Source organism: Triticum urartu, chromosome 6A (assembly GCF_056163025.1).
Source record: "Triticum urartu cultivar PI428250 chromosome 6A, HENAU_Tu73, whole genome shotgun sequence".
NCBI lineage: Eukaryota > Viridiplantae > Streptophyta > Magnoliopsida > Poales > Poaceae > Triticum > Triticum urartu.
Window position 1 is genome coordinate 52,706,908 of NC_141878.1, and position 70,863 is coordinate 52,777,770.

The 70,863-nt window shown below is 45.2% G+C and overlaps 5 protein-coding genes and 1 pseudogene across 6 annotated transcripts; 3 read left to right on the top strand and 3 right to left on the bottom strand.

Annotated features, from left to right (window-relative positions):
- Positions 1–24,635: 24,635 nt before the first annotated feature.
- On the bottom strand, positions 24,636–28,662 carry AAK6 (P-loop containing nucleoside triphosphate hydrolases superfamily protein). The gene is made up of 3 exons (XM_048677981.2): positions 28,305–28,662; positions 25,094–25,239; positions 24,636–25,006 (listed from the first exon to the last, which is right to left on the bottom strand). The coding sequence occupies exons 1-3, from the start codon at positions 28,506–28,508 to the stop codon at positions 24,820–24,822; spliced, it is 537 nt and encodes a 178-aa protein (XP_048533938.1). The 5' UTR covers positions 28,509–28,662; the 3' UTR covers positions 24,636–24,819.
- A 26-nt stretch (positions 28,663–28,688) lies between these two features.
- Positions 28,689–32,427, top strand: LOC125512915 (nitroreductase family protein). Its single transcript, XM_048677979.2, has 3 exons — positions 28,689–30,358; positions 30,909–31,098; positions 31,858–32,427. Exons 1-3 carry the CDS (start codon positions 28,826–28,828, stop codon positions 31,983–31,985), a joined length of 1,851 nt encoding a protein of 616 aa, XP_048533936.1. The 5' UTR covers positions 28,689–28,825; the 3' UTR covers positions 31,986–32,427.
- Positions 32,428–33,553: 1,126 nt separating this feature from the next.
- Positions 33,554–34,113, top strand: LOC147963858 (uncharacterized; annotated as a pseudogene).
- Positions 34,114–34,420: 307 nt separating this feature from the next.
- LOC125512916 (uncharacterized) lies at positions 34,421–37,794 on the bottom strand. 2 transcript variants are annotated; one of them, XM_087531289.1, is made up of 3 exons: positions 37,503–37,794; positions 35,203–37,229; positions 34,421–35,101 (listed from the first exon to the last, which is right to left on the bottom strand). In XM_087531289.1, exon 2 carries the CDS (start codon positions 36,985–36,987, stop codon positions 35,410–35,412), a length of 1,578 nt encoding a protein of 525 aa, XP_087387415.1. In that variant the 5' UTR covers positions 36,988–37,229; positions 37,503–37,794; the 3' UTR covers positions 34,421–35,101; positions 35,203–35,409. The 2 variants fall into 2 exon arrangements, with proteins under 2 accessions (XP_087387415.1, XP_087387416.1); XM_087531290.1 differs by lacking the exon at positions 37,503–37,794 and having other exon boundaries at positions 35,203–35,321; positions 35,642–37,225.
- A 913-nt stretch (positions 37,795–38,707) lies between these two features.
- Positions 38,708–43,037, top strand: LOC147963859 (uncharacterized). The gene is made up of 6 exons (XM_087529735.1): positions 38,708–38,833; positions 41,629–41,706; positions 42,042–42,416; positions 42,496–42,642; positions 42,725–42,940; positions 43,026–43,037. Exons 1-6 carry the CDS (start codon positions 38,708–38,710, stop codon positions 43,035–43,037), a joined length of 954 nt encoding a protein of 317 aa, XP_087385861.1.
- Positions 43,038–46,121: 3,084 nt separating this feature from the next.
- LOC147963860 (protein FAR1-RELATED SEQUENCE 5-like) lies at positions 46,122–47,641 on the bottom strand. The gene is made up of 3 exons (XM_087529736.1): positions 46,831–47,641; positions 46,467–46,563; positions 46,122–46,149 (listed from the first exon to the last, which is right to left on the bottom strand). The coding sequence occupies exons 1-3, from the start codon at positions 47,639–47,641 to the stop codon at positions 46,122–46,124; spliced, it is 936 nt and encodes a 311-aa protein (XP_087385862.1).
- Between the last annotated feature and the right edge of the window lie 23,222 nt (positions 47,642–70,863).

A 70,863-nucleotide genomic window follows, 5' to 3' on the forward strand; every position in this document is an offset into this window, starting at 1 on the left:
CTACGCCCTCTATCACATGCGGCCGATCGTACGGGACCATAATCACCTTCTGGTACCAAATAATCTCAAAGATTGGGCCGCAAGTGTAACACCCTCGATGCGACTATAGCTCCCACATGTTGAGGCACGACTTAGAGGCATAATCGCATTGAAGGCAATGTCGCAAGTTAGGAAATCTTCACAACATCCCATGTAATATAAATAATAAAAGGGGAGATACATAGTTGGCTTACACTCGCCACGTCAATCAAGTACATAAATAGAATTACAACATTCAAACACTCATGGCCCGACTACGGCGCCAAAATAAAAAGAACCCAACATGCGACACAGTCCCAATCACCCCAACTGGGCACCACTACTGATCATCAGGGAAAGACACGTAGTATCGTTGAGAGTCCTCGTCGAACTCCCACTTGAGCTCAAGCGCGTCATCTGGAGCAGAATCATCAGGCCCTGCATCTGGTTTGGAAGTAATCTGTGAGCCACAGGGACTCACAATCTCGCACCCTCGCGATCAAGACTATTTAAGCTTAAAAGGTAATGCAAGGAAAATATGTGGAGCTGCAGCAAGCGACTAGTATATATAGTGGCTATCCTGTTCGCAAAAGAGAGCGAGAAGAGGAGGCAAAGCGCGAGCGAGTAATCTAGAGAACAACCTGCGCAAGCATAACTCCAACACCGTGTTCACTTCCCGGACTCCGCCGAGAAGAGACCATCACGGTAACTCACACTGTTGATTCATTTTAATTAAATTAAGGTTCAAGTTATCTACAACCAGACATTAACAAATTCCCATCTTCCCATAACCGCGGGCACGGCTTTCGAAAGTTCAAATCCCTGCAGGGAAGTCCCAACTTAGCCCATGACAAGCTCTCATAGTCAACGAAGGAATAGACCTCCTCCCAAGACATTCCGATCAGACTCGGTATCCCGGTTCTTCAAGACACTTCGACAGGTTAAAACAAATCCAGCAACACCGCCCGAATGTGCCGACAAATCCCGATAGGAGCTGCACATATCTCGTTCTCAGGGCACACTCAGATGAGACATCCTATGAGTAAAACCAACCCTCAAGTTGCCCCGAGGTGGCCCCGCAGTCTACTCGGTCGGACCAACACTCAGAGGAGCACTGGCCCGGGGGGGTTTAATAAGATGACCCTCGGGCTCCGGAAACCCAAGGGAAAAAGAGGCTAGGTGGAAAATGGTAAAACCAAGGTTGGGCATTGCTGGAAAAGCTTTAATCAAGGCGAACTATCAAGGGGTTCCCATTATAACCCAACCGCATAAGGAACGCAAAAATCCGGGAACATAACACCAATATGACGGAAACTAGGGCGGCAAGAGTGGAACAAAACACTAGGCGAGAGGCCGAGCCTTCCACCCTTTACCAAGTATATAGATGCATTAAGATAACATGGCAATATAATGATATACCAACAAGTAAATAGTGTTCCAACAAGGAACGGTCTCCAATCTTCACCTACAACTAGCAACACTATAAGAGGGGCTGAGCAAAGTGGTAACATAGCCAATCAACGGTTTGCTAGGACATGGTGGGTTAGAGGTTTGACATGGCAATTTGGGAGGCATTATAAGCAAGTGGTAGGCATCGTAGCATAGGCATAGCAAAAGAGCGAGCATCTAGCATAGCAAAGATAGTAGTGATTTCGAGGGTATGATCATCTTGCCTGCAAAGTTGTCAGAGTTGACTGGATCCTCGAAACCAAACTCAATGGGCTCCTCGTTAGCGAACTCGTCTCCCGGCTCTACCCAAACAAGACAAACAAGCAACAAGGACACAATCAACCACGTGCAAACTCAAACAACATGATGCAAAGATGGTATGCTATGCGGGATGCAATATGTGATGCATATGCAAGATTTGACAAGGAATGGATGAACCTGGCCTCACCTTGGAAATCTAAGTGTGCCACTGTAAAGATGAGATGAAATCGCTTGAAAACGATATAAAGAATGCCGGAATCCGAGTTACGGTTTGGAAATGGCAAGCAATTCAAATATGACCACGTTCTGCGATTTACAGCAAGTAGCCATCTAAATGCAACAAGATGAACATGCTACGGCACCCAAACATGGCATAAAAATACATGGCAGGGATCCATTCATGAAGCTTAACAAAAGACTAGCACTGAGCTACAGCCAATTCATCCATTAACAGGTTCAAACAAGCATGACAAAAATGCATTTGGTAAACAGATTTCAGACTTAGTGAAATTAACACTTGACTGGAATTCCAGATCAGATAGCACTCTTCGAAGCCTGAAAACAATATGCTACAGGACCTGAACATGGCAAAGTAAAGCATGGCATGGAGATACTCAAAGAGCTTAACAAAAGTCCCTTAGTGACCTTGAGCCAAAAGGGAACATAAAATACATTTGCAAGCATGTGAACATGGCAAAAACATAATCAGTTCTCAGACTTAGTGAAAACTGGAGCATGCTGAAACAGATATCAAGTAGGCATGTTTACGAGCTCGATGCACTCACTACAGAGCAAGTCATGACAATCTAAGCATACGCCCATCCATAATACACAAAATACAAGCTAGACATGGCAAGAACAATAACATAGCATGCACGGATCAACTACAACATCCTCGGCAAAATCGTTAACAAGTAGACAATCTGCCCAGATTCACGAAATAGGAAAAGTAGAGCTCGATTGACTCAAGCTAGGGTGCTCCATAATTGCAAACAAAGATATGGATGGATAGAGCACTAAAGATTAACAAAACATCCTTACTGATCATCCTCAAGAGAGGCACGGATCACTAGGAAACAACACGAACATATGGCATAAAGAGATAAACAATCCAAGGACTTAGTGGAAATGCTAAGTCCCTGAAATCAGCATTAACGAATGCCCCACTTTGCAAGCTTGTGCTAGTCACCACACACATCACAAAAATACATGGGTTGCACCTCTGGATAGATGGCAAAACATATAACAAAACTGATGAAGAGCTCAGGGGCATATCATGCACACATTAATCATGGCAAAAATGACAAATATCTGATTGGAGCAGCAGATCTGACAATTATCTCAAATAGCACTCTTCTAACAGCATTTCGGGCATCAAGATGAACTCACATGAAAATGATGCAATGAGATGAAATGATGTGCTCTCTGAGACGAACATTTTGATATGCTATATGCCCAAAACGGAGCTATGGATGCGGAGTTACGATGCGATGAACATAGACAAAAAGTTAGGGTTTCAGGGCAAAAGTCAACCGAGGTCTATTCCCAGATCTAGATCCAGTCGGTACTGTTCATGCGCGTTCGACGAGGATCGCCGGGGAGGTCGGCGCTAGAGTTGGTGGAGCTTGCCGGCGCGAGGGGAGGAGGAGGCCGGAGCCGGGGCCGGAGTTGGGGCAGACGGCTGCGGGGCTCGGCTCCCGCGGCACGGGCGCGCGACGGCGAGGTCCGGCAGGCGTCGGGCGGTGGCCGGTGCCGCGGTGTGGCACGGCGGGGCGGCGGCCGCCGGCGAGGAGGGGCGGCGTTGGCCGCGGAGAAGAAGGGGCGCGGGGCGCGCGCGGTGGAGAGGCCCGGTCGGGCGGCGGGGAGGGCCGACGTTCGGCCTGCGGGCCCGCGTCGGTGGCGGCGGCGAAGTGGGGCGCCCGGGCCACGTGGCGGCGCCGGGTTGGTCGGCGGAGGCGGCGGACACGTCCGGCTCCGTCCGGACGTGTCCGGGTGGCGGCGGAGACGATTTTTTTTAGGGTTTGGAAGGGGAGATCCAGAATTTTGAGGAGGGGGTCTTTATATAGAGGTAGAGGGAGCTAGGAGTGTCCAAATGAGGTGCGGTTTTCGGCCACGCGATCGTGATCGGACGCTCTAGATGATGGAGAGGGTTTTGGTGGGTTTTGGGCCAAAATGGAGGGGTGTTGGGCTGCAACACACACGAGGCCTTCTTGGTCCCTCGGTTAACCGTTGGTGCATCAAACGAAGTCCAAATGGTACGAAACATGACAGGCGGTCTACCGGTAGTAAACCAAGGCCGCTTGGCAAGTCTCGGTCCAATCCGGAAATGTTTAATCCCCACACACGAAAGAAAGGTAGAAATGACCACCGGAGAAGAACGAAGCGCCGGAATGCAAAACGGACAACGGGGAAAATGCTCGAATGCATGAGATGAACACGTATGCAAATGCAATGCACATGATGACATGATATGAGATGCATGACAACGACAACAACACACGGAGACAAAAACCTGAACCCGAGAAAATAAAATAACTTAAGGCCGGAAACGGCAAGAGTTGGAGTACATATTGGGTAAATTACATCCGGGGTGTTACAGCAAGATTGTCGGCAATCCAGGACGCGGACATCAGACACGAATTCTTTCGCATCTAGTCGGAGTTTGCGGAAATCATCCATCAAGATGTCCTTCATACCTCGGGGCAGTTCTACCTCAGATATCAACCGTCCAACAGTGAGATAGACACAACGCTACAAATGCAGGCTGACAACGCACGCGATTTCATGACCATCACGAGAGACGGCAGCTTCATCCATGCTCCCGTCCCTGAGTCAACTCGAAAGTAGTGATGCTATGTGTAGTTCTGAAACATCGATTGGCTCATGTTGTAATTAAACTTTAATGAACTCGTATGTCTCTTTGGTTTGGACAATCGTTCAACTTATATGTAATCGATGCTATTTATTAGTAGGACCATGAATCGTGCTATTAATGTGTTGCTTTTCTCTTCCAATCCTTTTGTTGCATACTTATATATTGCTTATGTATTGTCTGTGAATTGTTACTAACGTTTTGTCTGGCTAGTGCATAGAGATGTCGTCGTATGTCGTGTACAAGGGTAAGGTTCCCAGAGTCTACGACGACCGGGAGGAGTGTCGGAGACAGGTTCACCGTTTCAGCAGTAACAGTTACAAAGGGTACACCACTAGGGCGGAGGCGGAAGTTAGATACGCGCGCTATCTAGCGGGAGAGAGGAGGGAGCGTTGGAGGAACCGGATGAAGACCAGTTTCATCGCGATGATGCTCATCGTGATGACCGCAGCTCTCTTCTATGTGATGGTAGTTTAGATGATCGATGTCGACTTGTAATGTGAAGACAAACTCGCTACTCGCGGTTTCGAGACTTGTAATGTTCTAACTTTGTTCGGTATTTTAAATTCGGAGACTAATATGATGAATTGTATTCGGAGACTAATCTTCTATTGTATTTGATGAATCTGTTGTTTATATGTTGTGCTCTCTATATTATGTGCAGTAGTATGTTTTGTAACCTGTGCAAATATCAGAAAAGAAAAAAAAACCTAATATTCATACTAGTGGCGCACCACTCAGCACACTAATGGCGCACTGCAAAAAGGACTCTAATAGCGCATCATCCACTAGTGCACCATTAGTATACCAAAGCACATGGGTAAATATGGCCCCCTGGGAGGCATACTAATGGCGCACCGTGGGCTATACTAATGGCGCACTGCATGGTGCGCCATTAGTACAAAATACTAATGGCGTGATACTAGTGGCGCACCTGTAGTGCACCATTAGTAGGCAAAACAGGTGCGCCACTAGTAGGCCTTTTCCTAGTAGTGCACAATTCATCGGTCTCAACAAACACACCGCAAAAAGAAGATTACATCGAATAGATCTCCACAAGAGAGGGGGAGAACATTGTATTGAGATCCAAAAAGAGAGAAGAAGCCATCTAGCTACTAACCATTAACCCGTAGGTCTGAGATGAACTACTCACACTTCATCGGAGGGGCTATGGTGTTGATGTAGAAGCCCTCCGTGATCGATGCCCCCTCCGGCGGAGCTCCGGAACAGGCCCAAGATGGGATCTCGTGCATACAGAAAGTTACGGCGATGGAATTAGGGTTTTGGCTCCTGTTCTGATCGTTTGGGGGTACGTGGATATATATAGGAGGAAGAAGTACGTCGGTGGAGCAACAGGGGGCCCACGAGGGTGGGGGCGTGCCTAGTAGGGTAGGGCGCGCCCCCTACCTCGTGGCCTCCTGTTACGTGCCTTGGCGTAGGGTCCAAGTCTCCCAGGTCTTATCTGTTGATAAAATCACGTTCCCGAAGGTTTCATTCCGTTTGGATTCCGTTTTATATTCCTTTTCTTCGAAACCCTAAAACAGGCAAAAAACAGCAATTCTGGGTTGGGCCTCCGGTTAATAGGTTAGTCCCAAAAATAATATAAAAGTGGACAAATAAGACCAATAATGTCTAAAACAGTAGATAATATAGCATGGAGCAATCAAAAATTATAGATACGTTGGAGACGTATCAAGCATCCCCAAGCTTAATTCCTGCTCGTCCTCGAGTAGGTAAATGATAAAAACAGAATTTTTGATGCGGAGTGCTACTTGACATAATTTTAATGTAATTCTTCTTAATTGTGGTATGAATATTCAGATCTGAAAGATTCAAGACAAAAGTTCATATTGACTAAGCAATTATGTCTTCTCAAAATAACATGGCCAAAGAAAGTTCATCCCTACAAAATCATATGGTTTAGTCATGTTTCATTTTCGTCACACAAGAATTCTCTCATCATGCACAACCCCGATGACAAGCCAAGCAATTGTTTCATAATTTAGTAATCTCAAACCTATAAACTTTCACGCAATATATGAGCGCGAGCCATGGACATAGCACTATAGGTGGAATAGAATATAAGGAGGGGGGTTATGTGGAAAAGACAAAAGAGGAGAAAGTCTCACATCAACGAGGCTAATCAATGGGCTATGGAGATGCCCACCGATTGATGTTAATGCAAGGAGTAGGGATTGTCATGCAACAGATGCACTAGAGCTATAAAAGTATGAAAGCTCAACAAAAGAAACTAGTGAGTGTGCATCCAACTTGCTTGCTCACGAAGACCTAGGGCACTTGAGGAGGCCCATTGTTGGAATATACAAGCCAAGTTCTATAATGAAAATTTCCACTAGTATATGAAAGTGACAAAACAAGAGACTCTCTATCATGAAGATTATGGTGCTACTTTGAAGCACAAGTGTGGCAAAGGATAGTAACATTGTCCCTTCTCTCTTTTTCTCTAATTTTTTTATATGGCCTTTTCCTTTTTTATGGCCTTTCTCTTTTTTTATATTCCTCACTTGGGACAATACTCTATAAAATGATGATCATCACACTTCTATTTATTTACAACTCAATGATTAAAACTCGATACTAGAACAAAAGATGACTCTATATGAATGCCTCCGGCGGTGTACCGGGATATGCAATGGACCAAGAGTGACATGTATGAAAGAATTATGAATGGTGGCTTTGCCACAAATACTATATCAACTACATGATCATGCTAAGCAATATGACAATGATGAATGTGTCATGATGAACGGAATGATGGAAAGTTGCATGGCAATATATCTCGGAATGGCTATGGAAATTCCATAATAGGTAGGTATGGTGGCTGTTTTGAGGAAGATATAAGGAGGTTTATGTGTGAAAGAGCGTATCATATCACGGGGTTTGGATGCACCGGCGAAGTTTGCGCCAACTCTCAATGTGAGAAAGGGCAATGCACGGTACCGAAGAGGCTAGCAAGGATGGAAGGGTGAGAGTGCGTATAATCCATGGACTCAACATTAGTCATAAAGAACTCACATACTTATTGCAAAAATCTACAAGTCATCAAAAACCTCGGTACTACATGCATGCTCCTAGGGGGGGATAGATTGGTAGGAAAAGACCATCGCTCGTCCCCGACCGCCACTCATAAGGAAGACAATCAAATAACACCTCATGTTTTAAATTTGTTGCATAACTTTACCATACGTGCATGCTACGGGACTTGCAAACCTCAACACAAGTATTTCTCAATTTCACAACTACTCAACTAGCATGACTTTGATATTATTACCTCCATATCTCAAAACAATTATCAAGCATCAAACTTCTCTTAGTATTCAGAACACTCTTAAGAAAATTTTACTAATCTTGAACACCTAGCATATTAGGATTTTAAGCAAATTACCATGCTATTAAGACTCTCAAAATAATCTAAGTGAAGCATGAGAGATAAATAGTTTCTATAAAACAAATCCACCACCGTGCTCTAAAAGATATAAGTGAAGTACTAGAGCAAAATTATATAACTCAAAAGATATAAGCGAAGCATATAGAGTATTCTAACAAATTCCAAATCATGTATGGCTCTCTCAAAAGGTTTGTACAGCAAGGATGACTGTGGTAAACTAGCAAGCAAAGACTCAAATCATACAAGATGCTCCAAGCAAAACACATATCATGTGGCGAATAAAAATATAGCTCCAAGTAAAGTTACCGATAGAAGTAGACGAAAGAGGGGATGCCTTCCGGGGCATCCCCAAGATTTGGCTTTTAGGTGTCCTTAGATTATCTTGGGGATGCCATGGGCATCCCCAAGCTTAGGCTCTTGCCACTCCTTGTTCCATAATCCATCAAATCTTTACCCAAAACTTGAAAACTTCACAACACAAAACTTAAAGTAGAAAATCTCGTGAGCTCCGTTAGCGAAAGAAAACAAAAGACCACTTCAAGGTACTGTAATGAACTCATTATTTATTTATATTGGTGTTATACCTACTGTATTCCAACTTCTCTATGGTTTATAAACTATTTTACTAGCCATAGATTCATCAAAATAAGCAAACAACACACGAAAAACAGAATCTGTCAAAAACAGAATAGTCTGTAGTAATCTATAGCTAGCGCAAGATCTGGAACCCCAAAAATTCTAAAATAAATTTCTGGATGTGAGGAATTTATCTATTAATCATCTGAAAAAATAATTAACTAAATAGCACTCTCCAAATAAAAATGACAGCAGTTCTCGTGAGTGCTAAAGTTTCTGTTTTTTACAGCAAGTTCAACAAGACTTTCCACAAGTCTTCCCAGCGGTTCTACTTGGCACAAACACTAATTAAACACAAAAAACACAACCAAAACAGAGTCTAGATAATTTATTTATTACTAAACAGGAGCAAAAAGCAAGGAATAAAAATAAAATTGTGTTGCCTCCCAACAAGCGCTATCGTTTAACGCCCCTAGCTAGGCATAACAAGCAAGAATAGATCTAGGTATTGCCATCTTTGGTTTTCAAATTTTTAGCGGAATCAAGCTCAAATCCGGGAGGTTCTTTATGTTTCCCTTCATATTCTGAAATTTTTAGATCTAATGAATCCAACCGTTTATTGCAAAGGGTAATCAACATATTCATGCGGTGAATATTTCCACTAATGTTCTTAAGAGGTTCAAGAGATTTTTGCAAGATTTTAGTAACTTCACAAAAAATTTCAAAAACTTGTGTCTCTTCCTGAGTTGGATGAAGCCCCTTTTGTTGAGGTATTGTTCCCACTATACCTTCTATAATTTCAAGTGCAACATGGGGATCGATTTCAATAAAATTGCCTTCGGCAACGCAATCCAAGAGTTGTCTATGAGACATATTTAATCCAACATAAAAATTGCGAAGCAAAATTCTCAGGTTTATTTCAGAGGTACAATTACGATAAGACTCCATTATTCTCAACCAAGCATCTTTTAAGTTTTCTCCTAGTCTTTGTTTAAAGTGAAAGATCTCGAACTCAGGGGTCAACGGAGAATATAAGGGACTAGCCATAACGACAAGCAAACAAACTAACACACAAGCAAACAAAGAGGCAAACGGGCAAAAAGAGGCAAATAGAGAAAGAGAGGGCGAATAAAATGGCAAGGGTGAAGTGGGGAGAGGAAAATGAGAGGCAAATGGCAAATAATGTAATGCGGGAGATAAGGGTATGTGATGGGTACTTGGTATGTTGACTTTTGCGAAGACCTCCCCGGCAACGGCGCCAGAAATCCTTCTTGCTACCTCTTGAGCACTGCGTTGGTTTTCCCCGAAGAGGAAGGGATGATGCAGCAAAGTAGCGTAAGTACTTCCCTCAGTTTTTGAGAACCAAGGTATCAATCCAGTAGGAGGCTACGCGCAAGTCCCTCATACCTGCACAAAACAAATAAATCCTCGCAACCAACGCAAATAGGGGTTGTCAATCCCTATGAGGCCACTTACGAGAGTGAGATCTGATAGATATGATAAAGGTAATATTTTTGGTATTTTTATGATAAAGATGCAAAGTAAAATAAAGGCAAAGTAAATAGCAAAGTAGTAGGAGAACAATATGATAAAGATAGACCCGGGGCCATAGGTTTCACTGTGGCTTCTCTCGAGAGCATAAGTATTCTACGGTCGGTGAACAAATTACTGTTGAGCAATTGACAGAACTGAGCATAATTATGAGAATATCTAGGCATGATCATGTATATAGGCATCACGTCCGAGACAAGTAGACCGACTCCTGCCTGCATCTACTACTATTACTCCACTCATCGACCGCTATCCAGCATGCATCTAAAGTATTAAGTTAAAAACAGAGTAACGCCTTAAGCAAGATGACATGATGTAGAGGGATAGACTCATGCAATATGAAGAAAACCCCATCTTGTTATCCTCGATGGCAACAATACAATACGTGCCTTACTGCCCTTACTCACTACAAGAAATATGTCAACTTATGACCACCACTATTGGTCACTGAAAGGTCACAAATTTCCATTTATGACCTTTTTGTGACCAAAAACATAAGGTCAAAAGCTGGGCGTCGTAAACTGACTATAGCGACCTTTCTTCTGGAATGGTCGCAAACGTTTATGACCAAAAAAAAGGTCGTAGATTTAACGACCAACTGTTTTGGTCACTAGCAATCCGACCACACCACGTCGGATCCGACGTGGCAATCTGACGTGGCAAAATTGCGATGAATTGAAAAGGTCACTGACAAGATTCAGCCCGGTCCGATTCGGTGTTTTACATGGGCCGAGCCCATTAATTCAGCCTTTTTATATTTATTTTTCCTATTAATTTTAGTCAGCCACATGGGCCAGGCCCAACATTTCAGCCTTTTTATCTTTTTTTCTGCCAAATTATGTTTAACCAAATGAGTCCAGCCCAATGTTTTTCAGGCTTTTTCTTTCCTGGGCCATGGCCTTTCCACATTCATTTATTTTCGTTTCATTTTTTCTACCCAAAATATTTGTCCAATATAATTTGATCCTTGGCCACTTTAAGGTCTAACTCCAGCCCATTTAATGAACATTTTCAAACCAGATTGAATAACAATATGAATCACCACCAATTAGCTAAATATTACAGAAATATCTCAAAACTCACATTCTACAAATTTCCATCACATCCGTATTTTATACAGATCCAAGCAACCTACAACATTACGTATTCAAGCATTCAGCTGCTGAAATACTCTAGAACAGGAAAGAATAAATAGAACTATCTAGTGCTTCACAACAAGAAAACATGTAGTTTCTTCCAGTACTGCTTCTTCCTTAGCAATGATAGGCTGATGCAAAACATCTGGGCATTCAAAAGAGAACAAAAAGTATGTCACTGATATAAGAAATATTGCACGAATACTTTTAAAATAAAAACTGAAGACACATGAGTATTTTATCATTCTACTTATTATTATTTTAGCAAGATCATTCTACTTATCTGGAATATGCCTGTTAATCAAAATTGGGAATTGAATTGGCACATATGACAAACTTAGAATCAAACAAGCATGTTGCCATCTACTCAGGTTTACTAATGTGTGTGTCACATGATACATGCATCAAGAATAAGGACATCAAGCATAAGGCCCATATCTGTTCAGCAAGACGAGTACATACCTTACTTTGTGTCGATGCGATGGATGGGGCTGCACTTGAGCATATGGTCCGCATCATCGTTGACGCTGGACGTCGCATGTACTTGTCCATTTAGAAGTATGCCATGAAAAATGTTACACATGCAGGTATTAGCATAAAGTAGAGCTTCTACAGTACATGCAAGCTTTAGATATGAAGGACCAAGCAAACTGTTCTGGAAATATCAAAAGTTACAAAAAAGCATGTATTGGCCAATTAGCACGAACATGGGTAAATCACATAACTAAGTACAATTCAAAATCCTAGCTGCCACAAAATTTCTTTAGCCAACAGAATTTATGTAGAAGATCTTTTTGCAATAAGATTATCTTATGTACATATGAATGACACCCAAGTAACTTGAGATGGAAACAAGTACATCTACGAATCTAACATGTATAGTGGCACCAGCAAAAGAGCAAGACACAGAAGAATTTTAGCTTTACACAATGTTTACAAGAACAGGACCATGATACAGGATTTAGCTTGTCCTCAACACTGTTAACAAGGTACTGAAAGTAGCTATGTGCATCAGCCTCACCAAGTAGCTCTTATCATGAATTGGTTGCTTTTACAAACTATACTATATTTCTGGACAGAAAACTAAATAGACGGCTGCTCTCAAACCGTACATCCAAACGAAGAAAATAAGTACTCTACGGAAACCTTATAACATGCTTTACAACTCATATGTAGAGGCCAACTTGAAATTATGAGCATAACAAACTCGTTTTTCAGTTAGAAGCTCGCTGCCCAAAACTGTCAGGTGGTGCAGTTTTTTAACTGAACCAAATTCAGTTTACACAGAGGTAAGGAACTACTTCAAAAACAGATGTAAGTAAGGAACTACTTCATAAACAGAGGTGCTAACTATGTTTACACAGAAAAACTCTACTATATTTCTGGACAGAAAACTAAAATAGATGGCTGCTCTCAAACCATACATCCAAACGAAGCAAATAAGTACTCTACGGAAACTTTAGAACATACTTTACAACGCATATGTACAGGCCAACTTGAAATTATGAGCATAACAAACTCGTTTTTCAGTTAGAAGCTCGCTGCCCAAAACTGTCAAATAAGCAGTTTTTTTTAACTTAACCAAATTCAGTTTACACAGAGGTAAGTAAGGAACTACTTCAAAAACAGAGGTAAGTAAGGAACTACTTCAAAAACAGAGGTAAGTAAGGAACTACTTCAAAAACAGAGGTGCTAACTATGTTTACACATAGTTAGTTTTGGCTGAGGATGATCATCTACTAAGGATGATCATCTATCTAAGGAAGACATTCTAATCTCACATAGATAAAATTCACTGCCATAGTAACAGTACATCTTCACTTGGATATATCTGAAGTCCAGTTGGTTCTCATAAGCAAGTGTTCTCAGGTTCTCATAGATAGATTTATAGCTGAATCTAGGAATTAACACCACCATGCACCCACACCACATGGCCTACAGAAGGCCCAATTTGGCCTTGAGGGGCTCTCAGCCATTAGTTTTGGACAGTACTCACCCGTGCAAGAGCACGCTTGTACTAAAATCGCCACTCATTACAAGTCCAAACCTACATATTTCCTCAAGCACATGTCTCACAGGACAGTGATGGTTAACTTAGATTCTCTAACCAAATATCTCAATAATCTGGTTGACTACTCACGGATTAACAAAGCCCCTCGTGATTAAACTATCCATCGCTCACAGATTAACAGACTAGTAGACGGTACTCCGCCCAGGAAAAAACCTCCCAAACAAGACAGGAAGGTTACCATGATGGCGATGGAGGCGGCGGCGAGCGCGGCCTGGCCGAGCCGCAGCCAGAGCCCGCCCCACGTCCCGGGCTTCCCTGCCAACTCCCTTCTCTTGAGGCCAACACTGCCGCCGCCCATGCGCATGCTCTGCTCCAGGTACGTAGGCACGAAGGGAAGCCCCAGCTTCTCCGCTGTGGTACAACAACAAAAGGGATCAGAAATAGCGGTCAAACAGCAAGGTAGTGTAAAGAAATTAAGTAAGCTATTGTGCTGGATCAAATTCCTACTGAACACAGAACGACATTCCTACTGAACACAGAACGACAAGAAACATAGTGTAAAATACATATCTAATGCTAGTATATTTGTATAAAAAGATGAACAGAGCATACTATTAATTAGTATATATGCTCAGCAGCTTTGCGTTCCAGTTTGGTTATTCATTTCAAACCAAATTGACATCATTCACTTGCAATAGAAAACAAGTAGTATATTTAGTTATTTAAAGTGATGATAATATGCTACCACCAATAGATACAAATCATACAACTATCTTATTGGCTTGACAAAGATAATAAAGAAAGAAAAGGCCTAGTCAACACAGGATCTGTAAATATTATTTCACTATGCAGAAGTAAATGGCTATTTGACCTGCACTGGTCCCAGTACGTTAGACCTATTTAATACATACTACGATATGCAATCATTTGGGTACTACTGTCCACTGAGGTGGTAGACACTGGCTCAGAGACGCACACGCATGTGTAGGAAGGACTACAGATGTGCTTGGCAAACAAACACATGCACAAAAGGAAGGAAGCAAGGAAGAAACACGTGGAAGCTACCTGGTTTTTGAATTCTGCATGATGAGATCCCTCACCAAATCCTTGTGCACTCACTCAACTCCTGCAAAAATCACCACAGTACCGAGGTTAAGATGCTAGAACTCAAACATGAAACTTGGTACAGAAAGTAAACAGCTGGTTGCAAATTAGCTTGAGATAACTACAGTGAAAGATCATCAAAAATCATAGTGTGAAATAATTAGCTTGAAAGTGGTGATATGTCATTCATCTTTATGTCCACATTAAAATTGTGTAGCCTCACATGCCCTATAGCCTCAGGCAGAGGCAACAGTGCACCAAAGTTGCACTGCACACAAGGACTAGGGCTGGCCCAATCCAAGGAGCCGTCAGGTTGAAGGAATCCAACAAACAGCAGCCAACCTGCTCCCACTACAAAACCTAAAATGTTGCAGACATGGCAAACCACCCTTGATTCATGCAACCAGCACATATGTATAGAGTAAGTGGTGCAATGTGCAGAATGAAAGAGGGGAATCAGGGAGCATGGGTGGGATCTTACCCTCAGCCTTAGGGAGCCTCGGCGGGATCCATTGGCGGCACCGCTGCGGCAGGGGAGGAATGCTAGGGTTTGATTAGGAGAAGGCGGCCTCCATGGCGTCGGAGCAGGGGGAAATGGCCATCCCGTCCATGGCATCCCGGTGCTCGAGCGATGACGGATCTGAGAGGGAGAGGGAACATGGTGAGGCAGATAGGGAGAGATGCGATGTGGAGGAGTGGAGGGACTCACCTGAGTCACCGGATCACTGGAACATCGCCGGAGCCACGCCGGCGACGCGGTGGCTCAAACCCTAGAGGACGGGTAGGTTCGCGAGTGGCCGCAGGAGGACGCTCCCGTCGGACCCCGTCGATGCCGTCGTTGTCCTGGTTGCCGGAGTGTCGTGGCCAGCATGGGGCAAAGCCACCACTAACCCTAGATCTGCTGCAGGACAGGAGCGGGTGGTGTACGGGAGGGTGGCAGGGGCTAGGGAGGGGGGAGGGGGCGATGGCAGTGGCTAGCGGAGGAGGGGGTCGACGAGATGTGAGAGGCGGCGGCGTCGTTCTCGGGAGGGAAGGGGATCGAGGCGAGCCGGCGGCGTTCTCGGGAGGGAATGGGATCGAGGGAGGAGACAGGGTGTATGGGAGGGAAGGGGATCGAGGGAGGTAGGATAGCTGGAGAGGTGAGGAGACGTTGGATCAGGATGGTGGACGGCTCAGATCGCCTACAGGAGGGTGATCCGGGAGAGATGTCCTGATTGGTTGGAGACATGTATCGTTTAAAATAGTCTCTAAGTGCTAAAAACAAAGGGGTTTATGAAGCAACTACCAATAATATTTTGCAAAGTCGCACCACAAAAATTTTCACTCAAGTTATACCATATTTTATGGATGATAACCAACTTGTATGCATTTTCGACCTTTCTAGCTTTTTTTAGCCATTTAAACCAACTTGTACCAAATTAGGACGATTCGGGTCAAATTCGAACTACATCTACTTCATAATTTGCTAATTATTTTTTCCAAAAATAATTTTTAGGTACACATGTATATATTTCATTAGAGAAATACTATGAGTTTAGTAAGATTCCACCCGTAGGTACGAACGATGATGCCCGCGGTTTTGACCGTGTTTTGAAATTGGCATAAAGAATTCAAGAAAATCAAAAAAAATGGAAAGCCTTTGCATTGTGTCACTATATGTGACCTAGTGTCCAGGAAAAATAACTAACTCACAATACTGTAAATACCTTAAAAAGTCTTTTAGAAATAAGATACCATATGTGAAGTTGCATGGCTTTCAAGCCAAATGACCAATAAATTGGCCACATTCATGGAATAGTTTGTTCAAATGATCTCATATTGTGCACAATGGTGCATCTTGGAATTCCAAACAATGTTGCCTAAGGGAGTTTTCACTTTCATTACACAAAAGAGCTATTTTCCATTTTTTCGAGTGCCCAAAATGAGTTTTTTTGTGAAGGACCTACCAAATAATTATTGCAAAATTGGACCAAATCATTTTTATAAAATACTAGGCCATATTTAATGCACAATTGACCAAATGGTTGGGTTTAAAAAAAATTTATCCACCTCTGGTGAAAAAGACAAATTTCCGCCGATTCAGCTGGAAGCGGGTCAAATTTGAACTACAACTGCCTCATAGTTTGCTCTTTATTTTTTCCAAAAATCATTTCTAGCTACATAAGTATCTATTTAATCAGAGAAACATCAAAAGTTTTCCAAGATTCAACCACTAGCTAGGAACGGTCAAGCCCACCATTTTGACCGCATTTTGAAACGGGCATAAAAAATTCAAAAAAATTCAAAAAATTGGAAAACCTTCGCATTGTGTCATCATATGTGGCCAAGTTCCTAGGAAAAATAACAAACTTGTAATATGGCAATTATTATAAAAAAGTGTTCTCAGAAACGAGCTATCATGTGTGGAGATCAATGGCTTTCAAGCCAAATGATCAATCTTATGGCCACATTCATGGCATAGTTTGTTCAAATGATCTCATATTGTGCACAAGAGTGCATATTGGAATGGCAAACAATGTTGTCTAAGGAAGTTTTCATTTTCGTTGGACGAAAAAACCATTTTCCATTTTTTGAGTGCCCGAAAGGAGGTTTTTTTGTGAAGGAACTACCAAATAATTGTTGCAAAATTGGACCAAATCATTTTTATAAAATACTAGGCCATATTTAATGCACAATTGACAAAATGGTTGGGTGTAAAATATTTTGATCCACCTCTCGTGAAAAAGACAAATTTCCGCCGATTCAGCTGGAAGCGGGTCAAATTTGAACTGCAGCTGCCTCATAGTTTGCTATTTATTTTTTCCAAAAATCATTTCTAGTTACATAAGGACCTATTTAATCAGAGAAACACCAACAAAATTCCAAGATTCAACCACTAGCTAGGAACGGTCATTCCCGCCGTTTTGACCGCATTTTGAAACGGGCATAAAAAATTAAAAAAAATCAAAAAATTGGGAAACCTTCGCATTGTGTCATCATATGTGGCCAAGTTCCTAGGAAAAATAACAAACTTGTAATACGGCAATTATTATAAAAAAGTGTTCTCAGAAATGAGCTATCATGTGTGAAGATTCATGGCTTTCAAGCCAAATGATCAATCTTATGGCCACTTTCATGGCATAGTTTGTTCAAATGATCTCATATTGTGCACAAGGGTGCATATTGGAATGGCAAACAATGTTGCCTAAGGAAGTTTTCATTTTCGTTGGACGAAAAAACCATTTTCCATTTTTCGAGTGGCCGAAAGGAGGTTTTTTTGTGAAGGAACTACCAAATAATTGTTGCAAAATTGGACCAAATCATTTTTATAAAATACTAGGCCATATTTAATGCACAATTGACAAAATGGTTGGGTGTAAAATATTTTGATCCACCTCTCGTGAAAAAGACAAATTTCCGCCGATTCAGCTGGAAGCGGGTCAAATTTGAACTGCAGCTGCCTCATAGTTTGCTATTTATTTTTTCCAAAAATAATTTCTAGTTACATAAGGACCTATTTAATCATAAATACATGGTTTGGTGGCGATACGTCAAGGTTTGGGTGGTGGCCGAGGGCCCCAACTCTAGAGCGCGTAAACTCGCATGCCCGTCGCGTGGTCACCGCGTGACCGTAATGTTGCCATGTGTTCTGGGCGGCCTAGGAATGTCTAGTGGGTTGGGCACTCCCCAGGTTGGTGCTAGAAAGAAAATTACAACATAAGATTCTCATGAGGAGACCGATCGATGCTCAAACATGAATTAGCAGCCATGTGTTTGATTAGCGGTACGGGAAATGCACATGGCCAATGGGCGTGAGTTTTGGGTGACGATGATCATCTACTAAGAAGAATGTCTTCACAAATTTTTAGCTCAAAAGGAGGATCCTAGGTGGTACTTGCTTTGCAAAGTACCACGCTGGACAAAAATATGAATGTTGAAGCTGGGCTCAAAATAATGAATGGAGTGAGCTAAAATTTTGTGGAGGATGGTTATTTGGACATAGGAAAGCATTGTAGAAAATTGATACCATTTGGACATGCCAAAGTAGTACTTCCTTCACAATGCTCTTCTATGGACAGAAACTTGGGAAAACTAGTGAGAGAGATTGGATGAATGAAATGAGCTCAAAATTGGTGTAGGTAAGTTACTTAGGTATGGTCATGCGCTGGTAAATGTTCAGATCATTTGGGTAAGCCTAGCTAGTACTTACTTCACAAAGCTTCTCTCGAGGTAGAAACTTTGGAAATTTCCCGAGAAAGATTTACTAGGAAAATTGAGCTGAATATTAGCATGTGGCAATGATTTGGGTATGGAAGAGTGCCCGAAAAGTTTGAGGGTAATAAGAGGGGTATATATAACACTTTCTTTGCAACGTGCCAATTTGGCCATAAAATATAAATTGAACCTGGGCTCACATAGATGATTTGACTGAGCTGCAATTTGGAGGAGGGTGATAATTTGGGCATATGAAGGAACTGTATAAATTTCATGTCATTTAGAGATATAAAAAAGGTACTTCCTTCACAATGCTTCTAGGTGGACAAAAACTTTGGAAATTTGCCGAGGAAGATTTGCTAGGCAAATGGAGCTGAATTTTGTCATGCGCTAATGATTTGGATAGGAAAGAGTGCCCAAAAATTCAGAGGGCAATCAAGAATATATAAATAGCACTTCCTTCATAAAGTGTTGTTGTGAACAGAATAGGAAAATGAATATTGTTGAATTAGTTTTGAACTAGGCAAGGAAGGATTTTTACATATTTGATGAAGATATGCCCCAAAGAATTTATGAGATTTTTTTTGGGAATTTTGGGAATGATAGAAATATAGGTTGCTTCACAACCTAGGGCAAAAACTGCCACATGGACATGACACATAGGCAAAACTGATGAGATGGCGCCTAGTCATCACAACCCACCACAATCTACAAGGCTATGACCATCTATATTGGTCATTAACAACTAGAAATAAGGCAGCGGACTAGCACTGTTTGCTTTGTGACCATTTCGTGTAAGGAAATTACGACCTTTCTGACCAAAATGGTCGCAATGGTTTAGGGTTTGGAGCCCCCTGAACAGCTTTTGACCAATTGGTCTAAAATGGTCATAAATTTATGACCAATTCTTCGAGGGTCACTGACAGAAGGTCATAAGTTGACATATTTCTTGTAGTGACTGTCACCGGGAAAGGACACTGCAAGATTGAACCCAAAGCTAAGCACTTCTCCCATTGCAAGAAAGATCAATCTAGTAGGCCAAACCAAACTGATAGTTCGAAGAGACTTCCAAAGATAACCAATCATACATAAAAGAATTCAGAGAAGATTCAAACATTGTTCATAGATAGACTTGATCATAAACCCATAATTCATCGGTCTCAACAAACACACCGCAAAAAGAAGATTACATCGAATAGATCTCCACAAGAGAGGGGGAGAACATTGTATTGAGATCCAAAAAGAGAGAAGAAGCCATCTAGCTACTAACTATGGACCCGTAGGTCTGAGATGAACTACTCACACTTCATCGGAGGGGCTATGGTGTTGATGTAGAAGCCCTCCGTGATCGATGCCCCCTCCGGCGGAGCTCCGGAACAGGCCCCAAGATGGGATCTCGTGGATACAGAAAGTTAGGGCAGTGGAATTAGGGTTTTGGCTCCTGTTCTGATCGTTTGGGGGTACGTGGATATATATAGGAGGAAGAAGTACGTCGGTGGAGCAACAGGGGAGCCACAAGGGTGGGGGGCGCGCCCCCTACATCGTGGCCTCCTGTTACGTGCCTTGGCGTAGGGTCCAAGTCTCCCGGGTCTTATCTGTTGAGAAAATCACGTTCCCGAAGGTTTCATTCCGTTTGGACTCTGTTTGATATTCCTTTTCTTCGAAACCCTAAAACAGGCAAAAAACAGCAATTCTGGGTTGGGCCTCCGGTTAATAGGTTAGTCCCAAAAATAATATAAAAGTGGATAAATAAGCCCCATAATGTCTAACACAGTAGATAATATAGCATGGAGCAATCAAAAATTATAGATACGTTGGAGACGTATCAACACTCTGCTTGTCTATTTATTCACACATGTATCATGTTTTTGGTTAATACAATTCTAGCATGAATAATAAACATTTATCATGATATAAGGAAATATAAATAACAACTTTATTATTGCCTCTAGGGCATATTTCCTTCAACCTTTCCCAACAAAGAGTCCATATTTCATAACAACTAATTTATTAGACTCGAAAACAAACTTAAACCCTTCTCTACATAGAAGGGAGCCACTAATGAGGTTCTTTTTGATGGCGGGGACATGTTGCACGTTCTTCAGCTGCACGATCCTTTCCGAAGTAAACTTCAGATCGACTGTGCCAACATCATGAATAGAAGCACTCGCGCCATTCCCCATCAATACGGACCCGTGGCCTATGACCTGGTAAGAAGAAAACAATGAAATGTCAGCACACACATGAACACCTACACTTGTGTCCACCCACCAATCGGTGGGCTGAAACACTGAAAAAACAGTAAATAAATTACCGTACCCAGATGCACCATTCTCATTGTTGCCCACAATCATGCTGACAGACTTGGAGTCCTGTCCTGGCTTCTAGTACTTTTTTGGGCACTTGTTGGCCCAATGTTCAACCGAACCACAAGTAAAGCAGCCCTCGTCCTTCTTGTTCTTCTTGAAGGTCTTCTTGCCTTTCTTCTTAAAGTCGATATTCTGTTGGACACCATTCTTTTCCTTAGGCTTGTGGGAGTTGAAGTTCCTCTGGTTCACCATGTTGGCGACAGAAGTCCCTTTGGCCCCTTTTCCGTGCGAGTCCTTTACCCTCGAATTATGCTCAACACTCAGATGGCCAATGACATCCTCCACAGAGAATTCACGCCTCTGATGTTTCAGAGTGGTGGCAAAGTTCCTCCAGGAATTAGGGAGCTTAGCAATTATGCAGCCCGCGATAAACTTGCCCGGTAACTCGCACTTAAGAAGCTCAAGCTCCTTGACGATGCATATTATCTCATGAGCCTGCTCCGGTACAGGATAATTATCAACCATCTTGTAATCGTGGAACTGCTCTATAATATACATTTTTCTCCCAGCATCGGTGGCCCCGAACTTAGATTCGAGCGCCTCCCAAAAGTCCTTGGCAACACGCACATGTAAATATACGTCGACCAACTTATCTCCGATCACGCTAGGAACTGCTCCTAGGAACACGACGATGGTTTCCTTGAATGCCTTTTCCTGTTCAGGAGCAAACGTTCTTGAAGGAACACCGGTTACCTAGAACACGTTCATAGCAGTGAGCCATAAGGTGGTCTTTGTCTGCCAACGCTTAAAATATGTATCGGTAAACTTATCCGGTTTCAGTGATGCGGCAAAGCCACTCACCGAAAAAAATCCTACACATAATAGGTTTCTTGATTGCTGAATAAATAGGCAATTTTTTGATTAACTTAATCCACGAGGAAATCACTAACATAGCATTGACAAAAATAATCACATACTGATATTCAATCATGCAAGCACATACTACGCTAATTGCAGACAGATCTACGTATAACGCTAACATGGTTAAAGCAGAAAATAGAAGGAGCGGGATAAACGAGTTATAACCTTCAGTAGGTCATGCAGAGGCCGCCGCGGCGGTGGCGGCAGCAGCGGTGTCCTTGGCGGTCTCGAGCTTCTCGGCGGCGGCACGTTCAGCGTCGGTGGACATGGTGATGATGAGGACGACACGGACGTATAGGAAGTAGACGAACAGCGAGCAGACGCTTCCCAAAAACCTATTTGTCCCACTCCCATACAGGAACCGGAGGGACGGGGTTTCGGAGATCTGCTCTCCCGTCGACCGTGTACGTGGCGGACGGGATGGAGTCACCGGCGGCAGCGGCAGCAGCAGCAGCAAAGGAACGACTATGGGCAGTGCACGTGAGCATATGTGATCTGTTCGTGCCAGGTAGGGTTGGGAGACACCGCACACATATATAGGCGCAGCCGCATGGAGAGACGTGGGCTCGACCCACGTCCGAGTCCATGACAGACCACGATCCGACGTTTCAGATCGTGGCCCAGTCTTCGTTAGTGACTGGCAAAAATAAGTGTGTACATGTGAGATCGGCTCGGCTCAATCCGCAACCCGCGTCGCGTCGTGACGAGGCGTGACGTGGCGAGGCGGGCGACGGAGGAGGAGCCTCTTTTATTCTCAAGGCCCAATAGCATGTGGAAGACAATTCCTTATAAAGAGGTCCAACTCTTTCTCCACTAGAGGGGTGGGACTAAACTTCCCACTACACCTAGTGTCAATAAACCCACATGGGCCCTTAGAGATTTTCAAAAATTGCTAGATGGGCCTAACGCCCATCCTATATTTCAGCACACCATTGCGAACAAGTACATGCAACCATTCCTTGCAGTACCATTGTCACGCTCTATTCCTCATGCATGGTCACTCTGGTGGGGTGATACATGACCTTGAGGTTCTAAATCCATGGCCACCACCACTGTACCTAAGTATTCTGGCGCTCAGTTCCTTCAGAGGGGTCCCTTTTTATGCTTCCGAACAAATTCAGTGGGAAATTTCTGGTGATATTTTCAAGAAATTGTTGTTTCCCAGCATGGTGAGGAGATCTGCTATTGTATTGGTGATGTTACTGCTTGGTACTTGTCATTTACACGATTCAGACCTACTGATGCATATTTTGCTGAGCATAAGATGCAAATTCTCGGAGGAGTTGGGAAATGGTGGTCATATAGTCAATATGTGCAGTCAACTGCTGAAATTTTTTAGGCTTCTCCTTGGCATGTGTTTTATGTTTCTGGAAGTTTCTTGCAAGTGAATGCTACGGGTTTAGCCCAACATTTATTTTCTTGGGATAACCTACGGGAAGGTGGTACTAGTGAGGCTGAAGCCATGGCCTTTTTGAGAATGTTTCTCCTGAGAAGAAAAACTCAGCTGACTACTTTTTCAGTGGTGCTATACTAGTATACTGTAGTGGTGGAAGTACTTTATTATATGCAGCTATTGAAGAACTTTACGGAAGTGAGCAATTTCCTTGGGTCATTGCTTGGTTGAGTTGCTGCATTACTAGTTCCATGTGTAAGGTGCACTGGGTGATTCTTACCTGTACAAATTTAAGGACTGGAGGTTATCTATGCAAGTGGAAGCAACTAATAATGTTCATGTTTGCTGCAAGGGGTTGCACTGTTCCAATTCTGACATGTGATCCTGACAACTTTTCTATGAAAAAATGGCTGACTTCTCTGCTCCAGAACTGAACCAACGAGATCATGCACTGATGCAATGGAAGATCCCATGGTTACAAGAACTGCTCAAAGAGCTCTCATGTGATCTATTGCTTGAAGATTGAGATCAGAAGCTCAGTTGTCCGTACCATTTATCTATTGCACTTGCCCTGGGGTGGTGGTCTTACTTGTCGTCGGCTTGGGATCAAGCCAAACTTCATGGGGGTCGTTCAATGGGTGCGAGGATGGTGGATTTTGTTGCAGCGATATATTGTTGTAGCCACTACTTGGACGGTGCATTTGTACCTTGACCAAGTCTGTGCCAACCAAGACTACCACCTCCATGTTCTTGCCGACCAAGTTCCTGTTGGTCATGACGACGACTACATTGGCACAAGATTGAGTCAGTGGCCTACAATTGGTTAACAAGGTGCTTTGTGTCTGTTGTCGATAATTCCCATTATCGGCAAGACAGCAAAGATTTCATTGCCTACCTTTTCCAAGGAACAAGTGACAAATTTTATTTCTTAAGCTAACTCAATAGAATTGATGTCCAAATTAATCTTAGCCACCTCACCAAATATTCTGCACAGCATCAAAAAGTGAAAAATGAGGACAGGTTTAATGCAGGGGTTTAAGAAGAAACATATTTCCACATCGTAAAGAAAACCAAAAAATTATACATACACAAATACATATATAGCATGTTCAAGGAAATTTTCATGACAATATATTTTCATATGTGGTGTAGACACAAAAAAACAAATACATATATAAAAAACGGGCCATTTTTGTTGTTGTTGGGCCAGGATTTATATTTTGCGCAGCTTCCAAATTAATATTTTTGAATGACATTTTACAGATCCATCACAAATATGTACAAGTCTTTACAGGTATTTTTTGAATTTTTGAATCATTGAAATATCATTTTGTTAATCATTTGAAAAACTGGGCTCCAATGAGCCCGTCCTCAGTAACTTCGTTCTCAAAAAAGGATGCCCTAATAGCTAACAGATGCAAATCCAACTCATATGTTCCGGCAGCAATACCCATCTTTTCATCGGTACAAATTCAAATCGCGCATCGCACTTGTAATAAGAAAAAACTCGACCAGACCAGCTAATTTACAGTCAGCTTGCCCCCACGGGCTCCATCCACAACACAATCCCCCGACAATCTAACTCGACACTGAAAGCATACGGCGAACTGGTAGCTCACTGGGATGGTCTCCAGTTGTTTATCCACTCCGTCAACGTGCTAACGTTCCTGCTGATATCCTCGACGCTGTCGCTTCGCAGCGCCATCACTATATCCTCCTTGTAGCTCTCCCTCGCTTCCTCCAGGAGCACCTGGAAGATCTCACACTCTATGTTGTTTGTGAGCTTGGCACCCATGTAGCCTCTGCGACCAAAACAAAATTGTGTCAGAAATAAGCGTCGCATATCACTTCCACTTGCTCCAAGAGTTCCAAGTTGGATACAAAATTACCTGCTCGTCAAGCGATCATGCAGAATTGAGTTGTCGGTCTGAAGCACGACCACAAGGTCAAACCAACGTTCTGGAAAGAAATCACATCCGTGATAATCTACTAGTACACCGCCTTCTTCCATCCTGTCCTCGAGCTCATCGCAAACCTGAACCCACAAATACAGGAATCATTAAATGTGCGAAAAAATGAAGTGCCTTTTTCTTCAGATAGAGCAGGATAATGCAGGTCAGATTCGGATTCAGATAACATAAAACCAAACTAATAAAACATAACACAAGTGATTCATCTTGTTTCTCAAATTGTAGCAATTACTTGGCAAAAGATTATTCTTATCTCTAAACAGCATTCTTTATCTTCGGTGTGAGGATGCAATGACAAGTGTGAGCTTCTCCAATCAATTACTAGATGGCAGATGAAGCGATAGAGTTTCAAGTCCAGAACAACATTATACGTCTTCAGTAAGGAAAAACAACTATTCACACAAACATATGTTTCAGGTGGCTTCTGTTAATACAAAAGATCAAACAACAGTAATCCAAATGCTTTTTCAGGACGAGTTGCACAAGAAACCAAAGGTTAGCACTCGCAGGGAACATACACAAAGGAGAATATTAGTACTCCATCTCCTAAATGTAAGGTGTATTATTTTTTCAAAAAGTCAAACTTCTCTAACTGACCAATTTCATGGAGACAAAAATATCAATGTCTAGAATACCAAATCATTATCACTAGATTCATCATGAATTATATTTTTATATTTTATTTATTTAGTATTGTAGATCTTTATATATTTTTCTATACTTGGTCAAACATAGACAGTGTTTGACTTTAAAAAAAATAATACACTCTATTTAGGAACGGAGGGAGTACTTCACAAGCTCAAGCTTCAGGTTGTTCAGCAAGGCTGATGAAGTTACAACTGAACCAAACGGGAGGAGATGACACTGAATAGCACTTGGGAAATGCAATAGGATGTCACAACGATGAGATCATGAGACAAGACACCACCAAAGAACACGCTCGACTCCCTAGAAGTGTCAGACCCTCAATATTTTTGCACATGTGCAGTAAGTGGTCCCTCTGTAGTTAATTTAGACTGAGCGAACTGTTCTCCTAATATAAGTCTACCCCTATTGACAAAACCCAGCACTATTGAATAGAATGATGATCATATTATTCCAACCGCTGTTGCCACATTGTTTGAGGACTTGCCTTGCAAAAGTACTTCGCCGAGATAGGCGAAACACTCACATAAGAGAGCTTGAAGGGACAAGGAAAACCGTTGATGAGGCCATCAAGGAAAGAATATCAACAGAGGCCGTGGCAGCAGCGCAAACCTAAGCATAGGGGATAACTGGCAAGTAAGCTAGTGAGGCTGTCCATGTGAACCTATGTTTTTAAGGCGACGCCTTACCGCCTTAGGGAGGGGGGGGGGGGGGGGGGGGGGGGGGGGCTTTGGCGCCTAGGCGCCCAAAGCGGAGGGAGAGCGCTTCGACGCCTAGGCGTCGCCTTAGGGACGCTTTAAAAACATAGATGTGAACGATAAGAGGTCACACAAGGTATCAATAAAAAAATGTCAGTCCACTATATGAGAAAATTGCTCACCTTTTAGACGGGCATCGTGCGCCACTGTATCTACAAGACTGCAACATGTACAACATGTGCCAATGTATATGTGATATACCATGAGCATGCTTCTAAGTTTAGGCAATTAACTAATCAGACATGATTTGTTTTGGTTATGAACCAAATTACCCTAGTAAACATGGATACAACCATTGTTTTTAAGGCGTCCCTAAGGCGTCGCCTAATCAGGGCGCCCCCAGGAGCCATGGCGTCGGCCTTGCCTTACCTGCGTGTCTAAGGCGTCCGCCTTAGTCCATAAGGCGTCCAAGGAGTCCGCCTAGGCGCCACTCTGCCTGCCTTAGGTAAATGAGGAAGCCTTAGACAGGGCTGGGAGGTTCAGGCGGGAAACAGAGATCTGGGAGGGAAGAAAAGGGCGGGAAAGTCTGTTTTGGCGCCAACAGTTACTAGCAGGGAGAGAGAGAGAGAGAGAAAGAGAGAGCTGTAACCAGTTTCAGTTTCCCCCCACCCCCACCTCAGGCTGTATCTGAGCTTCTCCCCCTCCTCTCCGGCAGCTTCCCCCCCTCCTCTCCGGCAGATCCCCCTCCCCCTCCTCTCCTGCAGTTCCTCCTCCCCAACCTCTCCTGCAGCTTCTCCCTCCTCCAGGACAGCAAGCAAGCAGCACCTCTCCAAGACAGCAGGCAACAGCAAGCTGTGTATGGCTGTATGCCTAGTTGCCTACTGCCTACCAAATTCTACTTAATTCTGTTGCATAGAACTCTCAAAGGCGTCGCCTCGCCTTATGCCTTAGCGCTTAGGCAGTGAGGCGCCCCCCCAGCACCTCGCCTCGCCTTACCGCCTTAAAAACAGTGGGTACAGCACAAAGCTGCCGTATCAGGGGTGGACACTGTCCCAATACAGGGATACATCCAGATAAACCTAGATATGTATCCCGTATGTATCAGAGGATTTTCCATTTCCCAAAAAAATAATTTAATTTGGATACTTGTGGATACGTCAAAACCCTAAACCTATCCATACAGAACAACCCCCGTGCCCCCTTTCTCGCCGCATTCTCTCCATAACCGACCGGTGTTCCCTCATCCCCTGCCCCAAGCAGCAGCAGTCGCCACGCCATCGAGGAAGGAGAAGGCCGAGGTCCAGCCGCTGCTCCCTCCCCCAGATATGTACGCTGATGTAGCTCCCTCCCTTCAGCCATGGTGTTGGCTTGATGTCGCCGGTAACTGAAGGAGAAGGCTAGCCGCCACTGCTACTGTGCCCCCATCCTGCAGATCAAAGCGACCCCACAACTCCCTACCGAGCATGGCCACACTCAAGTTCTCAGCCATCTCCATGTCCTCCTCCCATGCGAGAGGTGACATTTTCCTAGCCATGGTGAGTTTGAGACTTTGCCCTTCCCCTTCCCGTCCTTGTTTGCCGAAATTGGTGCTACAAAATTGAAACTCTGATGTGGTGGGTGAGCTAGCTGACTTTGTAATAAACCCTGTGTGTGGTGGGTGATTTAGCTGCACCTATTGCTTAATGGAACCGACGATTTCACCCTCAAGAAGAAGCCTACGGATGAATCAGAAGCAAGTGTATTACTCCTACTAATTAGGATTTGGGGGTGGGGAGGAGGCTCAATACCAGGTCCTCGTTGATGACGTGGCAGTCGAGGTCCTCGTCCCAGCCGTCGTGGAGGCCCTTCTCGCGGACCAGGTCGCCGATGTTGACGTGCGCCACGCCCGCGGCGTCGGCGAGGAGGGAGCACGTCGTCGTCTTCCCCGTCCCCGGCGTCCCCGTCACCAGCACGTTGGGCCGCGCGCGGGCGCTGGCTCTCCTCGCCGCCATCTCTGAGTACTGGAGCTGAGCAGTCGGCGGTAACGGGGCCGGAGCAAGCAACGCTGGCACAGGGGGCGGCGGCGCAGTCGGAGATGGGAGAGGGCGAGGCACGAGGCGGCTGGGAAGGGAGACGGGAGACGGGGAGAGAGAGGCCAAGACTGGGAGAGAAGGGGAAAGCTTAGATGGGCTAGGGCTTCCTTTGGGCCTTTGAGTAAGCTCGGGTGCTGTCCCTCTTACTGCCCGGCCCGGCCCACTCACCGAAGCTTCTGCCGCATTCGATCCCCTTCCCTCCCTCCCGGAACCGGAGGAGACGTCTTCCACCCGAGATGCTCCTCCTCCGGCGCTGCTGCCACCACGTCCCCCCTCGCCGCGCCGCTCCTCTCCTCCCGGCCATCCACCGCGTCGCGATGTCCTCCGCCCCCGCCTCCCCCTCCGCGACGCCGTCCTCCTCACCGGCGGCGGAGTACCACTGCCGGACCAAGCACAGCCTGACGGCCGGCTACGCGCGCGGCCCGGGCCGCCTCGACTGGGCCAACCAGCCCAACCCCTTCCTCCGCTTCTCGCCTTCCCCCGCCACCCCTCTCCCCAACCCGCCGCCCCCGGCGCCCGTTCCCTACCCGGCCCTCTTCCACGCGCCGCCCCCGCCGCCGCGGCCGCTCTCGCTCGACTCCCTCTCCGACCTCCTCTTCCACTCGCTCGCCCTCTCCGCCTGGAAGTCCGCCGGCGCGTCCACCTGGTCCCTCCGCGTCAACCCCAGCAGCGGCAACCTCCACCCCACCGAGGCCCACGTCCTGTTCGAGGACCCGCGGGAGCCCAGCCGCCTCGTCCTCTCCCACTACGCGCCCCGCGACCACCTCCTCGAGGCCCGCGCCACCCTGTCCGCCGGGGACCGCTCGGCGCTCCTGCCGCGGCCGGCCACCGCAGTGCTCGCGCTGTCGTCCGTCTTCTGGCGGGAGGCCTGGAAGTACGGCGAGCGGGCGCTGCGGTACTGCAACCACGACGTGGGCCACGCGCTGGCCGCGGTCGCCCTGGCCGCAGCCACTCTTGGGTGGGATGCGCGGTTGCTCGACGGCTTGTCCGATCAGGACCTTGGGAGGCTAGTGGGGGTTGACAAAGGGTGCCCTGCCCCTGCTCCTGCAGACAAAATCAAAATGGTGAGTGGCAAGAAGGGGCCAGCGCCATGGGTGGAGAGGCAACACCCAGATTGTGCTCTCCTGTTGTTCTCTGCGGGCTCAGAAGAGCCGGAGGTGGACTATGGGAGGATGAGTGATGCTCTGAGGGAATTCGATGAGTTGGAGTGGGTGGGCAAGGCGAATGCGCTCAGCAAGGATCATGTGGTGTGGGATGTCATTTACAAGACGGCAGAGGCTGTCAAGAAACACCAACCTATGCCTGGGGAGGGCTTCTCGGTGAGCCCGTGGAACACGAGCTCCAAATTGTCGGAAGGGCTGTATAAGGATCTCACGGCGCAGGAGGTGGTACGGCGGCGGAGGAGCGCGGTTGACATGGACGGGGAGCACGTGATGGGGAAGGAGGAATTCTATCAGATACTGCTGCATTGCCTGCCTTCAGGCGAGGTTAGCCCGGGGGGGCGACAGGGACCACAGAGCGCTCTACCATTTCGCGTGTTGCCATGGGACGCAGAGGTGCACGCCGCACTATTTGTGCACCGTGTCTCAGGACTGCCCAAGGGGCTGTATTTCTTGGTTAGGAACGAAGAGCATTTTGATACATTACGACATGCTATGCGACAAGATTTTGAGTGGGCTCGACCAGAGGGATGCCCTGATGGCCTCCCACTCTACAGGCTGATGAAAGGGGATTGCCAGAGGTTGGCAATGCAGATATCATGTATGCAGGTATATGATCAAATTCAGCAACTGTTATTGCTTATGGCTTCTTTTAACACAAATAATTATATCTTTGTGGCTGCTGAACAATTTTTTCATTGATTTATAATGAATGGCCTTTGCCATGCTCAAACTGTATGTAGAGGCTACCTTCTGTTTGGTGAAGAACATTGTTTGGATTCCTTCTGCTTGTGTGTCTCAATCATGCTGATCAATGGGGTCCCTGTGTGGCTGAAGTTCAGAAACTTAATCTCCCACCTGTAGATGTGGTGCCGCTGTTTGCCTGTTTAGCTCTATGTTATGATACAAGTTCAAGTAGCATGTGGTTGCTTTTGTTTTTGGCTTAGTTTCCTTTCTTTTTTTCTTTTACACCGTAGGGTGTCAAACCTTGTTCCGTTATCCTTCGATAGGGGAACCCGCCAAGTTGGGATGTTGTGTGGTTTTATTTATTTTTGCAGTAATTAGTGGAGCTCATGTGAATACTCAAAGTATTAGTTTTATAGTTTATCATGGAATTGGAGGTGAGATGCTCATGATGCATTCCTGATTCTTGATGCAGGATATTGCCTCACATGGATGTTTTAGCCTTGGGATGATTGCTCGATTTGAACCTGTGCTGGATGACAAAGGTGAATGGATGTATCCTCGTTTATTCTGGGAGACTGGTGTTCTTGGTCAAGTTCTCTACCTTGAGGCGCATGCTGTAGGGATATCTGCCACGGGGATTGGTTGCTACTTTGATGATGCTGGTAAGATGATCCAGTATTTTCAAAAGACCAGTTAGTAATTGAACTGTATGTATGCTCCCTTAACTATATATGGTAAATAGATCTTACTAGCTGTGTTTGGCAAGTAATCTTCATTTGCTGGTACCCAACTTTTCTCTCTGAACAACCGATTTAGAACATACCATTGTGCTGAACAGTTACGCCTCGTGGTTCAAACTTCAAACCAAGCTATAAAGCTGCATTTGTTGTGTTCACGCTTGCAGATCATTTAGTAAGCTTAAGCTAAAGATATAATTGTACTGTCAAGAGGTGGAATGACTAAGCCTCTTATGGTCCTTTTGCTGAATACTTTGTAAATGCCGCATTAAAGTGTGGGAAATTATTGTGTGGGCGGGTACAAGGTTCCCCCTTACAATTAAAAATCATCACAATGTGTTCTTGTGTATGGATCAGGGAAACCTTGCTGCTTTATTGGTTTTGGTCACTAAAATGTTACATGTATATGCTTTAATCTTGAATAACAGATCATATATGTTGTTTGACTTGTTTCTACATGATTCAGTTTGTAGCAAGTACAAATTTATCAGTATTATGTTTTGAGGTTCGGAAATCGTGAACTACCTATTGGTACCCTTGGAACTTGGAAGATCTTGTTTCCAAAAACTTAACTCCTTAACTCATTTCAGTTTTTCATTATTCTTTGGTAGCTGTAGGTATTACCTGTAATTTAAATTCCTGACAAAATATCTAATTAATTTCCTACATACATTTGTTGTGCAGTTCATGAGGTTCTTGGTTTGAAAGACCTGGAGTTCCAAAGCTTGTACCATTTTACGGTGGGTGCCCCTGTGGTTGACAGGCGGATCATGAGTCTCCCTGCGTACCCAGGGCCAGGGATTGATGCATGATTTCTATTTTCTAGGCCAGCCCACGGATCAACATCTGAATGCCTGGATGAAGTACAACTTGTGTTCTTGTATAGGAAAGGAGCCGAGTGAAGGGAACTTATGACTGCAGCACAGGTCTATTAGGATCTTGGTGCATCATCAGATCGTGGTATGTTATGTATAGTGATGCGAGCATAAGAAACAGAAGGTTGCTCAGAGATATGTAGAGGGCATGCTTGGTTGGCTGCCGAATTTTGGCTAGTAACAACTGTGAGTTTCTCCTGGGACGGGCATCCCGAATTTTTTTTCTGGAATCTCAAAGTAAATCGGTTGCCCCTTGGGATGATATTCAAAATTTCAGGTCACTCGTTTGCCCCTTGGGATGATATTCATAGAAGTGTAATGTTTATGACCTTTCTGATGTAAGAGTATATACAGCGAGAGAACCCTCTGAATTCTGGAACATGATGCCCATTAACATTCAGTGAACTCAACAGGATTGCTAGCTACTGCAGCAAGCGTGATTTAGAACAAAATCAATACTGACTACCGCAGCAATCTTGAACCATTGTTCCTGTCAATCTTGATTACTAACTACTGCAGCAATCTTGAAGGAGAAAATCAATACTAACTACTGCAGCACAAAATGCTACCACTTCTGTAAAAGAAAAGGCTACAATGTGCAGCTGCTTGGTTTCTTGATGCCTGCTACAGAAGGGCGGAGCGAAGGAACAACATCTCCGTCGAGGATCCCTGCAGGGCAGTCCCGACGTGGAGATGGCGGCGCCGCAGCCGTCCACCCCACCATCAGGGACGCCGATGCGAGCTGCAGCTACAGCTTACAGGTTAAGACATGTTCATCTAACACCCAACTATTTAAGACACGCGCTGCCATATTAGTATCCTTAGAATAAGGACTAATATTAGTTGGACAAAATTGAGACAACGAAACGAACACTCCTCATAGACCGTCGTCGCACTCATGTCTGGTAGAATCGCCTCCTGATGCATAACCTTGAGGGCCTCCATATGGTCAGATTCCACCATGACGATTTTGCTTGCAGCACTTGCCCGGCAAGTATTAAACCTTGGGACATGAGCACGAGCTTCAGCTGTTGCAACATCAAACAAAAGGGATCCCTCGGCAACTAGCCGACGTGAAATAGCCGAGTTGATCTCTAATGAGAGCGCCTGATCCTCCTGTTCATGAGTGCACATCAAATTAAGCATCCACGTTTAGCTTGAAGAATCTCATAAGAAGATGATTAGGATGACAGTTTGGCAAAAAATGAGTCATGAGGTTTTTTTTGTTGTTGAGCAAAATGACTCATGAGGTGAGAGGTGTCTTTTTTTTGAGACAAAGGTGAGAGGTGCCTAATACAGGATGCTCTATGATTTTCAGTTTTCCTTAGCACACATCGTGGGCTTTTTTATTTTTTTGAGATGACACATTGTGGGCTTTAATGCCCAGTCTAATCGTTTGGGCTCCCAACTCACTTTACGGCCTGCACTCACCACACTCCACCAGAAGCACCTCCAGCATTAGTTTATCTCAAAAAAAAAACTCCTTCATCAGTGAGTAGGGCGAGATGAGCAGCTTCCGCCGCCCTCCCCGCTCGACGGCGGCGGCGCCGCCGCTGGACAACGAAGACCTCCTCTCCGAGATCCTCCTCCGCCTCCCCCCTCAGCCCTCCTCCCTCCCGCGCGCCTCGCTCGTCTGCAAGCGTTGGCGCTGCCTCGTCTCTGACCCCCGATTCCTCCGCCGCTTCCGCCGCCATCACCGCCGCAACCCTCCCCTCCTTGGCTTCTTCTTTGAGGAAGTGACGCCTGCCTGTGGGATCTCCTTCGTGCCAACTCTGGAGCCCCCCAACCGTTTTCCCGTCGGGCGCTTCTCTTTGCAGTTCGACGACGGCAGCAGCTTCAGGCTCCTCAACTGCCGCCATGGCCTCGTGCTCATCTTGCTCGGGAAGCACAACCAGGCCCTGGTGTGGGACCCTGTCAATGGCGACCAGCACCGCGTCTCCACCACTTCCAGGTCGTCTTGATACTGATAGGCACGCACAAAGAACAGCATAAGCCAGGGATCGCCTGCGTTTACTCCTCGGAGACCAAGGAATGGGGTAATCTTGTCTCAACACCAAAGTTTTAGATAGCGCGCTAAGCCTCTTAGCGTCGGCCTGACCAAAAGCTATGAAACGCTATAGCGCAGCTATAGCGTGCTAAGCCCCATTTAGCGTTTCAGTATAAATCAATAAAAAATGAAAAAATAAACATAGAATTAGTCATCAACTTGACATATATATACTTGAAAATGGACATATATCAACTTGCATACAGCCAAGTTAATAGAAAAATGATACTGTATTATGTAGTTCCTACCATACTCATGCAAACAGCCACATAACATAGCTAGTGCAGTTCATAAACTATAGCAGCAAGTCCTAAACTCATAGTCATAATGCAAAGAACATCCCCATATAGTACAATACATAATAAGGACATATATCAGGAGATCGTTCAATTCATTACATAACAGAGCAAAGTTTGGCATAGCAACTAGCAACATACCACCAGCACACTTTGAATAACAAAAGTGGTACATCAACAACATGAGATGGTTCGGTTTATAAGTTCAGCCAACTAACTTGACATAGCAACATAACAACATACCACCAGCACACTTTGAAACAACAAAAGTGGTACACCCAACCATGCAATTAATCCGAGTCAGCAAGGGCCGAGGGAGACTCATCTTCTGATTCCGACGAAGAAGAATTGGAAGAGGCAGAAAGTATAGCTTCCTCATCGACACTATTAAGGAGAGATTGCAAGCTCTTCTTCCTCTTCTTTCTAGGGGGCGCAGTAGGCCTCTTCTTCTTTTTCCCTTGTTCTTGTGATGTTGAAGCTCTCTCTTGTTGAGTTTGATCTTCATCACCAACATGTTCAACAACATTATCATTTCCAACAATGCCGGTGATGAACTCGTTATCCTCGTCCTCAAGAACATCAACGATTGTATTCTCTATTGGGTCTCTACTCTTGTTCTCTCTCCTATGCTTCATCCTAGAGTTGAACTTGATAAATACAAGATCACTCATCCTATCATGGAGTAGCCCGCTGCGTTTCTTTGTATGAACCTGTGTAAGTGAACAAAATCAAGTATGGAACACATGGCCTCAATGTGAGAAGTGCAAGCAACTATATTTTTTACTTGTGAACTTGTAATTGTCTTTCTTACTTGTTCAAATGCTGATCAATTTCTCTCACAAGCTGAGGAGCTACATGTCAAACTCAAAATCTTCATTGCCAAATCCTTCAACAGGGGTGCACATGTGCCATAATTCAGCCACCATTTTGCTGCATTAAGACATTGAAACATTGTATTATTTAGGCAAGTACAAAGAGGGGAAACAGAGGAAGTGATATGAAATAACATCACAAGATTTCAGCAAACACTCCCTGGAGAAAAGTTTTTCCTTTTTCTCTGTCGTACAGCAATGTCCATTCCAAAGGAATCTTCCTCCGCCTCGTATTTGTCTAGTTCATCAATAAGCTCATCTTGAGTTTTTTGATCTTCAATCATCCTTGTGATGCAATGGACCACGGCTGCTCTAAATGATCCATCCCTCTCTATCACAACCTTGTTTGGATAATAATAGTAGGGGTTCAGAAAGTACCCAGCCAAATGTAGTGGCGACTTGAGTTTGCTGTCCCATCTCTTGTCAATGATATCAATAACACATTTGAAGCGACTCTCATCATTATCAAAACTCGCAGCAATTTCCTTTTTTGCATCCAACATACAACCATATAAGAATCCCATTGCGGGCACATCACTATCCATTCTTCTTAGCACATTAGCCATTGGCTCAAAGTAGTTGACAGCAACGCCAACACCTTTCCAGAAGGCTTCCGATTGCACAGTTTTGTGAGCCATCTTCCCCTTGTCCTTCTCTAAGTAACCTATTTCATGTAGCTCATCTGATCTGAATAGTTTAAGCATTTCCTTCTTGTTGTCTTGCAAGCTTTTAAGATTGAGATAAGCCGTGGCAAACCTAGTAACACCTGACCGTACCAAGTCTTTCCCAAGTGTTTTCCTCATCAGAGCTAACACCCTTGTGTGAGCATACAAGAACACCGTTACTTGTCTTGCTTGGGCAATTATTTTGTCAACCGATCCAAGCTTCCCTATGTCCTCCAACATGAGATCAATACAATGGGCTGCACATCCATTCCAAAAAATGGAAGGTCGCTTTGCTTTCATTAGACTTGCTGCTGCTACATTGACACTAGCATTGTCGGTCACCACTTGAACGACTTTGTCTGCCCCTATATCCTCAATGCAATTATCAACGAGGTCAAAGATGTATTTGCCATTTTTCTGGACAGATGAACAATCAACTGAATTCAAGAATATGACTCCTTGAGAACTATGCACAACTAGGTTCATTACTCCCCTGCCCTTTTTATCTGTCCATGCATCTGTCATGACGGTACAACCTGTGTGCTCCCATGCTTGCTTATGTGGTTTGAATGAATCTAACACCTTCTTCTTCCTTTTCTGCAAGAATGGTCCACTCATCTCATATGCAGTAGGCCCATCAAAGTTTGTGCCAACATCTCCAATGGCCTGAAGCATACATGCAAAGCTAGGAAGTGTGACAGTGTTATGTGGGATGCTAGCTTCATAGAAAAATTGACATATATATCCACAAGCTCTATCCCTCCTCTGTTGTATTTGCTGAGTTGACACCTTCGACTGAACCTTTTCGGATTCACAATTTCTTTTTTGCTTCCTCTTGACAGTTTCTTCTATACTAGGCTTGCAGAATTTGTCCATAGGGCCACCCATTGAGCTGCTTGTGCCTGGTTTTGACCTCAAAATCACAACCTGATTGCCATCTTCTTCATCAGTTTCTTGTTCTCCATCGGAGTGATCTAAGTCAACACTAGATCTGAGCGCCTCCAATCCCTCGATCTTTTTTTCCTTCAGCTCAGCACTCTTTAGGAGCAAAGCTATCATCTCCAGCCTCACATCACTAGGAACCTTCTTGCATGGTAAGACACCACAATTCGTTATTTGTGAAAGGTGAAACTTTATCCTTGTAATGCCAGCTGTGCATATCTTGCCACAATAGTTGCATCGCTGCCAATGCTTCTTGTTCACATCTGGAAGAGTGCAATACTTCCACGCAGGGTCATCCGAATCAACAACTTGTGGGAGTGAAGGTGCTGCTACTGAGGCAGTGCTTGAGCCACCAACACCTATGCAAAAAGAAGTGAACAAAATAAAATTAGTTATTGTTTAGGCAGATTAAGGCAATCCAAAGTATCTGTATTCTGTATATAATTGAAAACTTCAGCAGATTCATTTTTATTGCGAATCTTGAGCATTCAGCTATTCACCATTTTCCCTGCTGAACGGAGTCCAGCATTTGAAAAACACAAATCTTGAGCATTCAGCAGATTCATTTTTATTGCGAATCTTGAGCATTACAAGCATCCACAAAAGAGATAACAGAGGATAGATGAGCTTACCTGCTGACGGGATTTGCTGCGGGGTGCTCCGTCGCCTTGTGGATGCGGTCGTCGCCGTCAGCAGAGGAAGTGGCCAGGAGGGAGCAGCCGAGAGGAAACGACCGGGAGCTGCGTCGCCTGGTGGAATACCCCGTCGCTGGGAGGGAGTGGCGAGGAAGGTCAGTCGCCGGAGTGGCAGCCCGAGGCCGTCGCCATGGTTGGTCGTTGGTCGGCCGCCGCCATGGTTACTGTTTGAGATGAGGACGGGAGTGGGGATAGGGTTTGGCTCGAGAGGAGGGTTGGGGGTAATCGACTATTGGTAGGCTTGGGCTTTGGCCCGCGCAGCGATTTCATTTTGGACCGAAAATTTTAGGTCAGAGATGCGGGACGCTAACACTAGAGGCCCAATTTTTAGCGCTAAGTGACATCTAGCGCGCTATTAGCACGCTAACTCTTCGTACGTGAAATCGAGCTTCGCGTAGCGCACCAGAGTCAGGATGCGTGTAGCGCCGCTATAGCGCCGCTATATCTAAAACTTTGCTCAACCCCGCTCCCACCTGAGAATTCTATCTACAGCTTTCGCACCATTGTTTACAGGGGCATGGCTTGCGTCCTGGTTGGGAATTCGCTTTACTGGCTGCTTTCTGAGAGATCAGCTCGCATCCTTGAGTTTGATTTGTATAGGCAGAGGCTAGCAATTGCCATTTCTCAATTATGAGAGCCGATGACGGAGATGTCTCGTCCGTGGTGAGTAATAGCAGAGGAGTTCGAAAGAGGGGGCGGAGGCAGCTATTTAAGTCGCTTCTTGCGCCCCTCCGCTTCCGAGGTGGGACTAAACTCATGCTGCAACGCGTCCCTCAGTGCACGTGGCCGCCGCAGGGCTCATGAGGCCGTTTTCTGCACTGTGACCGGGCGGCCCAGTTCAGCCCATAGAGGCAGGGCACCACTCGCCCCCTCCCACGGCCCACGGCCGACGCCCCCTCCCCTCGCCCACGCGGGGCAACACTCGGTGTTTAGTCCCACCTCGGAAGTGGGGGCGAGTGAGGAGCGGCTTAAATAGCCGGGCGTGCAGTAGCTGTTGAGCGCCTTTGAAGTGTCACTGCCCTGTTGGACCCACATGCTGGTCCGTGTGTTGCTGTCCCGAGTCGCGGTCGGGCAATTTTTTTTTTGTGTGTGTGGGCGCTGAATAGGCAGTACACGTTGCGGGAGACGTGTTGGAGGCGTGCATGGGGGCGGGGAGATCAAGCAGGATGCGGGCGGGCGGCTCAGAGTCGCTGGGCGCGGGGAACGAGGCTGATCCGGTCGGTGCGTTGTGGCGGGATCCGAGGGAGGCGTTGGTTGGCTGGGATGAGGTAGGTGCGATCTTATGTGCATGCGCGGGTTTGTGGTGACCTGTATGTAAAAAACATGCATGAGAGAATAATAACACGGGAAAAACATGGCATGAGACAATAACACGGCCGGGTGCGTTTTTTCACCACGTCAGTCAGCCCAGGTAGTATAACACATACAATGGCATCATCATCATGAAACGAGAGCAAACAAATTAAACCGAATTTTGAAACTACGGACTATTTCGCATAGGACAGTACAAAATACAAATTTATTACATAAATATTTTGAGAAAACATAAAGAAATCACTTATCAAGTTTTGTGGCACGCACTTATGAATAAAAAACAGCATAGGTTATTCAGACAACACTCGGGCAACCACTTTTATTCTCTGTGAAAAAAGTTTGGAATAATTAATGTGGAATAAACACATGAAATACCGACACACGCAAGATATGGACGGTGCTGGGTTGCACTAGGGGTGCGTGATCGCATGCATGAAAAGAAACAATTTTTTGCGAGGGTGTGTGCATGCCCAATGTAGGCCCTCACGCAAGATATGAACGAAATTGGACACCGAACGCACGTGGCGTCACGTTCGGGCAATGTTTTAGGGTATTTTCATCGGAAAAACCGTAGAAAATGCATCGGATGTCAGCAAATAATGAAAATTGTCGTGCATGCTCCCGATGGTGCCTGGAGTACGTGGAAAAAGTTAGGGGTCGTTCGGTGTAGGCAAAAATAAAACGTCTTTGAGAGTAGCCCGACCGGCACACCCAAACAGAGCTCGTTGCACTAGGTCTACGTGATCGCATGCAATTGCACCAAAGTGTGCATACATGTGGGCAGGGCCTACGTAGGGCCTCACGCAAGGTTGGAACGAAAACAGACACAAAACGAACGTTGCGTCACGTCCGGCCAGTGTTTTAGGGGTTTTTCACCGGGAAAATCCTAGGAAATGCATCGTGCGTCGGAAAAATATGAAAATTGGCGTGGGTGCTGTCGAGGGTGATGCCAACGTGCGGAAAAAGTCTTGTGCCATTTTGGCGGAGTGAAAAAAAACGTAGTTGGGAAACCCCCCTCCGGCAGAACGAATCGGAGTTGGTTGCACTAGGTCTACGTGATCGCATGCATGCAATTGCACCAAAGTGTGCATACATGTGGGCAGGGCCTATGTAGAGCCCCACGCAAGGTTGGAACGAAAACGGACACAAAACGAACATTGCTTCACGTCCGGCCAGTGTTTTACTGCATTTTCACGGGGAAAATCCTAGGAAATGCATCGAGCTATTGAAAAATATGCAAACTGGCGTGGGTGCTGTCGAGGGTGATGCCAACGTGCGGAAAAAGTTTCGTGCCATTTTGGCGGAGTGAAAAAAAAAGTAGTCGGGAACCCCCCTCCGGTAGACCGAAAAGAAGCTCGTTGCACTGGGGGTATGTGATCGCATGCACGCAATTGCACCAAAGTGGGCAGATATGCGGGCACGGCCTACGTATGGCCCCACACAAGGTTGGAACGAAAAAGGACACAAAACGAACGTTGCGTCACGTCCGGCCAGTGTTTTACGACATTTTCACGGGGAAAATCCTAGGAAATGCATCGAGCGTCGGAAAAATATGCAAACTGGCGTGGGTGCTGTCGAGGGTGATGCCAACGTGCGGAAAAAGTTTCGTGCCATTTGGCGGAGTGAAAAAAAAAGTAGTCGGGAACCCCCCTCTAGTAGACCGTAAAGAAGCTCGTTGCACTGGGGGTACGTGATCGCATGCATGCAATTGCACCAAAGTGGACGGACATGCGGGCACGGCCTACATAGGGCCCCACGCAAGGTTGGAACGAAAACGGACACAAAACGAACGTTGCGTCATGTCCGGCCAGTGTTTTACGGCATTTTCATAGGGAAAATCCTAAGAAATGCATCGAGCGTCGGAAAAATATGCAAACTGGCGTGGGTGCTGTCGACGGTGATGCCAACGTGTGGAAAAAGTTTCATGCCATTTGGCGGAGTGAAAAAAAAGTAGTCGGGAACCCCCCTCCAGTAGACCGTAAAGAAGCCCGTTTTAAAAAACAGACGCAACTAATGATTGGAGAAAAAAACTAATGAATGGGTTAGTAGAAAAAATGAATAGGCCCACGTATACATGCGTATCAATCGGGGGTCAAAGCCGCCTCCATGCCTCCACGATCTCCAGTCCACGCCGCCTCCAGGATCACCTCTTCCGACGCCATCTACGGCCAACGCCGCCCCTGACGCTACCTCACACCGCCCCCGACGTCATTTGCGGCCGACGCCGCCCCCGACGCCACCTCCCGCCGCCTGCACGATCGCCACCCCCGACGCCATCTGCGGCCGACGCTGCCCCCGACGCCACCTCACGCCGCCTGCACGATCGCCGCCCCCGACGCCATCTGCGGCGGCCGCCGCCCCCGACGCCACCTCATGCCGACACCCGCGACGGCCCTGACGCCATCTGCAACCAACGCCAGCTCACGCCGACGCCGTCGCCCCCGTGGCCTCGGAACGCCGACGCCCCCAAGTTGGTGAAGACAGATTCGGACCTACTTGCATGTTTCATGTGCTTTATCATGTATAACATTGATCGTAGAATTTTTTGTCCTAGATCAGTAGAGTGTGTAGTTAGAGTTTGTTAGTTGATTGAGAGCAGGCTGCATGTTCCACTCATTAAGTTAGTGCACTAAGTACTGCGTAAATACATGCATGCATGAGTGGTTGATACATGCCCTGTAGATACCATAGTTTTTCTTAGTTCTGTGTAATGTGAATGAGCTTATATACCTATGAAATTTATTTACAGGTTGCGACCGACGCCATCTGCCACCAACGCCACCGCGCCGTCGTCCCCCCAGGGCCGGCCCTGATCCCATGGCACGAGGTACTATGCATTCCTCATGTTTATCATGTACCCATATAAAGTAGCTAACATTATTTCTGCTCCTATTCCTAGCGGCGGTGGAGTACGGAGAGATTTTTTGTTCAGTTGAGAAGTGGTGTCTCTTGGTCAGCAAACTAAACTCTAGGCAGAAAAAGCGTTTTGCAAGCACTAGTCTTGAAAAAATGCTGATGATTCCTAGTGTGCTCATGCGAAAATGTTTGCTCAAGTTCATTATTAAATCATATGCGTTGGACAGAAAAAGGTTCATCATGCCATCAAAAAACGGTGTGATATCATTGCGCACCGAAGATGTGTTTGACATTTTCGGGCTACAGAATAAGGGCAAAGATGCCATGAAAGAGCTAGGAAAAGGGGGGTTAAAGGCGAAGGTGAAGGTGCCTAGTCGCTTTCTAGATTCCAATACGGGGGAAAGGACGATAGACGAGCTGATTGAGAACATTGTTGCCAGTGGCACGTACGATGATGATTTTCTCCGTAGAATTGTTCTGGTTCTTCTAGGCACGGTTCTTGCACCGCAGCCCACGAAAGAAGTTCCTAATACTTATTACAAGTTAGTGCACGATGTGGAGGCCATCGAAGCATATAATTGGAACGCGTTTACTTTACGCGTTTGCGTTGAAGGAATCACAAAGACCTTATCAGATCATACAAAATTTACTTGGCCGGTCGGAAACCTTGCCCTCCTACAGGTAAATCTTATGTTATATTTGTTTCTTTCAAACTATAGTTTGTGAAAAAAAATTGCTAATATACTTCATGTTCATGAAGTACTTGTTTTGGGAGAAAGTGCAGCCACTGGATGATGACGCATTTGATCCACTGGCTCATGAATATCCGTTGATGCTTAATTGGTCAGAAGATGAGGCTAAGAAGCGTGACACGTACGACACGTCATACGTCCGTGGTAATGGGACAGTAAGTTTAATTGGTTCGTACTGCATGCACTTCTGTTACTATTTACATGTTGAGAAATTTAAATTGATTTAACCTGTCACAGATTGATGACGTGATAAGTGAGAAGTACAGGCAGACATTAATTGCTCAACAAGGAAGAAAGGCGGAGGAACAATTAGAGCAAGAAGATCGTGCCCAAAAAAAGAAAGATAATAGAGATGAGGCGTCATCGAGCAGGGATACTACATTACATCAACTGATGAAATGCATCAAAGATATGAAAAAAGAAATTAGATTTCTCCCTGAAAAATGTGCTGAGGTAATATGAGTGATGTGTACTTCAGTTTACATGGGATTATTCATAATTTATGCATGTAGTTAATGTTTTCGATGTGTCATTGCAGATAGTAGTGTAGAAGCTGGAGAAGAAATGTCTTGTCTTCAAGCCAAACAAGGGGTCTGATGATGACATTGAGTTTGTGGAGCATAGTGAAGACTGGGTGGGGAAGTATGGTCCATCAAAATATTAGCCAGATGTAGAATCAACTCCTGGAAAAGAAGATATGGACAACAGGGTGGACGCATCCTTCACCACTGGGAACGGGAACAAATTGGCACGTGAGAAAGGTGTGCATCACAACACACCTGGTACAGGAGATGAAGGCGACCCCTTCGTTATTGAGGACAATGGTAATTCACCCAACCCATCTCTTGCGACGGTAGACACGAAGGACTTTCTAGCTATTAATTCAACCCCCAAGAATATTAATGAAGTGTCAGACGGGTCTAGCGCCGATAAATCTGAGGAGATTAGTATGGATAGTCTGAACACCCATATTAAAAATGGGAAAGAAAATGGTACTCAGGAGAATGATGGGAAGGAAAATGATGGGAAATGCAAGAGGAAACAGTCAAAATACTGTCTTTCACCTTACCAACAGAACGGTGGACGTAAACATGCAAAGAAAAGTAAGTGCTAGGTAATGTATTCTTGCAACATACTTCTATTATTGCATGCACACTTTATTAACTCATTGTTTCTTATTATTTTAGGTCTATTTGGTATAAGAGCTGCTATGATTAGTACTGATTACATTAATGAGGATCACATATAGGCCGCGAAGGTTTAAATCTGGACACTGGCAGAGTCGGAGAAGCTTTGCAGAAAACTGTTGTGCACATGACGGGAATTGGTGGGGAAACATGTACGCCTGATATGCTTCAAGCCATCATTTCAAAAAAGTGGTTGCATGGCGGTGTAAGTATTAGCACTAAGTTATTAAGTTGTACATGTCATTTACATAAATTATCTAATAGGCGTATTGCTGTTATGTTATTTTGTAGGTCACCAATAGTTATTGCAACCATATGCAGACCCATAATCCTCGTGCTGACCGTCACATATTATCATCTTGGGTGTCCCACTGGCTTATTCTTCATGCTGATGGAAAGGTTAACAACTCTAAGAGGCATTTTATGGATCATTTCACAAACCAAACTAAAATGGTGTCTAGAGTTACTGAAGAGTATTTCATCAAAGATAAGGTACTTCAGTTTAGTATGATCGTTCGTACTAATAACTATCTGTGTGTACACCAACATGAATAAACTTTGTTGTAGGCATACTTTCATTTTCATGTGGAAGAAAATGATTCGATAACAGTTCTTATGCACAACAAGAAAAAAGAGTTTCAAGTTTTAAACTCTACTAGTAAATGCAGCAAAAGAGTTCTTGCAAAGATTGCTAAGCTGGTAAGCTTACAACGTTACATAAAACAATATATGGTTATTCGAAACATACTTCATATGGATTTGTCATTTTTATTTCAGAGGGCAGAAATAGCTAATGATACAAACGAGGTGAATGCTCTTATTGGAACGGAACATCCTGACGTATCTTCCTGGCCAATAAGGGAGTACGATATGCCGTCACAAACAGACGGGTATGTTGCAAATGTTGAATTAGTATGTACTTGTCTGATTCATCAATAATTGACTTGTGGTTTCTTGCAGAGTCTCTTGTGGTCTTTTCGTAGTGAAATGCGTTCAAAACTGGGACGGAGATGATTGAACATTTGAGTTTGATCAAGATGAGGTTAATGCTTCAAGGGGACGCATTCTAGCTGAAATACTTTTTTCAGAGTGCAACACAAAGGAAGTAGTGAAAGAGAAGATTCTCAAGATCATGGAGAAGAAATGAGTCAGAGGATGGGGTGTTGGCTATTATCTCCACTAAATAAACGTGCCGTTGTCGGTACTTGATACAATTTTCATAATAAGACATCTCTATATTGTAATGCGGCATGGTTTAGCATGTTCCGCAACTAAATAAATGTGCCGTGCTCGGTATTTGTTACAATATCTATTTTTCAATGTCACTCTTATTTGCATCGTTGTCAGTGACACTCTTATTTGCATCATTGTGGGTGATGATTTTTCAACTTGTTATATAGTGTGATGATTACGCCGCCGTGGCCGGCCAGGTGTTGCTATTTTATATTGTTTTGTATATTGTAGTGTGATGTAATGCGGACGCCGGCTGCTTTTTGTCAAAAAAAAAGCTTAGAAAAAAATGCCCAACCACCTCAGCCGGGTCCATAGTAGCGAATTGATCATACCCAAATCAAGCCCGAAGGGGGCGACTCGAGCGGCTGATAGAGCCCACTAACGGGCCCGTCAACGGGGTCCAACGGGGCTGCGGGCGGTGATAAGAGAGGAGCTCGGTGGAGGGGGCGGAGGCAGCTATTTAAGCCGCTCCTCGCGCCCCTCAACTTCCGAGGTGGTACTAAATATGGCGCCCCACGCTGCACTTGGTCGCCGCAAGGCTCAGGAGGCCTAATGTGCGCTGTCTCGGGCCGGCCCAGTTCGGCCCAATGAAGGCACGCGGCCAGTCGCCCCCTCCCCCGGCCCACGCCCACTCCCCTCCCCCGCGCGTCGCTGAACTCAGTGTTTAGTCCCACCTCGGAAGTGGGGGCGGGCGAGGACCGGCTTAAATACCTGCCTCCGCCCCCTCCACCGAGCTCCTCTCTACTTAGTACCCGCAGCCCCGTTGGACCCCATGTCTGGGCCCATTAGTGGGCTGAATCGGCCGCCCGAGTCGCCTTTGGGCTAGATTTGGGTAGGTTCTGCCTGCTACTATGGGCCCGGCAGAGGTATTTGGGCAATTGTTTTTCCGAACTTGCTACTTTGGACAGAAGCAACGGCCGGCCGCATTCAAAATAGTACAAAGGGAATCACAGTACAAAATAGCAGCGTCCGGCCGCATTTTATCACAGTACAATGAATACAAATCAGATGTAGTAATCATCATAAAAAATAAACAGAATTTCGAAACTGCATATAGAAACAGTACAAATCATCACGTAACAGTACAAATCAAGTTTTCTGGCACACATGTGCGAATAAAAATTGCAGTACATATCAAGTTTTCTGGCACACATGTGCGAATAAAAATAGCATAGGTTATTCAGACATGACTCGTGCGGTCATTTTTATTCTTCCTATAAACCAAGCTGCGACGCCCAGTTCCTGAACAAAACATAAAGAAATGGGTGAGCAAATATAGTTTGTAAAATCAAAGTAGCAACCTAAAAAAATAAAAAGGTTGCAACTCACTTCTGGTTCTTACTGCATGTAGCCTTGTTATGACCTGGGAGACCACACAGACTGCACAAAGGACCACTTTTCTTCTCTGTAAAATCTTTTGACCTACCATTCTTTGTAACGTTGGGGCCCCCTTCGATTGCCACTTCTTAGGTGCACCCTTCGTCGAAACTTTCTGAGGATCACCAATAACAGGCTCAACTTGTTGCGCCTGACTTGCCTCCTTCTTCAGCATAGCATACCTTCTACTTCCTATAAGTTCCTCCTCTGAAATCTTTTTCTGCGCTATTATGTTGTCCAGACACTTCATCAACTCATCGTACAAGAAGGGATCATTTGCTGCAACATGAGCAGCTTCTGCGGTTTTAATGGTTATTGCACTATACCGTTCTCTCTCCAATGGCCCTGACCAACCCCATCCAAACATATCACTCTTCCGCTGCACAGGCAACCCATCTCTCGCATGTTTGGACAACCGATGCAGGACACAACACTTTGGTATTTCAGTTAAGTTCAGATGATGGAGAACAAACAGAATGTGTTTGCATGGCAGCCCTTTCCGAACCATCCTAAGACAACTGCATGTAATAGTTTCTTCTGAGTTACCTGGTTCATAAACAACATTGTACCTGAACTTGTGGTTATCCTTCCATGTCACCATGAATGTCTGACAGTCAATTCCCACGAGCGTCTCAAATATCTCCAACTGACCCATCTTATGCAAATCATCTTGCAGGATGTAGAAATTAGCAGGTGTGAATACTTTGGCGGCATGCTCCTCAAGGGCCTTATATTCAGTAACCGATGGTGGTTCCTTCTGGAATGCCTCGCAGTCATCGTACGCCTCGTTCTCACGCAGGCGAATTATACAGTTCTCATAATGCACCACCAAATCTACAATAGTCATAACGTAGTCCAGGTGAAGGTGAAGGCAGGAGTTGAGGCTTTCACTCCTCTGGTTACTTCGCATACCAAGGAAAAAACCATCGGAAAGATATGAAGCTGCCCACAGTCTCCTCTTCTTGTACATCCTGTCAAGCCACTCTTCAGTTCTATCCGTCTTCCATTTATCATAGAAAGCTTTCCATCTCTGCTCAAAGTTCGCTTGAGAGGTGGCATAGTACAAGAGCGATCTGAACTCATCCAGTAACTTGTAATGCAGGTGCCTCTGCATATTTTTCTTGATATGCCAGGAGCAAAGACGATGAAAAACATCTGAAAGGATAGTCCGAATAGCCCGGATCATTGCAGCGTCACCGTCTGTGATGATTGACTTTGGCTTCACCTGACAGTTTGCCTTCATAAATGTCTGCAACAGCCACACGTATGTCCCTTCCGTCTCGTCAGTAATGATGGCACAACCAAACACTGTGGTGCAACGGTGGATGTTAACTCCGACAAAGGGGACGAACGGCATACCGTATCTGTTCATCTTATACGTGCATATCAAACACGACCACATCTCCGTAGTCCTGATAGTCCCTCCGCGACTGTCCATCGCACCCGAACATACTCTTTAGTCCCCCTTCCTTGTCAAGCACATACTAAAAAAAAAACTCAGGGTGCTTCTCCTTCCTGCTCCTCATAATGCCAACTGCCGTCTCTGCATCACCCTTTGCAATGAGCTTCAATTTTTTCTCTGCAGCAAAGATTGTAAATGTCCCTCCTGATAAGCCCGCACTTATCGTACGAACCGTATATGCAACAAAGAAATTCTAGATAGAGCAAAGAGATGAATCAGCTATATGTGTTGGAGTAAACCACGTTAGGTGATGTTCAGTACGGTACTAGCTAGTCAGGTGACTCGGTTAGTTAGTTAGTGCATGGATGAGTCAGTGTAGTTTGCATGGAATGAGTCTAAGCCGGTGGCTCTTGACCGTGTGTTGGTGGCGCATGGATAGGAGTGGATGGCATTAGCATCATGCATGGAGTTAGTTGGAGTAGTGGCTAGACGTGATGGCCGGACGTGATGGCTGGCTGTGTGCCCTCCTGTGTATATATATGTCACATTGAGCAATGGAAAGTGGCCGTGAGGGCTGAAGGAAACCATGTAGCGCCTGTGATTGTCACCGGGAGAGATAAGGCAAAGCTAATTTTCTCCTTGATGAATGTGTGCTTGCGTGTGTGTTCTCATGTGTTCTTGAGAGAGACAAAGAGAGAGGATAGAGTTGTGGAGCTCCGAGGAAGAAGAAGCGTTGCTGCGATGAGACGGCGCCAATAATTGGTATTCAGAGCCACAAGGTTCGAGGGGTGGACGTGGCGCGCGGTGGCGTCCGCGGCGTGCGCGGCCGACATGGAGGCATCGGCTGCGGCGCGCGGCGAGTGCGTGGCGACGGCGACGCACGGCGAGTCCGCGGCTGTGCGGTGTGATGTCGTGCGCGCGAAGAGCACGGTGGTCGCGGAGACGAGGAGGTCGCGGAGGACCTGCGTGGTGGCGCGGAGGTCGCGGCGGCTCAGCGCGACAACCGTGGAGGCGCTTGGCACGGAGCCGCGGCGGCCGCGGTGGACCTGCGTGGTGGCGTAGAGGCTGCGGTGGCGCGGCGTGACGGCATGGAGGTGGTGCGCTGCGGTTGAGGTCGCAGCGGTGCAGGGCAATAAGCCGTGGCGGCGAGCCGGGCGCGACAGGTGCGTGTTATGCGTGCGCACTGGACGCGTCGGGACCGCCGGCGCGCGTACGAGCGTGCGGTTGACGTTGGGAGGAGGCGTATGTCGTCGTGGTGCTCGAGTCCTTGAGAGAGACAAAGAGAGAGGATAGAGTTGTGGAGCTCCGAGGAAGAAGAAGCGGCGCTGTGATGAGACGGCGCCAACAATATGGAGGAGGGTGGAATGCGTGGTAATCCAGCAGTGATGGAGCTACAGACATATTGATGGGCAGGCCAAGCTAAAGAAAAACACATGAAAAAGTATTTAATTCTGAATCAATTCCTTGCTGACTGGCCTTGACCGTGGCTACATACATTGTAAGTAGTAAACAATAAATGCTACTGAATTGATGATGAGATGAACAGATGAAGACCTAATAAATTAAAATTTAGGGGTGGGGAAACTGGGAACGATTCAAATAAAATTTAGATAGCATCTGCAAGGTGAATTCAGATAATGACCACGTTTATCTTTTCCCTTGACTGGAGAGTGAAGCTGGCATATTGCGGCTGGGTTGCCGCTGCTAGCTGCGCGTAGTGACGCGCCCCAGGTGGGTCGGCCGACTCATCCTGCTGCTGTCCACGTGTGGTGGTGGGCGATGGCGACGGCCGACGGCTGCTGCGTGCAGATCAGCGATGGAGCGTCTGCTGCTGCTTGTGGTAGTGCTCATGTCCAGCAGTATTTGATTGGCCTAGGTATACCTTTTTCTCTTGCAGCATTGGGCGAACCACGGCCATGTCAGCCTTCACGTAGCTGCAGCATCAGTGTGATCTAGGTTTGACAGTGAGTCGTGCTTGGAGTTGTAGGGACACAGAGGCTGCAGGGTACGACTGGTGCAGGAGAGACAAAGGAGGTATGCATCCGAGAGAGAGAGAGAGAGAGAGGGGCGATGCCGTGATATTTGCCGATAGGAAACCTCCTACTGGGACTTGGGAGGCCGTGAGAAAATTGCAGCTGCTTGATTCCTCCAATCGGCCGTACTGTAGGTGTCCTAATAGGATACGATGTTGCCTTTTTTTCATATCCAAGGAACGCGTGGTTCACATGCGCACCTGATGCATCATATTGGTAAGTTTTTTTTAAGTATGTTTCCTTGTTTGCATATGATCGTGCGTGTCATGTCATCTGTACATCATCTATGTTTTCCTTGTTTGAACCTTATTTTTGTACGTGGCAAGTCCAATTGTTTCTACGTAACAATATTAGTATGCAGTATCAGTGTGATCTAGGTTTGACAGTGAGTCGTGCTTGGAGTTGTAGGGACACAGAGGCTGCAGGGTACGACTGGTGCAGGAGAGACAAAGGAGGTATGCATCCGAGAGAGAGAGAGAGAGAGAGGCGATGCCGTGATATTTGCCGATAGGAAACCTCCTACTGGGACTTGGGAGGCCGTGAGAAAATTGCAGCTGCTTGATTCCTCCAATCGGCCGTACTGTAGGTGTCCTAATAGGATACGATGTTGCCTTTTTTTCATATCCAAGGAACGCGTGGTTCACATGCGCACCTGATGCATCATATTGGTAAGTTTTTTTTAAATATGTTTCCTTGTTTGCATATGATCGTGCGTGTCATGTCATCTGTACATCATCTATGTTTTCCTTGTTTGAACCTTATTTTTGTACGTGGCAAGTCCAATTGTTTCTACGTAACAATATTAGTATGCAGTATCAGTGTGATCTAGGTTTGACAGTGAGTCGTGCTTGGAGTTGTAGGGACACAGAGGCTGCAGGGTACGACTGGTGCAGGAGAGACAAAGGAGGTATGCATCCGAGAGAGAGAGAGAGAGAGGCGATGCCGTGATATTTGCCGATAGGAAACCTCCTACTGGGACTTGGGAAGCCGTGAGAAAATTGCAGCTGCTTGATTCCTCCAATCGGCCGTACTGTAGGTGTCTTAATAGGATACGATGTTGCCTTTTTTTCATATCCAAGGAACGCGTGGTTCACATGCGCACCTGATGCATCATATTGGTAAGTTTTTTTTAAGTATGTTTCCTTGTTTGCATATGATCGTGCGTGTCATGTCATCTGTACATCATCTATGTTTTCCTTGTTTGAACCTTATTTTTGTACGTGGCAAGTCCAATTGTTTCTACGTAACAATATTAGTATGCAGTATCAGTGTGATTTAGGTTTGACAGTGAGTCGTGCTTGGAGTTGTAGGGACACAGAGGCTGCAGGGTACGACTGGTGCAGGAGAGACAAAGGAGGTATGCATCCAAGAGAGAGAGAGAGAGAGAGAGAGAGAGAGAGGCGATGCCGTGGTATTTGCCGATAGGAAACCTCCTACTGGGACTTGGGAGGCCGTGAGAAAATTGCAGCTGCTTGATTCCTCCAATTGGCCGTACTGTAGGTGTCCTAATAAGATATGATGTTGCCTTTTTTTTTCATATTCAAGGAAACGACGGCGTGGTTCACATGCGCACCTGATGCATCATATTGGTAAGTTTTTTTTAAAGTATGTTTCCTTGTTTGCATCTGATCGTGCGTGTCATGTCATCTGTACATCATCTATGTTTTCCTTGTTTGAACCTTATTTTTGTACGTGACAAGTCCAATTGTTTCTACGTAACAATATTTGTATGTAACGTTTATATCTTTTAATCTCAACCCTTGATATTTAAAATTAGTGGTCAAGATAATTTAGTCTGTACGGATCAATATAATGGCTTATTTGCCTCTTGTCTTAATAATTATATAATAGATAGATGTCACAATGGACATGAAAGAATCAGCAGTAAAGTTTGTGATATGCTATGGAGCTCTGCTAAATTAGTATTTTGGAAGGAAATATTAGTTGCATTTACTAAACCTTTGATAATTTAACTTTCTGTGGCGCACAACGAGTCTGGCTTCGTTATCAAGACGGTGGCGCAGTAAAGTTTGTGTCAACCAAAGATCCATTAGGGTAATACCTCGCTTTCAAGACGGTGGCGCACAACGAGTCCGGCTTCGTTATCAAGCGCCATGCTTGACGTGCAAGTAGAGCTTGGTTAAAAATGCGGAAATCACGGAACCCAAGGCCACCTCTTCCTTTTGGCTCAAGAATTTTCTCCCAAGCCTTCCAATGGGTTTTTCTTTTCCCATTTTTGGACCCCCACCAGAAGTTACGAACAAGTCTTGTTAGGTCGTCGCACACCGAGAAGGGGAGCTTAAACACCCCCATGATGTATATCGGAATAGCTTGTGCCACAGATTTTATCATAGCCTCCACCCCAGCTTGGGAGAGGCTATCTCCCCAAGCCATGATCCTCTTTGTTAGGCTTGCTTGTAGCATCTGAAAGTTTCCCTTATGCATACGGCCATCGGGTGTGGGTAACCCAAGATACTTCCCTTCAAATTCTGAATTTACAGCTTGCAATTCCTGCTTATTTCCTGTTGCACCTCCACTGGACAAGCATCACCAAATTGGATAGAACACTTCTGGGGATTGATGAGCTGACCTGTAGCTCGTGCATAGGTGTTGATGACACTTTTTATGTATTGGGCCTGGCCCAACTCAGCCTTAAAGAACAGCAACGTGTCATCCGCGAGTTTTGTATTCCTTGCCTTAACAAAGCAGAAAGGCCATCAGCGACAAAAAGGAACAAAAACGGGGAAAGGGGGTCACCTTGCCGAAGCCCACGCGACGGTACAAACGAATCCAGAATAGCTCCATTGAATTTTATGGAATATCTCACCGAGGTCACACATGTCATAATCCACTGTACCCACTGATGAGCGAAGCCAATATTTTTCATCGTTTGCTCCAAGAACCCCCAATCCACTCTGTCATATGCCTTTGATAAGTCTAGCTTATATGCGCAGTAACTGTTAGTTGGTTTCTTTTCATGCTACATGAAGTGAAGACACTCAAACGCCAAGAGGGCGTTGTCTGTAATCATCCTTCCTGGGACAAAGGCACTCTGCTGCGGAGATATTATGTCATCAAGAATGGGTCTGAGCCTATTCACGAGACACTTAGCAACAATTTTATAGACGACGTTGCAGAGACTTATAGGCCTAAAATCAGAAACTCTCACTGGGTCATTAATTTTAGGAATAAGTACGATTACCGTGTCATTTACCCCTACAGGCATGATCCCTGTCTGGAAGAACTCCTTGACTGCATGGATAATCTCCTCCTTTAATGTGAGCCAGTTTCTTTGAAAAAATCTCGCTGGAAACCCGTCGCTGCCTGGTGCCTTTAGGGGACCAATTTGGAACAAGCTATCAGATATCTCCTTCTCGCTGAAATCTGCACAAAGTTTTTCATTCATGTCAGCCGTCACCTTTGGCTCAAAAAGTTGCACCAGCGGTTCCTGTACAAGTCCAGTATCACAAGTAAAAAGTGACTGGAAGAAGGAGTTAACAAGAGCCCCCATCGCTGCATGCTCCTCCTGCCGGTTCCCTGAATCATCCAAAAGATATTTTACTTTATTTCTCCTTGCCCTCCAAACAGCCTTTTGGTGAAAGAATTTAGTGTTTCGATCCCCTGACCGCAACCAGTCCACTCTCGACCGTTGAAGCCACATCAATTCTTCCCGATACAGCAATTCATTCATTCGATCTTGCATTTTCCTTATCTCGTTCCGGTCCGCGTTCATACTCATAAGTTCCTCTAGCTTGGATCTTGATTGTTCTAGTTCTTTGACCACATTACCAAACTTTGTTTTACTCCAGTTATGTAGCTCGGCCATTAATTCTTTTAGACCACGGCGCACATCACCAAGGTGCACTTTGTGCCCAGCTTTTGCCCACGCCATCCGAATTTTTTCTGGAAGAGTAGCATCCCTTTCCCACATAACTTCATACTGCCGCTGCCATTTCCTGTTTGTATAATCTGATTCTTTTACACATTGCAGCACTATTGGACAGTGGTCCGAGCAGGGACTAACCTTGTGCACCACCCTCGCATCAGAGAAGATGTCCCGCCAGCTGTTATCTGCCACCGCATGGTCCAGGCAAACTTTAACATTGCGCCTGCCTGCTTGCTTGTTATCATACGTATAGGGCAAGCCTAAAAAGCCTAAGTCAGACAATCCACACATCTCCAACATGTCTCTGAAGGCTAGCATCTGTCTTCACCACGTGGCGTGGCGGAGAAATGCTCGAAGGACCACATGGCCTCATTAAAATCGCCAATAACACACCATGGCAATTGTGACTTTGTTTTCAGTCTTTGAAGTTTTTCCCACATGAGGTGACGATTTTCCGCACGTGGTTCACCATACACACAAGTCAACCGCCAAAGCGGATCAGTATCAGACAGACGGACATAAGCATCAATATATCTTTCGTTTATTTCCTGAACATCCACAGAGATTTGGTCACACCAGAACAACGCTAACCCACCGCTGAGCCCATTACTATCACAACCAGCAAAACCTCTCAAACCCAATCTTCCTCTAAGACGACGAACTTTTTCAGCTTTTACTCTAGTTTCACTAAGAAAGACCAACTTCGCTCTGACGGTCCTCGCAAGGCCCACCAGGTCATGAACTGTCGGTTTGTTGGCCGCTCCCCGACAGTTCCAACTGAGACAATTCATTGCTCCTGACGGGGCACCACACTTGGCCCCGTCAGGTCACTGGCAGCCCCAGGGCCGGTTGCTTCCCGCTGCATTGGCTGGTCCACTATCCCTACGTCCATTTCCATGTCCGTCTCCACCTCGCCTCTCTTTTGGTCACCACCTACAAACCCTTCCACATAAACAATCACTGCTTTTTCAAGCTTCGGTTGTGGCACAGATTGTTCTTTTTCTGCGGCTATGCGTATCCCCAGTATCGTGTCAGCAACTGTCATGTACGTTTCCCCACTCCCATGCGAGGTTACTGCATAGCTCAGATCTCTGGTCGTCGGCATCAATGTGCTCAAGTTGTCATCCGTGGCTTTCTTCTCTGCTATTGGTTTTGTTGCACACTTCTTACCCCTTGGTGCTTTTGTGGCTGTACCTTTTCCATGGCGCCTTGCAGACTTGTTGCATTCAGGTTCAGGTTGTTCTTTTGCTAGATTCAGACGTATGGTATTAACCTGCTGGGACAGAGATTGGTCCTCTTCCTGCGAACCCTCTTCTACGGCATCACCAGAGAGTCCCTCTTCCTTTGCTATCGTAGCCCAATTGCCATGTGTATCCTCACCTTCAGTCAGCACCGTCAGGCTATCATATACGCAGGCTGGCACAGACGTGTCGCCGCTAGACGGCTTCGGGTGGGTGGATGCCTCACCGGCGTCCCCTTTTTCACCCCCACCGCCCGCAGACAACAACGTGGTTGTCTGCGTATGACCTTGGTCGCCTGGATCGAACACAGGCGGGAGAGACAACACACGAAGCGGCTGTAGATGGCTCTCCATCTTCAGGAAGATGTGATCTGGAGACTTGCTTCTGTCAGGAGGGACTCGTGGTATGCTTTCTGGATCTCCTCGATCCCTTGCCTTTGATATATGTTGCACCACGGACAGATCATGCTGGCAAAGGGATTAGGGATGGAATCAGCGGAGGACTCTTGATGGTATACGTGCAGAGGGCCGTCGCCCCGTGCTTCTCCAGATCGGTTTACGGCATGGACGCCAAGGACACGGAGTCCCAGCATCGAGGGGGCGGACGAGGCCGCCAACAGTCCGTAGTGCGCCCGAGGGCCACACACGGTAACATCGCCGGCGAGGACGGCGTCCTGCTTGGCTATCGGCGGCGGCGGCGGCGGCATGAGAGCCGCCACCCGGTCGCCTAACCCTAACATCACTCGGCGGCGGCTGGAGTATATCTTCCTACAGTGCAAGTATACATGGCAAACTGGAGACGTCCAGTCCAGCGGATATTGCTTAGAGCTCCAACTGCGTGGGATTATGGAATGGCTTATGCTGTGAATGTTTTCTTTCAGTAAGTATGTGGTTACAAACACCCCTGACAATAGCTGAATTGGTGAAAAAGATTGGTGGTCTGCTTTTGCTTATCAGCTCACAACGCATGGTTTAGTGTTTGCGTGATTATTCAAGTTGCAGCCATGTGTTACATTAGGATCAAATAGCTAACAGAAAGTTAAATTAACAATTTTTTCTGCACAAAACACTAGGATAGCTCAATTGGTTGCATTGATGGATTTGTGAGAGGGAGGTTGCAAGTTCAATTACCTACAAGAGCAAATATTTTTGCCTTGCTTATGTGGGCTTGCTTTCTTGGGCCACAGCACCAAGTTGGGCCGAGAATCCCACTGTGCGTACGCGAATTTTTCCTACACAAAACATTGGGATAGCTCAATTGGTTGCATCAATGGATCTGTGAGACGGAGGCTGCAAGTTCAATTCCCTACAAGAGCAGATATTTTTGTCTTGCTTATGTGGGCTTGCTTTCTTGGGCCACAGCGCCAAGTTGGGCCGAGAATCCCACTGTGCGTACGCGCTGGGTGTGTAACTCGGATCGAAGCAACCACGAAATTTACGTTCGGAGGAAACAAAAGGTCTAATGACGGACGAACGAAATTCATTTTTTACGGACGAAATTTACATAGGAAGAAGCCTTCCCTTTAATAGTAGGTATCTGTACTACTATATAGTGTATCGATTTTGAAATGGATCCAGAGCATCAATCATAACCGTTGGTCTCCAAAATCCAACGGCTATGATCAGCCGGATTCGCCATAAACAGTAGATTGATGTTGCCTCTACTTTCTTCTAGAACATTCATGTGGCCCTTCCAGAAAAAAAGGCCCATATGTGATGCCTCATGGGCCATATTACCGCTTGAGCGCATGACTACTTGAGCCTAGATAAGATGGTTTGGAAGGAGAATGTCGAGAAAAAAATAGAGTAACATAAAGTTTTTTTAATGAACCTACAATATTTTAAATGTGAACGTACAATTTTTTGTATGAATATTAAAAACAATTGCAAGAGGAATTCCATTTATCAAAATCACTCTGTTATACTTTTTTCGATTCACACTCCAGAATCACTTCATTCTTTTAAGACGTGCATTGCACGTGCATACATACTAGTAGATATAGATATAGAAAAGGAATGCTAACTTTAGATCAATTTGATATAGATTTCGAGCTGGCCTAATAGAAAATTGCCATTTTAACAAAGAAATACAATTTCTTTTTCCACCAGAGCCATCGTCATCCTACTCCTCTCCGCATCACGAATGTCGCTATTTAAAAAGACCAAAGAAATGACTTTATGAAATAGATAAATAAAGTTTATTTGGAAGATCCATGCCAATTATAAGTAAATATTCATGCATTACAATGGAATAACATATTGTCAATGCTCAAAGAGCAAATATTTTTGCCTTGCTTATGTGGGCTTGCTTTCTTGGGCCACAGCACCAAGTTGGGCCGAGAATCCCACTGTGCGTACGCGAATTTTTCCTACACAAAACATTGGGATAGCTCAATTGGTTGCATCAATGGATCTGTGAGACGGAGGCTGCAAGTTCAATTCCCTACAAGAGCAGATATTTTTGTCTTGCTTATGTGGGCTTGCTTTCTTGGGCCACAGCGCCAAGTTGGGCCGAGAATCCCACTGTGCGTACGCGCTGGGTGTGTAACTCGGATCGAAGCAACCACGAAATTTACGTTCGGAGGAAACAAAAGGTCTAATGACGGACGAACGAAATTCATTTTTTACGGACGAAATTTACATAGGAAGAAGCCTTCCCTTTAATAGTAGGTATCTGTACTACTATATAGTGTATCGATTTTGAAATGGATCCAGAGCATCAATCATAACCGTTGGTCTCCAAAATCCAACGGCTATGATCAGCCGGATTCGCCATAAACAGTAGATTGATGTTGCCTCTACTTTCTTCTAGAACATTCATGTGGCCCTTCCAGAAAAAAAGGCCCATATGTGATGCCTCATGGGCCATATTACCGCTTGAGCGCATGACTACTTGAGCCTAGATAAGATGGTTTGGAAGGAGAATGTCGAGAAAAAAATAGAGTAACATAAAGTTTTTTTAATGAACCTACAATATTTTAAATGTGAACGTACAATTTTTTGTATGAATATTAAAAACAATTGCAAGAGGAATTCCATTTATCAAAATCACTCTGTTATACTTTTTTCGATTCACACTCCAGAATCACTTCATTCTTTTAAGACGTGCATTGCACGTGCATACATACTAGTAGATATAGATATAGAAAAGGAATGCTAACTTTAGATCAATTTGATATAGATTTCGAGCTGGCCTAATAGAAAATTGCCATTTTAACAAAGAAATACAATTTCTTTTTCCACCAGAGCCATCGTCATCCTACTCCTCTCCGCATCACGAATGTCGCTATTTAAAAAGACCAAAGAAATGACTTTATGAAATAGATAAATAAAGTTTATTTGGAAGATCCATGCCAATTATAAGTAAATATTCATGCATTACAATGGAATAACATATTGTCAATGCTCAAAGGGCCATCCTATTTTCTGTCACTGTCTAGGTTAGACGATGTAGATATGGTTTTCGACTGCGTATGATAAATGTCAGGGCATCTCCAACATGGACCCACAAATCGCCCACAAACACCCGGACTGAGTTTACATGACGCCGCGGGCCATGCAACCTTGTCCCGCATTTTTCCGCACACAAGTCTGGGTGTCCATTTTCCCTCAAATCGGAAGCAAACCAAGGTGGTTTGCGGGGGAGTACATGCACCCGCCACATATGACTCTGACACTCACGGCCCATCAAAAACCGAGGCAGAGCCTGCACATTTGGAGTGGTCTGTTTCCCTACCAAAACCCCCACTCTCGAGATATCTAGTCCCTTGTCAAACTTCCTGATGAGCCTATAAGTTGTGGTTATGACCACCATGTTACAGGTGACGTTTGAGCAACCCCAAAGTACATTGTACTGTAAGAAGTGACTACGATACTCTCATGATCTAAGGAGTAAAATCACACATTAACACTCCGTGTTATTACAATTGATTACAGACGATATTATCTCAATTCATAACATACAAGTTTTAGTCGATTCAATATGACCGTTCTTCTAACGTCATAATCTCAAAGTTGTTTTAGAACTATCGTTACACTTAACGATATCCTAAGATCCAGAAAACGTGATCACCAACAACACTTGAGCTAGTCTTAGAGGCGAGACTAGGGACCTTTATTTTATCCGTTTATGATTTCACACGTGCATATGAGTTTTCCACTTAATCACATTTTCCAAGATCACAACAGTTATAACATGAAATATAAACACTTAACTATGAATATGGAAATATAATAATACAAATATTATTGCCTCTAGGGCATATTTCCAACTGATCGATGTGCTACAATGGAGAAAAAGCAACAATGTCATTGTGTGGAGAAGATCTGGCCGCTTCAACCTCATCATCACCTGATCCAGATACCACAGAATGTTCGGGGGGAATCTCCCCCCTCCCCCCTAATATTCACATTGGTAGTGTCACATGACGAGTGGGCAGTGTGTTAGAAGATAGGGTTAGACGAGGACCATCCATTGTCACAACAGGGGCAGATCCAGGAGGCAGTGCGTGTAAGCCTACATGCAATATGTCGGTAGGCCCAACGCACGCAAATCTCGTCAAGAGGCATGTATCTAGGTATAAAATTACATGGAGCCTACAAGAATCTTATATTTATTTCGGAAAAAGGTCAGTACCGTTATTAGCATAAGAATTAGGCACATTGGTAGGCACACGTACTTCAGCCCTGGATTGTGGAAGTGGGAAATTTAATAAAAGGGGTGGTAAAAGAGATATAGATAGAGATAGATAGATAGATAGATAGATAGATAGATAGAGAGAGAGAGAGACTCGATCAATAGATATATCTAGACATTTGACCTTTATGGGATCCACTATAACTGACGGATGCACACGACATGTGCACTCCAAGATGTGTCCGAAAGGAATAATCTCCTTTCCCTCCTAGCAAGTTCCATTGGGGTGGTGGGATGCATAACCTTACTAGGCATATGATAAATGAGAGAAACGGTGCCAGGAAAGGCTTCATCCCAAATTCACAATGGCAAAGATGCTTGTGCTTAAAGAGAAAGACCAACATCAACAATATTATGATGTTTGCATTTGGCAATGATGTTTCCTTGATGAGCAGGTGGAGAAGGGGCACAGTGAGATATCCCAATTTGTTTTAGAATGTGGCGAACTTTTGATATTCACCTCCGTAATCACATTGCCTCATTGATGAAGCAAATTCCCGTCAGATCCCTCAGTAGGGGTCCAAGCGCAGGTGGAAGTCATGGATCGGACGTCACACGAGGGATTTATCCAGGTTCAGGCCTCCAGAGAGTAATCCCCTATGTACTGCTGGTTTTGATGATTCACAATGGAGGGAAACATTGTGCGAGGGTTTACAATAGTGTATGAGATTGCTACCAAGAGTTCTCCTATCTGAGGATAGATGATCAACGAGTACCCTAGACCTCCCTTTATATAGACAGGAGAGACTTAGAGTTTACATGTCAGATGCGATCTGGGGCGCTGCTGCCCTATAGTCTTGGGCGTCAAGAAGGTCGTCGTGCCTACCCCTTGTGCTTGATGAGGCCGGGCTCCTGGGTGTTAGCCATCCCCCATACAGGACCCCGCCACTCTTCATGAGTTTGATGAATCCACATCAAGACCGCCAAGTTTGCAGAAATATTGACATCTTCTTCAAACTTCTTACCAACAGACAACTAGTTCATCGTTGTAGCTCTTTATCTTGGTGAACTAGGAATTGTTCAGATATTGCTCTTCTTCGCGCTTGACTTGTGTGTCCTGTGTTGGATGATGTGAGTGTGACACTAATAGGATTAGATCTCCTCTATGGCCTCCCGAGCCACCATTTTATTTCCCATCAATACCACCTGAGTGAGGACATCTCTGGATAGAGATACAAAGCGGATAACTATGGACTTAATGGCCTTGACTGATCCAACCCATAGGATTAGTTTGACACCTCTTTGTGATGTATTTCTGCCTCATCATCATGAGGACCTTTGGTGGTTCTAGAGTCGTTGCATCAAGGTACCTGACAAGCTAAATGCTACAGACCACCGTCATCACATGATCCTTCCATAGAAGGAAGTAGCCAAGTGTGATTTAAATCGTTACTAGATAGCCAAGAGAAGGGGTCATGATCGAACTAGAAGCAGAGGATGCTGCGATGGAGACTAGATGTGACTAGGAGAAGGTAGGCTCTGATTTCATACGATTTAGGTGAATATATTGGTTAAGTGTGTCTACCTTCATAGCGGTTGGTTTATATTGACATGGAAACTTGGGTCATAAGGGATTTCAATCAACCGATTAATCTACTTTGTATATAGATTTGGCTACATTGGATAACGAAAGTTAAAGCTGACAATATTAGGCATACAAGATACATTCTATTTAACACCAGGATTGCAAAAATTGGAGAGAAACTCATTGCTTTACCAACAACTGGTAGTTGAGGTGCACAAGGATTGATTTTAGAGTAGGAAGAAAATGTTTTCTACACACTCCACATTTTTGAGAAATGTACCTATGGTTAGTCTTTTTTTGACAATATGTACGTCTGGTTAGTCTGGTTAGTCTGGTTTGGAACTTGTATCAGTATGTTGTTTAGGTAATCCAAAGGGGAAGGGGTGGAGAAGGGAGGATGCCCACCAAAGTTATCAATCCGATCAACCGTGAGTTGCAGTAGAACGAAGCAACACATGAAAAAAATGAGGGTGAGGCTATCTACAATGGCTAAGATTAGACCTTTGGATAGAACCATGCACTCTAGCCTGATAGATATATTATCCGCTTACCACTGATGGGTTCGAAGGCAAAAGACTTGAGTTTCTCTGTGTGTGCGTCGTCTGGATTAGGGAGTTGGACGAATCATGGTGCGAAGTACACTGGGAGGCTATATATGTAGAACGTCCGGGATGAGCCCCAGCCAACCGCCTTAGGATCGAAGCGTGCATGCTAGCTTGATAGATATTTTGGCACACGCAATGATGATCAGTAGGTTTTTTTTGTTGGGGGGGGGGGGGGGGGGGGTGGGGTCTAACGTAGGTTTATTCCCGATGGGGTGCGGGGGTTGTGTGGGATGGGTAGACGTGATATCAGTGCCGAATTGTGATGTAATTAGGGCAGCGTCACTGGGGCCGACTTTCGTCTAGACACATATTGTTTTGTGTAAGTTTATCCTTAGTCGGCCGAGTCGAAACGGGAATATTATCGAAGCAGGATGTGTCCTATGTGCTCCATGCAGTTGTCGTCCACCCTAGCTAGGATAAGTGTTTCATCATCTACTAGAGTACCACACATGAAAATGTCGCCATGGATGGGGCATCGATGCAGCCCGCAGAAGGAGGCGTTGCAAATGATGTGATTTGATGTACCAGGTCAACAACAATTAGGAAGAGTTTTGGATATGTATACTAAGTTTACCATAGTTTGATCTCAATAAAAAGGTTACCACAGTGTGCGATAGTTTCATCCGTAGTCATCATCTTGGCAATATATGTCACTACTACCATGCACTTGATGAAGGGGTGCCCATTGTCCAAGCCGAATACCAAACAGACCTCGCATCAAAGCCTAACATCTAAAGCCGGAGGCCCCAACAAAGCCTCATACCGGGTCTGGGGCAAACACCGGTCCGACACACTTTCAAAGGTCGCCGCTTCCATCTTCCACCTATCTATCTTCAGAGTAGGTACTGGCGCATCGACCTTGCCAGGCCTTCCGTCGAACCCCCCATGGTGCCAGACAACACCTCCTCCACACGCGCGTCCATCATAACACATCTGTCGCTGAAACCCTATCGCGCCACGCCGCCGAGACTCCACGTCGTTGATGCATCACATGGAACGCCGCTCCACTGCTAGAACCGTCCACTGGTCCCTCAAGCCAATGCACACCTTCAAGAATGACGCCCCCGAGGAGGTAACGACACAAGGATGCCGCTGTCATCCGATCAACTGATCTTTGGTTTCCCCCAGGAGTAGCGGGAGGAGTTGGGAGCTTCACCTCGATGATGTCTTCAAGAAGGTGATACGTCTCCAATGTATCTATAATTTTTAATTGTTCCATGCTATTATATTATCTGTTTTGGATGTTAATGGGATTTATTTTACACTTTTATATTATTTTTGGGACTAACTTATTAACCCAAGGTCCAGTGCAAATTGCTGTTTTTTTGCCTATTTCAGTGTTTCGCAGAGAAGGAATATCAAACGGAACCCAAACGGAATGAAACCTTCGGGAACGTGATTTTTGGAATAAACGTGATCCAGAGGACTTGCAGTGGACGTCAAGAAACAAATGAGGAGTCCACGAGGAAGGGGGCGCGCCTACCCCCTGGGCGCACCCTCCCCCCTCGTGGCTCAATCGACCTACTTCTTGCTCCTATATATACTCATATACCCTGAAAACATCCAGGAGCACCACGAAACCCTATTTCCAACGCCGCAACCTTCTGTACCCAAGAGATCCCATCTTGGAGCCTTTTCCGGAGCTCCGCCGGAGGGGGCATCAATCACGGAGGGCCTCTACATCAACTCCATGGCCCCTCCGATGATGTGTGAGTAGTTTATTTCAGACCTTCGGGTCCATAGTTATTAGCTAGATGGCTTCTTCTCTCTCTTTGAATCTCAATACAAAGTTCTCCTCGATCTTCTTGGAGATCTATTCGATGTAACTCTTTTTGCGGTGTGTTTGTGTGGAGATCCGATGAATTATGGGTTTATGATCAAGTCTATCTATGAACAATATTTGATTCTTCTCTAAAATCTTTTATATATGATTTGTTATCTTTGCAAGTCTCTTTGAATTATCAGTTTGGTTTGGCCTACTAGATTGATCTTCTTGCAAAGGGAGAAGTGCTTAGTTTTGGGTTCAATCTTGCGGTGCTCGATCCCAGTGACAGAAAGGGGAACGACACGTATTGTATTGTTGCCATCGAGGATAAAAAGATGGGGTTTATATCATATTGCTTGAGTTTATCCCTCTACATCATGTCATCTTACCTAATGCATTACTCTGTTCTTATGAACTTAATACTCTAGATGCATGCTGAATAGCGGTTGATGTGTGGAGTAATAGTAGTAGATGCAGGCAGGAGTCGGTCTACTTGTCACGGACGTGATGCCTATATACATGATCATGCCAAGATATTCTCATAATTATTCGCTTTTCTATCAATTGCTCAACAGTAATTTGTTCACCCGCCGTAATACCTATCCTATCTTGAGAGAAGCCACTAGTGAAACCTATGGCCCCCGGGTCTATTCTTCATCATATTAATCTTCTGCAACAAGCTATTTCTATTACCTTTTATTTTGCAATATCTACTATTAATCTTTATCATAAAAATACCATAATCCGTGAAGGGATTGACAACCCCTTTATAGCGTTGGTTGTGAGGTTCTTATTTGTTTGTGTAGGTACGAGGGACTTGCGTGTGGCCTCCTACTGGATTGATACCTTGGTTCTCAAAAACTGAGGGAAATACTTACGCTACTTTGCTGCATCACCGTTTCCTCTTCAATGGAAAACCAACGCAGTGCTCAAGAGGTAGCAAGAAGGATTTCTAGCGCCGTTGCCGGGGAGTCTACACACAAGTCAAACATACCAAGTACCCATCATAAACTCTTATCCCTCGCATTACATTATTTGTCATTTGCCTCTCATTTTCCTCTCCCCCACTTCACCCTTGCTGTTTTATTCGCCCTCCTTTTCCGTTCACTTGCTTCATCGTTATGGCTAGTCCTTTATGTACTTCTTTATCTCCCGAGAACGAGGTCCTTAATTTTAAACGAAGGGAGGGAGAAAATCTAAAAGATGCTTGGTACAGAATTTACAATGCGCAAAATAGATCTACTAGGAAGCAATCTACTTCTGTTCTTCTTCGCAATTTTTATGTAGGCATCATCCCTTGGAATAGATATATTCTTGATACCATTACCGGAGGAAATTTCTTGGGTAGCCACACTTTTGATTCTTATAATGCTATGATAGATTTATTTGGCACACCACCTCTCTTGTTTAATGGAACCAATGTTGGGACATCGCTTATCGGGAACTTATCGGTCGACCCATGATAAGAGGTAAATCGGCCAGTTTATCGGCATATCGGCCGATTTATCGCCATATTGGCTGATTTATCAGCCGATTTATCTTATCGGTTAGATAACGGTAAGCGATAAATCAGCCGATTTATCGGAATATCGGAAGATATCTTGAACAGTGAATGGAACTATGTTAACTTTGGAACATGTTATGCAAAGACTCGATATTATTGAAAATAAAGTTGCCACTATTGAATTGATTGAGAATTTGGATAAAAATATCCACAACCAAATTACCCAATATGGATCTAAGGTAGGAGTCATTCTGAAAAGTTTTAAAGAAACAGAACCCATAGTGAATGAAATAATAGATCAAGATTCTGAAAGAATTGATAAGCTTGAGGGTATTATTACCAACTTAGGGTCCGCTTTTTCTGCTGTAAGGAATACTTGAAATCCTCCTACCAAAGTTGCCAAACTAATGTACGTTCCTAAAAATAAGGGTGAAACTTCTAGTAAGGAAAATGCGGATCTCAAATCTGAAGGAAATATGCCCTAGAGGCAATAATAAAGTTATTATTTATTTCCTTATATCATGATAAATGTTTATTATTCATGCTAGAATTGTATTAACCGGAAACATAATACATGTGTGAATACATAGACAAACATAGTGTCACTAGTATGCCTCTACTTGACTAGCTCGTTAATCAAAGATGGTTATGTTTCCTAACCATGAACAAAGAGTTGTTATTTGATTAACAAGGTCACATCATTAGTTGAATGATCTGATTGACCTGACCCATTCCATTAGCTTAGCACCCGATCGTTTAGTATGTTGCTATTGCTTTTCTTCATGACTTATACATGTTCCTATGACTATGAGATTATGCAACTCCCGTTTGCCGGAGGAACACTTTGTGTGCTACCAAACGTCACAACGTAACTGGGTGATTATAAAGGAGATCTACAGGTGTCTCCAATGGTAGATGTTGGGTTGGCGTATTTCGAGAGTAGGATTTGTCACTCCGATTGTCGGAGAGGTATCTCTGGGCCCTCTCGGTAATGCACATCACATAAGCCTTGCAAGCATTGCAACTAATGAGTTAGTTGCGGGATGATGTATTACAGAACGAGTAAAGAGACTTGCCGGTAACGAGATTGAACTAGGTATTGGATACCGACGATCGAATCTCGGGCAAGTAACATACCGATGACAAAGGGAACAACGTATGTTGTTATGCGGTCTGACCGATAAAGATCTTCGTAGAATATGTAGGAGCCAATATGGGCATCCAGGTCCCGCTATTGGTTATTGACCGGAGATGTGTCTCAGTCATGTCTACATTGTTCTCGAACCGTAGGGTCCGCACGCTTAACGTTACGATGACAGTTATTATGAGTTTATGCATTTTGATGTACCGAAGTTAGTTCGGAGTCCCGGATGTGATCACGGACATGACGAGGAGTCTCGAAATGGTCGAGACATAAAGATTGATATATTGGAAGCCTATGTTTGGATATCGGAAGTGTTCCGGGTGAAATCGGCATTTTACCGGAGTACCGGGAGGTTACCGGAACCCCCCGGGAACCATATGGGCCTTAATGGGCTTTAGTGGAAAGGAGAAAGGGGCAGCCCAAGGTGGCCGCGCGCCTCCCCCCTCCCCTAGTCCTATTAGGACTAGGAGAGGTGGCCGGCCCCCCTCTCTCTCTTTCCCCCCCTTGAGGAATCCTATTCCAACTAGGATGGGGGGGGGATCCTACTCCCAGAGGGAGTAGGACTCTCCTGGCGCGCCCCCCTTGGCCGGCCAGCCCCTCCCTGTTGGATCCTTTATATACGGGGGCAGGGGGCACCTCTAGACACACAAGTTGATCCTTGAGATCGTTCCTTAGCCGTGTGCGGTGCCCCCTGCCACCATATTCCACCTCGATCATATCGTTGTAGTGCCTAGGCGAAGCCCTGCGTCGGTAGAACATCAAGATCGTCACTACGCCGTCGTGCTGACGGAACTCTTCCTCGACGCTTTGCTGGATCGGAGCCCGAGGATCGTCATCGAGCTGAACGTGTGCTAAGAACTCGGAGGTGCTGGAGTAACGGTGCTTGGATCGGTCGGATCAGGAAGATGTACGACTACTTCCTCTACGTTGTGTGATCGCTTCTGCAGTCGATCTGCGTGGGTACGTAGACAACACTCTCCCCTCTCGTTGCTGTGCATCACCATGATCTTGCGTGTGCGTAGGAATTTTTTTGAAATTACTATGTTCCCCAACAAAATCCATAAGTGTTCACCCGAACTTTCTCGCTATCATTAAGGAACCTTTTGCTACAAATGATTTTCTTGATTTCTTGCCTAAGAGTTTGATAATTAATAAAAAGAAGGAAACCCCCAAGGGTTATAAGTGTTCTATTGAAGAATTGCATACCAAAGATGACAATACCTAGATCTATCCTTACTTTTATGCCTAGCTAGGGGCGTTAAACGATAGCGCTTGTTGGGAGGCAACCAATTTTATTTTTGTTCTTTGCTTTTTGGTTCTGTTTAGTAATAAATAATTCATCTACACTACTAGGGAAAAGGCTAGCAGCAGCGCGGGTTCTTGGTATATTAGTAGAGCGGGGACCGGCGCTACTAATAAGGCGCTACAACTAACCCGTAGTAGTAGCGCGTGCACACCCGCGCTACTGCTATACAAGTGTAGCATCAACGCGCTTCATGGAAGCTCGCTACTGCTAATAGCTCTAGCGCTCTTTGCCTGGACGCGCTACTACTACTGTGGCGCTGCTGCTAACTTTTCTCCAGTCGCTATTGCTAATTTTAGTAGTTTTTTTTTCTGCATATTTGTTTTGTATTTGAATAGGTTTTATACAATAATCTTTAGCATATGATACACATACAAATGTAATGATAGCATATACATACAAATAGTCTCATCAAATCATGTCATCATCATAATCATCATCCAACACAAAGTGGTTTCTCATCATCATCTCGAAAATAGCGATACAAAACTCGATTACTTGCAACTACATCGTCATCCATCTAAACAATGATACACGCGAGAAGAGCTATCACTTTATGTGAACCTAAACTAACTAATGTCTGTCACATGGAAACCGGAAACCGGTACACCTGGGCCTGACATTCCGGCCACTCGTCGCATACTCCTGGCGTAGCACTTCTTCGCCATCGATGATCTATACACCTGTATCGTCACATGAGTCGATGATATGCAACATATATAGTTGAGCAATAGAAAGAGACAGACTTAGCAAAAATAGAAGCAACATATCATAAGCATAAATAGCAAAGTTCATCATACCCAAAATGCCCTAACTAGAGAGATCTTCGCTAGTCGAGGAGGACGGTTTAATTACATCACAAATAAAGTTTCGTCATGCATAATTCAAAGTCTCGTCATATAGATAGTATGGACTAAATGGACACATTGTCATATATCGACAATCACTCCATGTCGTGCCATCCATCCAAGTGAGGGAGATAGTCCCCGAGCTTAGTGAAAGGCTTCAGGTCGAGACGTTGAGCGGCTACGCGTGTTTGGACGTCTTCCCGTGACATTTGTCCTTCTTCGTAGAACATCCCTGTTTTTTCAATGGCCTCCTTCATGATGATTTGGGCAAGTTCGCGTTGGATGTGATAGAACTCAGCTCGAAGTCGATGATCCTCGATATCTCCTAAGTTCTTTGCCCATTGCAGAATATGGGCATCACCGGATGTAGGTGACATGCGAAGGTTCTGGTGATCCCGTCTGTACTCCAGCATCTTGTAGGACATAGAATCCATCATTAAGAGAATCACTCGGTTGCTGGATGCAGCAGAAGTCGGTCTTATGGCCGCAGGCGGGCCTGCCATCCTTTTTCTTCTTGTCCTTGACCTCACCACCCCGTGCGCCGTAGTAAAACATAGCACTTTCGGGAACATCCTTGATGTGTGTGTAATCCTTTTTGTTAATGTTCTTCGACGAGTCCAAGTAAAGAGCGTGGGAGTATCGGGGGTAGAGGATGATGAGGACGGCGCGCCCGCCGCTGCGCAAAATAAGTACACCTCAAATTAATTAGCCTCCACCGTGCAAATGAATGATTGAAATCAAAGGAAGGATATCCGCGCGGATGACTTACATGGGATGATAAGGCACGAGAATCGCCTCCTTGTCCTTATTGGCGAGCATGAAATTGACGATGTATTCCCTCGCGTATTCACAGTGCTTTGCGCAGACTCCCAAGAAGGCCTCGTGCATGAAGTACGGGTCAGCGACACAAATATGAGGTATCTGCTCAACCGCGATGAGGTAGTTCATGTGCAAAGCATAAAGGCGGACAAACGCAAAATCCTGCTTCTTCAAGTGAAACATGTCGAAGATGTAATCGAATTGAAGGAAGAACTTCTCCGCCGGGAATGTGTCGACGTATGACAATCCCCGTGGCATGTTAACCACGTAGAGTGGGTATCCTGGATTTTTTGAGGCGATGAGGCCTTTCTCTATCCACAGCACATCGTCATGAAGTCTCCTTAAATCGTCGAATCTAGCCCGCAGCGCTGCTTCAGGTAGGATTGGTTGACCGGGGATATGCCATTTTGCCGCACCAGGGATATCTATACGGTCTTGAACCCGAGGCTGCTGAGGCGGCTGGATCACAGAAGAAACTTTTTTTGCCTTTCCCCGGTCTCTTCCTAGACTTCTTTACTACCGGAAGGTTGTCCATAATACGTTCAGACTCCGGAGGCGGCAATTCAGGCACCGACTCATGACGCTCAACCCCTAAGTAGGCGCCAGTATAGACATACTCTTGAGTGTCATCGTCATCGTTATCCTCATCTATGGCGACGTCACCAGCGACTAATGGAGGAGGTGCAGGAGCCGGTGCGCGAGCAGGTGCAGGTGCTGGTGCAACGCTAGTCAAGCTGCTCCTAAGGAAGTTAGCAAGGGGAAAGTTCGCTGCATTTTTTTCTGGATTTTGCCTGCTCCAATTGAAAACGGCCGGAACCAAGGTAGTAGACATATCTACAAGCACCTGTTTTGCGGCAGCTACCGCTGTTGCGACTGTCTAAGATGATTTCTTTTCAACCGCAATCTCAACCTTCTTGTCGATGTTTTCTTCAGTTAACCTCTGTCTTTCCTTTCTCTCCTCCGTGGTCTCACGGTAGTACTTCTTCCACGTGGCGCCGTCTCCGACACCGTGCACGCGTCCATACCACGACCGAGTCTCCACCGGGAGTCCTTTCAATATGTTCAACGCCCGGTTGAATGGAGTGTCCCACTTGGGCCTCGCCAACGCCTCAGACGGCGAGTCGCTTTCGGCCGCAATCCTGTGCCGCTCTCTCTGCAAAAGGCACAAGGATCGTTTACAAATATGACTAACATGCAGTCGAATTGATCAGAAACTAAAATTACCAGCAGCCTAATGAACTCCGTCGTGACCGCGTTCTTCTCGAAAACCTTCTTCACTAGGTCCCAGCGGTGCCAGGATCTGAGGATGTCACGCTCCTGTGGGACGGTGAACTCCGCCAAGAGGTCTGGGATGCCAGACTCGCGGCTTCCGCGTCCTCCTTGGCCCATGTGGACCTCTTCCCGTCGTAACCATGACTTCCGAGGTGGTGGCACCCAATGTTCTTCTGTTGAAGCCCCTTCATGTACTCTGACTTTTTTTGGCATCTTCGGCCTTGCAAGCCGCCTTGAATATTTCAAAGTGCTCTGCCGTGATTGTCAGATTATCCTTTACAATCTTGGAGTAGGGTTCCTTTTCGTTGAAGATCCGATATTTCACCCTTGCTTTGCAGGCGGCCAACGCGTCGCTAAACTTGCTCATGGCGTGTTTGTTTATCTTCTTCATTGCCGGGTCCTTATCTGGATCTTTATAATCCTTTTCATTCCAACCCGGGAACAAGAATATCTGGTGCAGCTTCTTTAGGACGGAGGGCCTCATATTATATAACTTGTTTAGTTCCTCATCGTTGATGGTGGCGGTTGTCCGTATGA

What these genes read in the sequence shown, in the direction of transcription:
- LOC125512915 (XM_048677979.2), top strand. Translation starts at nt 28,826, where the DNA reads ATGCTCCTCCTCCGGCGCTGCTGCCACCACGTCCCCCCTCGCCGCGCC. An exon ending in TGCAGATATCATGTATGCAG is followed by an intron (nt 30,359 to 30,908) that starts GTATATGATCAA and finishes TTCTTGATGCAG; the next exon opens with GATATTGCCTCACATGGATG. An exon ending in TTGCTACTTTGATGATGCTG is followed by an intron (nt 31,099 to 31,857) that starts GTAAGATGATCC and finishes TTTGTTGTGCAG; the next exon opens with TTCATGAGGTTCTTGGTTTG.
- LOC147963860 (XM_087529736.1), bottom strand. Translation starts at nt 47,641, where the DNA reads ATGCCGTTCGTCCCCTTTGTCGGAGTTAACATCCACCGTTGCACCACA. An exon ending in CAATGTTGTTTATGAACCAG is followed by an intron (nt 46,564 to 46,830) that starts GTAACTCAGAAG and finishes CTCATGTTGCAG; the next exon opens with CAAATGATCCCTTCTTGTAC. An exon ending in GAACTTATAGGAAGTAGAAG is followed by an intron (nt 46,150 to 46,466) that starts GTATGCTATGCT and finishes TGTTTTGTTCAG; the next exon opens with GAACTGGGCGTCGCAGCTTG.
- LOC147963859 (XM_087529735.1), top strand. Translation starts at nt 38,708, where the DNA reads ATGGGGGCGGGGAGATCAAGCAGGATGCGGGCGGGCGGCTCAGAGTCG. An exon ending in GAAACCTTGCCCTCCTACAG is followed by an intron (nt 42,417 to 42,495) that starts GTAAATCTTATG and finishes ATGTTCATGAAG; the next exon opens with TACTTGTTTTGGGAGAAAGT. An exon ending in ACGTCCGTGGTAATGGGACA is followed by an intron (nt 42,643 to 42,724) that starts GTAAGTTTAATT and finishes AACCTGTCACAG; the next exon opens with ATTGATGACGTGATAAGTGA.
- LOC125512916 (XM_087531289.1), bottom strand. Translation starts at nt 36,987, where the DNA reads ATGATAGCTTTGCTCCTAAAGAGTGCTGAGCTGAAGGAAAAAAAGATC.
- AAK6 (XM_048677981.2), bottom strand. Translation starts at nt 28,508, where the DNA reads ATGGCGGCGAGGAGAGCCAGCGCCCGCGCGCGGCCCAACGTGCTGGTG. An exon ending in ACGTCATCAACGAGGACCTG is followed by an intron (nt 25,240 to 28,304) that starts GTATTGAGCCTC and finishes TTGTGGGTTCAG; the next exon opens with GTTTGCGATGAGCTCGAGGA. An exon ending in CATGATCGCTTGACGAGCAG is followed by an intron (nt 25,007 to 25,093) that starts GTAATTTTGTAT and finishes TTTTGGTCGCAG; the next exon opens with AGGCTACATGGGTGCCAAGC.